Below are 72,089 nucleotides of genomic sequence, written 5' to 3'. Positions count from 1 at the left end.
TTTGCTGTACAAAAAGAATTGGACTTTAAAATAGTGTACAAATAGCCTGTGAAGGAAATCAAAAGTGCAGGCAGACAAAAATAGGGGTATTGGGAATTCTATGTAGTGGGTTCATAGTCATCTCCCAGAGTTCTTTCGTTTGACATCACTGGTGCAGTTCATTACTGCTCTATTAGAACTGATTTGGTTTATCTCATTGTTGAAGATGGCCATATCCATAAGAATTGATCATCATATAGTACTGTTGTTGAAATATATTATGATCTCCTGGTCCTGCTCATTTTACTCAGCATCAGTTCATGTGAGTCTCTCCAGGCCTTTCTGATATCATCCTGCTAGTCATTTCTTATAGAACAATAATATTCCATAACATTCGTATACCACAGTTTATTCAGCCATTATTCAATTGATGGGCATCCACTGAATTTTCAGTTTCTGGCCACTACAAAGAGGGCTGCCACAAACCTTCTTGCAAATATAGGTCCCTTTCCCTTCTTCTTTTTTTTTAATTTTATAATTATAACATTTTTTTTGACATAGGTATTTTTTTTACAACATTATCCCTTGCACTCCCTTCTGTTCCGAATTTTCCCCTCCTTCCCTCCACCCGCTTCCCTAGATGGCAGGCATTCCCATACATATTAAATATGTTATAGTATATCATAGATACAATATATGTGTGCAGAACCAAATTTGTTGTTGTTATTGTTGTTGTTGCAAAGGAAGAATTGGATTCAGAAGGTAAAAATAACCTGGGAAGAAAAACAAAAATGCAAAGACTTTACATTCATTTCCCAGTGTTCCTTCTCTGGGTGTAGCTGATTCTGTCCATCCTTGAACAATTGGAACTGAATTAGATCTTCTCTTTATTGAAGATATCCACTTCCATCAGAATACATCCTCATATAGTACTGTTGTTGAAGTGTATAATGATCTCCTGGTTCTTCTCATTTCACTCAGCATCAGTTCATGTAAGTTTCTCCAAGCCTGTCTGTATTCATCCTGCTGGTCATTTCTTACAGAATAATAATATCCCATAACATTCATATCCCATAATTTACCAAAATATAGCATAATTGGGTAAATTCTTGGTATATTCTCCAATTGATGGGCATCCATTCATTTTCCAGTTTCTAGCTACTATAAAAAGGGCTGCCACATATATTTTGGCACATACAGGTCCCTTTCCCTTCTTTAGTATTTCTTTGGGATACAAGCCCAGTAGTAGCACTGCTGTAGTAGTAGCACAGTTTGATATCTTTTTGGGGATAATTCCAGATTGCGCTCCAGAATGGTTGGATTCTTTCACAACTCCACCAACAATGCATCAGTGTCCCAGTTTTCCAACATCCTCCCCTCCAACATTCATCATTATTTGTTCCTGTCATCTTAGCCAACCTGACAGGTGTGTTATGATATCTCAGAGTTGTCTTAATTTGCATTTTTCTGATCAATAGTGATTTGGAACACTTTCATATGAGTGGAAATAGTTTCAATTTCATAATTTGAAAATTGTCTGTTCATATCTTTTGACCATTATCTATTGGAGAATGGCTTGAATTCTTTTAGAGTCAATTTTCCTTATATTTTGGAGATGAGGCCTTTATCAGAACCATTAACTGTGAAAATGTTTTCACAATTTGTTATTTCCCTTCTAATCTTGTTTCCATTAGTTTTGTTTGTACAAAAGCTTTTTAATTTGATGTAATCAAAATTTTCTATTTTGTGATCAATAATGATCTCTAGTATTCCTTTGGTCACAAATTCTTTCCTCGTTCACAAGTCTGAGAAGTAAACTATCCTATGTTCCTCTAATTTATTTATAATATCGTTCTTTATGCCTAAATCATGGACCCATTTTGATCTTATCTTACTATGTGGTGTCAAGAGTGGGTCCATGCCTAGTTTCTGCCATGCTAATTTCCAGTTTTCTCAGCAGTTTTTGTCAAATAATGAATTTTTATCCCAAAAGTTGGGATCTTTGGATTTGTCAGACACTAGATTGCTATATTTATTCACTATCTTGTACTGTGAACCTAACCTATTCCCCTGATTTGCTAGTCTATTTCTTAGGCTAAATGGTTTTGGTGACTGCTGCTTTATAATATAATTTTAGATCAGGTACAGCTAGGCCACTATCATTTGATTTGTTTTTCATTAATTCCCTTGAAATTCTCGACCTTTTGTTCTTCCATTTGAATTCTTTCTAGGTCATTAAAATAGTTTCTTTGGAGTCTGATTGGTATAGCACTAAATAAACAGATTAGTTTAAGGATTATTGTCATCTTTATTATATTTGCTTGGTCTATCCAAGAGCACTTAATATTTTTCCAATCATTTAAATCTGACTTTATTTTTGTGGTAAGTGTTTTGTAATTTTGCCCATATAATTCCTGGCTTTCCTTTGGTAGATAGATTCCCAAATATTTTATACTATTGACAGTTATTTTGCATCGAATTTCTCTTTGTATCTCTTGCTGTTGGATTTTGATGGTAATGTATAAAAATGCTGAGGATTTATTTGGATTTATTTTGTATCCTGGAACTTTGCTAAAGTTATGATTTTTTTCTAATAGCTTTTTAGCAGAATCTTTGGGGGTTCTCTAAGTATATCATCATATTATCTGCAAAGAGTGATAGTTTGATTTCCTCATTACCTACTCTAATTCCTTTAATCTCTTTCTCAACGCTTATTGCCGAGGCTAGCGTTTCTAATACAATATTGAATAGTAATGATGATAATGGGCAACATTGTTTCACTCCTGATCTTATTGGGAAAGGTTCCTGTTTATTGCCATTACATATGATGTTTACTGACAGTTTTAAATATATGATTCTGATTATTTTAAGGAATAGTCCATTTATTCCTATACTCACAAGTGTTTTTAGTAGGAATGGATGTTTGATTTTGTTAAATGCTTTTTCTGCATCTATTGAGATGATCATATGGTTTTTGTTAATTTGGTTATTGATATAGTCGATTATGCTGATGCTTTTCCTAATATTGAACCAGCCTTGCATTCCTGGCATAAATCCCACTTGGTCATGGATCCTGGGGATGATTTTCTGTAGTCTTTTTCTAATATTTTATTTAAGATTTTAGCATAAATATTCATTAGGGAGATTGGTCTCTAATTTTCTTTCTCTGTTTTCAACCTACCTGGTTTAGGTATCAGGACCATGTCTGTCATAAAAAGAATTTGGTAGGACTCCTCCAATCCCTATTTTTTCAAACAATTTATATAGCATTGGAATTTGTTGTTCTTTAAATGTTTGGTAGAATTCACCTGTAAATCCATCTGATCCTGGGGATTTTTTCTTAGGGAGTTGGTTAATAGCTTGCTCTATTTCTTCTTCTGAAATGGGACTATTTAGACTATTTACTTCTTCCTCTGTTAATGTGGGCAAGCTATATTTTTGAACAAATTCTTACATTTCATTTAAGTTATCGAATTTATTGGCATAAAGTTGGGCAAAGTAACTCCTAATTATTGTCCTAATTTCTTCTTCATTAGTGGCAAGTTCTCCATTTTCATTTTTAAGAATAACAATTTGCTTTTTCTTTCCTTTTTTAAATCAGATTTACAAAGGGTTTTTTCTATTTTGTTGGTTTTTTCATAGAACCAACTCAGTTTTATTAATTAATTCAATAGTTGTTTTTTTTTTTTTTTACTTTTAATTTTGTTAGTCTCCTTTTACTTTTAGAATTGCAAGTTTTGTGTTTGTCTGGGGTTTGTAATTTGTTCCTTTTCTAGCATTTTTTAGTTCTAAGCCCAATTCATTGACCTCCTCTTTCTCTATTTTATGCAAGTAGGCTTCTAGAGATATAAAGTTTCCCCTTATTACTGATTTGGATGTATCCCACACATATTGGTATGATGTTTCATTATTATCAGTTTCTTGGGTGAAGTTATTAATTATGTCTATGATTTGCTGTTTCACCCAATCATTCTTTAGTATGAGATTATTTAGTTTAGTTTACAATTTTTTTGGTCTATTTTCCCCTGGCTTTTTATTGAATGTAATTTTCATTGCATCACGGTCTGAAAAGCATACATTTACTATTTCTGCCTTACTGCATTTGATTTTGAGGTTTTATGTCCTAATATATGGTCAATTTTTGTATAGGTTCCATGAACTGCTGAGAAGAAAGTGTACTCCTTTCTATCTCCATTTAGTTTTCTCCAAAGCTCTATCATATCAAACTTTTCTAGTATTCTATTTACCTCTTTGACCTCTTCCTTATTTATTTTGTGGTTTGATTTATCTAATTCTGAGAGTGCAAGGTTGAGATCTCCCACTATTATAGTTTTTTTCCATCTATTTCTTCTTGCAGCTCTCTTAATTTTTCTTTTAAGAATGTAGATGCTATACCACTTGGTGCGTATATGTTTAATATTGATATAGCTTCATTATCAATGCTACCCTTTAGCAAGATATAATGCCCTTCCTTATCTCTTTTAATTAGAACAATTTTTGATTTTGCTTGCTCTGAGATGAAGATGGCTACCCCTGCTTTTTTGGTTTCACCTGAAGCATAGTAGATTCTGCTCCATCCTTTTACCTTTATACTGTATGTATCACCCTGTTTCAAATGTGTTTCTTGTAAACAACATATTGTAGGATTCTGGCTTTTAATCCAGTCTGCTAACTGCTTCTTCTTAATGGGGGATTTTACCTCATTCACATTTATGGTTAAAATGACTAATTCTGTATTGCTTGCCATCATGTTAACCCCTGCTTATGCTTTTCTCCTTTCCTTCCTCCTTCCCCTCCTCCCCAGTATTAAACTTGTGAGCACCACTTACTTTTCACAGCCCTCCCTTTTTAGTATCCCTCCCCTACCTCAGAGTTCCTCCCCCTATTTTACCCCCTTTCCTCACAATTTCTGTATTCCCTTTCCTTTAGCTTACTCCTGCCCTTTTCACTTTTCCCCTCCCATTTTTCAATGAAATGGATGGAGTTTCACGATAAATCGAATATTTCTTTGTTTTTCTCTTTAAGCTAATTCTACTGAGAACATGATACACACTATGTTTATCCCCCTCCATTCTGTCTCTCAGATATAATAGGTTACTTTTGCCTCTTCATGAGATGTAGTACCAGCACTTTACCCCCCCCCTTTTTTTTTTTTTGATATAATTTCCTTTTCATCTCTAGTTTCTAGAACAAATTATACATTATACATTGTTTATATATCTTTATGGCAGAAATATGGTTTTCAAGATTTCTTTTTACATTTTTAGAAATCTCTTCAGTTCTGTATTTGGAGGTCAAACTTTTTTGTTTAGGTCCGGTTTTTTCATTAAGGGAATATATTCATTTATTTTGTTAAATGTCCATCGTCTTCTCTGGAAAAAAGATGCTCGTTTTTGCTAGGTAAGTTATACTTGGCTGTAAATCAAGTTCCTTAGCCTTTCAGAATATCATATTCCAGGCCCTTCAATCCTTTAATGCGGATACTGCTAGATCCTGGGTAATCCTTATTGTGGATCCTCCATATTTGAATTGATTTTTTCTAGCAGATTGAAACATTTTTTCCTTTGTCTGATGGTTCTTGAACTTGGCCACTACATTTCTTGGCATTTTGATTTTAGGGTCAGTTTCAGTAGGTGATCAATGAATTCTACACCTGTTCTGTTCATCCCCTCCCCCAAGCAAAAACAGATCTTTTCTGACAAATTTCAAGGATGTATTCTCTTAGTAATTATTTGTGGGTTTTTTTCCAGTCAAGCATTAATTCTGAGGCTTGTTATAAAATAAATTCCGAGAGAAAATGTGGAGCTCAAGCAGCTGTGTGCCTCCTCTCCGCCATCTTGGCCAAAAGTCCTTTTCCCTTCTTTAAGATCTCTTTGGAATATAAGCCCAGTAGTAACACTGCTGGGTCAAAGTGTAGGCACTGTTTGATAACTTTTTGAGCATAGTTCCAAATCGCTTTCCAGAATGGTTGAATCCATTCAAAATTCCACCAACAATGTATCAGTGTCTCTGTTTTCCCACATCCCTTCCAACATTCTGCATTAACTTTCCTTTTCATTCTAGCCATTCTGACAAGTGTGTACTGGTATCTTAGAGTTGTCTTAATTTGCATTTCTCTGATTAATAATGGCTTGGAGCATCTTTTCATATGACTAGAAATAGTTTCAATTTCTTTGTCTGAGACTTGTCTGTTCATATCCTTTGACCATTATCAATTGGCGAATGGCTTGATTTCTTATAAATTATAGTCAATTCTCTATAAATTTTGGAAATTAGACCTTTATCAGAACCTTTTCCTATAAAAATGTTTTCTCTGTTTATTGCTTCCCTTCTAATCTTATCTATATTAGTTTTGTTTGTAAAAAAAAAAAAAAAACTTTTCAATTTGATATAGTCAAAATTTTCTATTTTGTGACCACTGATGATCTCTAGTTCTTCTTTGGTCATAAATTCTTTTCTCTTCCACAGGTTGGAGATGTAAACTATCCTATGCTCCTCTAATTTATTTATAATCTCATTTTTTATGCCTACATTATGAACCCATTTTGACCTTATCTTGGTGAATCATATTAAGTGTGGGCCAATGTCTACTTTCTGACATACTAATTTCCAATTTTCTCAGCAATTTTTGTGAAACACTGAGTTCTTATCCCAAAAGCTGGGGTCTTTAGGTTTGTCAGACACTATATTATTAAAGTTATTGACTGTTTTGCCTTTGAACCTAACCTATTCCATTGAACAACTAGCCTATTTCTTAGCCAATACCAAATGGTTTTGGTAATCGCTGATTTATAATAAAATTTTAGAGCTGGTATAGCTAGGCCACCTTCATTTGATTTTTTTTTCATTAATTTCCTTGAAATTCTTGACCTTTTGGTTTTCCATATGAACTTTGTTGTTACTTTTTCTAGATCATTAAGATAGCTTTTTGGGAGTCTTATTGGTATAGTGCTAAATAAATAGATTAGTTTAGGTAGAATTGTCATTTTTATTATATTTGTTCACCCTATCCAAGAGCATTTAATATTTTTCCAATTGGTAAGATAAGACTTAATTTGTGTGGAAAGTGTTTTGTAGTTTTGCTCATATGGTTTCTGATCTTCCCTTAGCAGATAGATTCCTAAATATTTTATGCTATCATTAGTTACTTTGAATGGAATTTCTCTTTGTAACTCTAACTGTTGGATTTTGTTGGTGACATATAAGAATGCTGATGACTTATGTGGGTTTATTTTGTATCCTGCAACTTTGCTGAAGGTGTGAATTATTTCTAATAGCTTTTTAGTAGAATCTCTGGGGTTCTCTAAATATACCATCATATCATCAGTAAAGAATGATAATTTGCTTTCCTCATTACCTACTCTAATTCCTTTAATCTCTTTCTCAGCTCTTATTGCCAAAGCTAGCATTTCTAATACAATGTTGAACAGTAATGGTGATAGGGGGCAAACTTGTTTCACTCCTGATCTTATTGGGAAAGGTTGCAGCTTATCCCTATTACATATAATGCTTACTGATGGTATTAAATAGATGCTACTGACCATTTTAAGGAAAAGTCCATTTATTCCTTTACTCTCTAGTGTTTTTATTAGGAATGGGTGTTGGATTTTATCAAATGTTTTTTTTTTCTGAATCTATTGAGATGATCATATTTTTGAGTTAATTTGGTTATTGATATAGTCAATTATGCTAATAGTTTTCCTAATATTGAACCAGCCCTGCATTCCTGGTATAAATCCTACTTGGTCATGGTGTAGTATCCTTTTATGATTTTCTGCAATTTTTTTTTGCTAATATTTTATTTGAGATTTTTGCTTCAATATTCATTAGGGAAATTGGAGATTTTCTTTCTTTGTTTTTTTCCTACATGGTTTAGGTTTCAGTACCATGCTGTGTCATAAAAAGAATTTGGTAGGACTCTTTCAATCCCTACTTTTTCAAATAGTTTATATAGCATTGGAATTAATTGTTCTTTAAATATTTGGTAGAATTCAAATTTAATTTTGGTATGTTGTCTCATTATTGTCATTCTCTTGGATGAAATTATTAATTGTGTCTATGACTTGCTCTTTCACCCATTTATTCTTTAAGATGAGATTATTTAGTTTCCAATTACTATTTGGTCTATTTTCCCCTGACTTTTTAATCAAATATAGTTTTTTATTGCATAATGATCTGATTCTTCCTTTTCTGCATTTGAATTTGAGGTCTTTATGTCCTAATATATGGTCAATTTTGGGGGGGCAGCTAGGTGGCACAGTGGATAGAGCACCAGCCCTGAATTCAGGAGGACTGGAGTTCAAATCTGGTCTCAGACACTTAACACTTCCTAGCTGTGTGACCCTGGGCAAGTCACTTAACCCCAGCCTCAAAAATAAAATAAAATAAAATAAAAATAAAAAAATTTGTATAGATTCCATGAACTGCCAAGAAGAAAGTGTACTTACTCTTTTCTATCTCCATTCAGTTTTATCCAAAGATCTATCTCTAATGTTCTGTTGTTTCCAGAAACTGCTGATCGCTCTCTGGGAGGAGATCTGTCTCGAGTTAATCTCTTGGCCAGACTCTTCTTCCTGTAGAGAGCTGTCCCAACTCTGACCTAGAGTAGACTCTTCTTCCTCTCCAAAAGTACAGGATTGGTGGACTTGCGAATCCACGGGACGTTTTCTCCTTGACCCAATCCAGAACTGACTCTCCAGACTCTAACTTCTCCTTTTATCCTCTTAGGAAATGGGTGTGGGATAACTCAGGGGCTTGTGGGAAAAATTACTTAGAAAGAACCTAACATCTATCATACCTAACTTTTCTAGTGTTCTATATACCTCTTTAACTTCTTATTTATTTCTTATTTAACTTATTTATTTTGTTGTTTGATTTATCTAGACCTGAGAGTGGAGGGTTAAGATTTCCCACTATTACAGTTTTGCTGTCTATTTCTTCTTGCAGCTCTCTCCCTGCTTTAAATGTGTTTCCAACATATTGTAGGATTCTGTCTTTTGATCCAGTCTGCTATCTGCCTCTGCTTTATGGGAGAATTCATATTTACAGTTAAAACTACTAATTTTGTATTTCTTGTCATCTTATTATCCCCTGATTATGCTTTTCTTTTAGCTGCCTCCCTAGTATTAAACTTATGGGCACCACTTGCCTCACACAACCCTCCTGCTTTAGAATCCCTCCTTCCCCCTTAGAGTCCCTCCTCCTTTCTTAAACCTTTCCCGTATTATTTCTGTATTCCCTTGTAGCCTTCTCATTCCCCTTTCACTCCCCCCCCACTTTTCAGTGAGTTAGAAGTTTCTCTATAAATCAAATATGTCTAATATTTTCTCTTTGAGCCAAATCTGATGAGAGTGAGATTCACTCAACTTTCCTCCCCTTTCCTTCTTTCCCTCAGATATAATAGGTTTCCTTTGACTCTTTCATGAGATGTAGTTTTCCTCTTTTTACCTACACTTTTCCCTTTTTTTCTAGTGCTATCTCCTTTCTGCCTTTAGTTCCGTTTTTATATTATAACAGTAAAATCAATATTATAATGTACTCTTTATGTATACCCATAACAGAAACACAGTTCTCAAGAGTTTTTACATTTTCATAAAAGCTTTTTTTGAATCCTATATTTGGAGTTCAAATTTTTTGTTTAGCTCTGTTTTTTTCATCAGAAAAAAATGGAATTTACCTCTTATTGAATGTCCATCTTCTTCCCTGGAAGAAAAAGCTCAGTTTATTTGGGTAATTTATTCTTGGCTGCATTCCAAGTTCCTTTGCCTTTTGGTATATCAGATTCCAGGTCTTTTAATGTGGATACTGTTAGATCCTGAGTAATCTTTCTTGTAGCTCCTCGGCATTTGAATTGTTTTTTTTTTTTTTTTTTTTTTTTTTTTTCCTGACTGCTTGTAGTATTTTTTTTTTCCTTAGACCAATAGTCTAAGGCACAGTATTCCTTGCAGTTTTAATTCTGGGGTCTCTTTCAGCAGGTGTTGGATGAATTCTTTCAATGGCTATTTTACCTTCTGATTCTATGATATCTGGGCAGGTCTCTTTGATGATTTCCTGAAAGTCTTTTTTTCATCATGATTTTCAGGGAGTCCAATAATCCTTTGATTATCTCTCCTAGATCTATTTTCCAGGTCTGTTTTTTCCCATGTAGGTATTTAACATTTTTTCCTATTTTTTCATTTTTTCGGTTTTGTTTGACTGATTCTTGATGTCTCCTCAAGTCATTCATTTCTATTTTTTTCAATTCTAATTTTTAATGAATTATTTTCTTAATTTACTTTTTAAATTTATTTTTGTATTTTTCTAATGGAATTTTAAATCAGTTCTTTTGTTCTATAGAATTTTTTCCATTTCATCAATTTTTAATGAGTTATTTTCTTTTTTCAATTCACAAATTCTGTTTTCCTGGGAGTTATTTACCTTTTCCAATTCACAAATTCTATTTTTCAGGGAGTTGTTTTTTTTTTTTTTTCCACTCTATCTTTTAATAAAATATATACCTTATCTTGATCCTCTTGCAAGGTTTTCCTTTTCTTTTCCCATTCTTCTTCTATCTCTCTTTTAAGATCCTTTTTAATCTTTTATGAGAAGCTTGTGTGGTGGGAACCAGCTCATATTTGCCTTTGGGGCTTCATTGGGAGACAATCTGCTTTAAGTCTCTTCAGAGTTTGAAATCTGCTCTTTCACTATAGAAGCTATCTATAGTTAGAGATTGCTTTGCCTTTTTAATCATTAAAAAAAAAATTCTGGCTTCTGCTTTTGAGGCAATGAGGACTTACCAAGCTTCCTTGCCAGGCAACAGCAAGTGGCAGTAAAGCGGCAGTGGAATGGCAGCAAAATAGGAGTGGGTGTGCTGGATCAGCAGCTGTGCTGGGATTGCACTGTGTCACTCCTATGCTCTATGGTTGTGGCCAGGTCCCATGAGACTTTGCTCCTTTGGGATACACTCTTTACTCTCTGTGTGTGAAAGTTTTATAACTTCTCTGTTGATCTACTGACTTGTAACAAGAACAGAGTAGCCAACACTGTGGTAGAGTCCTTCCCACAGATTTTCCAGCCTGAAGACCACACCCCACCCATCTGATCAGTCTGTGCTGGCTGGCCTCCGTGCTCTGCCTGCCTGCGCCTGTGCCTGGTCCAGTGTCCTCCTGTGTCTGTCTGCAATCAAAACCGACCTTTTCTGGCGATTTTTGAGATTATCTTCTGTTGGTAATGTGTTGTACTACCACTATTTGTGGGTTCTGACAGTCCAGCACTAATACAGATGCTGAATTTTGTAAATAGTGTGAGGGTAATAAGCTTGTATCTTCTCCACCATCTTGGCTCCGGCCCTATACTTGTAATTCTTAAAAATTCTACAACTAATAGTATAGCTAGGAGTAATTTACATAAAGTGTATATGTATATTATGTAATTATATATATATATATGTGTGTGTGTGTGTGTGTGTGTGTGTGTGTGTGTGTGTGTGTGTGTGTGTGTATAGTTTAAGGGAATCACATAAAAATGAAGGATGAGAAAAAAGAATATACTGGCTGCAGAAGGAAGGAAGAGGTAGGATGGGGTAGATTGTTTCACATAAAGAAACATGAAAAATTGTATTACTAATAGCATTATTAGAAATGATTTATATAGTATATATACATACATATATATATATATGTATATATATATATACATATATAATAAATTGAGGGAATCACATAAAAATAACTAAAGAATGAGAAAGAAGATCAGACAAAAGAGTATACTGCATGCAGAAGGAAGGAAGAGATAGAATGGGGTAAATTGTTTCACATAAAGAGACATAAAAAACTATTACATTGGAGGGGAAGATGGGAGCATGGGTAATAGATATTGTTTGAACTTTCATCAATATTTTCTCATGGGGAATAATATACACAATCTGTTGAAGATATAAATTTATATTTACCAAATAGGGAAGAAGGAGGCTTAATTAAGTAAAGTTATATGTATGGAGAGGGCTGACAGAAGGAGGGCAAATTGGGGGAGGTAGTAGGCAGAAGGAAAATACTGGTGGTCAGGGAAGAGTGCAAGAAGAGAGAAGACAAACAGGAGAGAAAACAGGATAGAGGGAAATAAACAGTAATGATAACTCTAAATGTGAGTGAAATGGGCCAGAACTCTGGAAAAAATATTCTTGAGGCAAGGATTCTTACAACAAGGTATTAAGTCAGTGGAATTGATAAGACAATGGTTATCTAGTTTAGTATGGTGATTAATAGTTCTCTAGTTTATTATGATTGATTTAATCTTACAACACATAATGGTTCCCTACTAATATAATGATTGGTTTATACTCAGCATGATGGATTGATTCAATTGTAATAGAGTATATAAACCGGGGACAAACTCAGCCAGGGAAGAGAAGACTTGACCAGGGTCATGGTGGCTCTCCTGCCTTCATCACTTCCCCACTTGGGCTGATCCTCCAGAGAGCTAGTCTGGACACTAAATTTTAATCCAGCCTTGTGTGGGGACTCTAGAAAGCAATGGTATGTTTTGTCATGCCAACTTGGGGGCTCTAGAAAACAGGACACTACATTTAGATATGCAGACTGCTAACTGCCAGATTGGCTGAGACTGCTGACACAGATTGGGAGACTGAAGTAGACAATAAAGACTTTGGACTTTATCCCTGACTATTCCTGTGGTGATTATTCTGCTGAAACCAAAGCTGGTCCTGATACCTCGAGAAAGCTAACCAGAACATTACATGTGAGTGCAATGAACTCTTCTATAAAATGGAAGTGGATGGCAGAGTGACTCAAAAACAAGAATCCTGTAATATCTTGTTAACAAGAACCACACTTGAAGCAGATATGCAGTTTTAGCTGAAATTTTAAAAAAAGAGAAAGGCAATAGACCTGATATCAAAGCAAGCAAAAATAGATCTAATTAAAAGAAATAAGAGAGGAAATTACATTTTGCTAAAAGGTGTCATATACAATGAAGTAAAATCAATGCTAAACATATATGCAGTAAATGATTTAGTATCCAAATTTTTAAAAGAGAAATTAAGTGAGCTACAGGTTCATGACCAAATAAGAGATAGAGAGCATTACAAAATGTAAAATAGATCATTTGATTATACTAAATTAAAAAGCTTTTGCATAAACAAAACCAATGCAATAAGATTAGAAGGGAAGCAGAAAACTGGGAAACAATTTTTATAGATATTTGGTAATAAAGGCTTCATTTTTCAAGTATATAGAGAATTGAATTTATAAGTACTCAAGCTATTCCCCAATTGATAAATGGCCAAAGGACAAATTAAAAGTACTATGAAGTACCACCTCATACCATTCTGATTAGTTAATATGACAAAAAAGTAAATGGATAAATACTGGAGAGGATATGAAAAAAAAAAATTGAGACACTAATGCATTGTTGGTGGAATTGTGAATGGATTCAACCATTCTGAAGAGCAATATGGAACAATGACCAAAGGGCAAATAAGTTATGCATAGTCTTTGATATAGCAGTACCACTATGAGGTCTAAATCCAAAAGAAATCATAAAAAAGAAAATGAACCTATATGTGCCCAAATTTTTAGCTCTTTTGTGGTGGCAATTGAGGAGATAAAAATAAAAATAAATGGTTGAATAAACCAGGGTGTATGGATACAATGGAATAATATGGTATAATAAGAAATGATGAACAGACAGAATTTTAGGAAAACCTGAAAAGATTTGTAAAATTAATGCAAAGTAAAATGAGTAGAAGGAGGAAAATTTTGTACACAGTAATACAGTGTGATGATTAAGTATGCTCTTATCAGCAATAAAGAACTGATGGACTATTGAATGCAGATTGAAGCATAGCTTTTTCTCTTAATTCTTTTTTTGTGTTTTTTTCCTTCTCATATTCTTCTTTCACAACTATAATTTTTTTTTGAAATTTTATTTTTTTATTTTTTTATTAATAATTTTTTATTATATATATATATTTTTATAATATTATCCCTTGTATTCATTTTTCCAAATTATCCCCCCCTCCCTCTATTCCCTCCCCCCGATGACAGGCAATCCCATACATTTTACAAGTGTTACAATATAGTCTAGATACAATACATGTGTGTGAATATCATTTTCTTGTTGCACAATAAACTTTAGATTCCGAAGGTACATGTAACCTGGGCAGACAGATATTAGTGCTAACAATTTACATTCACTTCCCAGTGTTTCTTCTCTGGGTGTAGCTACCTCTGTCCATCATTGATCAACTGGAAGTGAGTTGGATCTTCTGTATGTTGAAGATTTCCACTTCCATCAGAATACATCCTCATACAGTATTGTTGTTGAAGTGTACAGTGATCTTCTGGTTCTGCTCATTTCACTCAGCATCAGTTGATTTAAGTCTCTCCAGGCCTCTCTGTATTCCTCCTGCTGGTCATTTCTTACAGAGCAATAATATTCCATAACTTTCATATACCATAATTTACCCAACCATTCTCCAACTGATGGACATCCATTCATCTTCCAATTTCTAGCTACTACAAAAAGAGCTGCCACAAACATTTTGGCACATATATGTCTCTTTCTGTTCTTTAGTATTTCTTTGGGATATAAGCCCAGTAGTAGCGCTGCTGGGTCAAAGGGTATGCACAGTTTGATAACTTTTTGGGCATAATTCCAGATTGCTCTGCAGAATGGCTGGATTCTTTCGCAACTCCACCAGCAATGTATTAGTGTCCCAGTTTCCCCACATCCCCTCCAACATTCATCATTATTTGTTTCTGTCATCTTACCCATTCTGACAGGTGTGTAGTGGTATCTCAGAGTTGTCTTAATTTGCATTTCTCTGATCAATAGTGATTTGGAACACTCTTTCATGTAAGTGGATATAGTTTCAATTTCTTCCTCTGAGAATTGTCTGTTCATATCCTTTGACCATTTATCAATTGGAGAATGGTTCGGTTTCTTATAAATTAGGGTCAGTTCTCTATATATTTTGGAAATGAGACCTTTGTCAGAACCTTTGTTTTTAAAAATATTTTCCCAATTTGTTACTTCCCTTCTAATCTTGTTTGCATTAGTATTATTTGTACAGAAACTTTTTAGTTTGATGTAATCAAAATCTTCTATTTTGTGATCAATAATGATCTGTAGTTCTCCTCTGGTCATAAATTCCTTCTTCCTCCACAAGTCTGAGAGATAGATTATCCTCTGTTCCTCTAATCTATTTATTATCTCCCTCTTTATGCCTAAATCATGGACCCATTTTGATCTTATCTTGGTATATGGTGTTAAGTGTGGATCCATATCTAATTTCTGCCATACTAATTTCCAGTTTTCCCAACAGTTTTTTCCAAATAATGAATTTTTGTCCCTAATGTTGGAATCTTTGGGTTTGTCAAAGATTAGGTTGCTATAGATGTACTCTTTTTTTCCTTTATATCTAATCTGTTCCACTGATCTACCGGTCTATTTCTTAGCCAATACCAAATGGTTTTGGTGACTGCTGCTATATAATATAGCTTTAAATCAGGTACACTTAGACCACCTTCCTCTGAGTTTTTTTTCATTAGTTCCCTTGCAATTCTCGACCTTTTATTCTTCCATATGAATTTTGTTGTTATTTTTTCTAGGTCATTGAAATAGTTTCTTGGGAGTCTGATTGGTATAGCACTAAACAAATAGATTAGTTTGGGGAGTATTGTCATCTTTATTATATTCGCTCGGCCTATCCAAGAGCACTGAATGTCTTTCCAATTATTTAAATCTGATTTTATTTTTGTGGCAAGTGTTTTGTAATTTTGCTCATATAATTCTTGACTTTTCTTTGGTAGATGGATTCCCAAATACTTTATACTCTCAACATTTGTTTGGAATGGAATTTCTCTTTGTATCTCTTGCTGTTGCATTTTGTTAGTGATATATAAAAATGCTGAGGATTTATGTGGATTTATTTTGTATCCTGCCACTTTGCTGAAATTTTGAATTATTTCTAGTAGCTTTTTAGCAGAGTCTTTGGGGTTCTCTAAGTATACCATCATGTCATCTGCAAAAAGTGATAGTTTAATTTCCTCATTTTGTACTCTAATTCCTTGAATCTCTTTCTCGGCTCTTATTGCCTAGGCTAGCGTTTCTAGTACTATATTGAATAGTAATGGTGATAGTGGGCAACCTTGTTTCACTCCTGATCTTAATGGGAAAGGTTGCAGTTTATTTCTATTGCATATTATGCTTACTGAAGGTCTTAAATATATGCTCCTGATTATTCTAAGGAATAGTCCATTTATTCCTATACTTTCAAGAGTTTTTAGTAGGAATGGATGTTGGATTTTGTCAAATGCTTTTTCTGCATCTGTTGAGATGATCATATGGTTCTTACTAATTTGATTATTAATATGGTCAATTATATTAATAGTTTTCCTAATATTAAACCAGCCCTGCATTCCTGGAATAAATCCTCCTTGATCATAGTGTATTATCCTGGAGATGATTTTCTGAAGTCTTTTTGCTAATATCTTATTTAAGATTTTAGAATCAATATTCATTAAGGAGATTGGTCTATAATTTTCTTTCTCAGTTTTCGATCTACCTGGTTTAGGTATCAGTACCATGTCTGTGTCATAAAAGGAGTTTGGTAGGACTCCTTCATCCCCTATTTTTTCAAATAATTTATATAGCATTGGGGCTAATTGTTCTTTAAATGTTTGGTAGAATTCACATGTGAATCCATCTGGCCCTGGGGATTTTTTCCTGGGAAGTTGATTAATAGCTTGTTCTATTTCTTTTTCTGAAATGGGATTATTTAAGCAATTTATCTCCTCCTCTGTTAATCTAGGGAGCCTATATTTTTGGAGGAAGTCACCCATTTCACTTAAGTTATCAAATTTATTGGCATAAAGTTGGGCAAAGTAACTCCTTATTATTTCTCTAATTTCCTCTTCATTGGTGGAAAGATCCCCCTTTTCATTTGTAAGACTATCAATTTGATTTTCTTCTTTCTTTTTTTTTGATCAAATTTACCAAAGGTTTATCTATTTTATTGGCTTTTTCATAAAACCAGCTCTTGGTTTTATTTATTAATTCAATAGTTTTTTTATTTTCAATATTATTGATTTCTCCTTTTAATTTTTGTATTTCAAGTTTAATTTTTGGTTGGGGGTTTATAATTTGGTCTTTTTCTAGCCTTTTAAGTTGTAAGCCCAATTCGTTAATCTTCTCTTTCTCTATTTTCTTCAAATAAGCCTCTAAAGATATAAAATTTCCCCTTATTATTGCTTTAGCTGCATCCCAAAGATTTTGGTATGATGTCTCATCATTGTCATTATCTTGGGTGAAATTGTTAATTGTTTCTATAATTGCTCTTTCACCCAGTCATTCTTTAAGATGAGATTATTCAGTTTCCAATTACTTTTTGGTCTATTTACCCCTAACTTTTTACTGAATGTAGCTTTTATTGCTTTGTGATCTGAGAAGAAGGCATTTATTATTTCTGCCTTCCTACATTTAATTTTGAGATCTTTATGTCCTAATATATGGTCTATTTTTGTATAGGATCCATGAACTGCTGAGAAGAAAGTATATTCCTTTCTATTGCCATTCAGTTTTCTCCAAAGGTCTATCATACCTAGTTTTTCTAATGTTCTATTTACTTTTTTAATTTCTTTCTTATTTGTTTTGTGGTTTGATTTGTCTAAATCTGAGAGTGCAAGGTTGAGATCTCCCACTATTAGAGTTTTACTGTCTATTTCTTCTTGCAATTCTCTTACCTTTTCCTTTAGAAAGTTAGATGCTATACCACTTGGTGCATATATGTTTAGTATTGATATGGCTTCATTATTTATGCTACCTTTCAGCAGGATATAGTTTCCTTCCTTATCTTTTTTAAGAAGATCTACTTCTGCTTTTGCTTGATCTGAGATAAGGATAGCTACCCCTACTTTTTTGGCTTTACCTGAAGCATAATAGGCTCTGTTCCAACCTTTTACCTTTACTCTGTATGTATCTCCCTGCTTTAAGTGTGTTTCCTGTAGACAACATATTGTAGGGTTTTGCTTTTTGATCCAATCTGCTATCCGTCTCCGTTTGATGGGATCGTTCATCCCATTTACATTTACAGTTAAAATTACTAATTCTGTATTTCCTGCCATCATATTATCCCCAGATTATGCTTTTTCCCTTGACCCCCCTTGTGACGCGCAACCCTCCCTGTTTTTTTTTCTTAGTATCCCTCCCCCCTCCCTCCAAGTCCCTTCACTTATTCTCCTTTTCCTTTTCCCTTTTCCTCTCCCCCCTTTTAATGAGGTGAGAGAAAATTCTCTGAAAAACAAATATGTTAATTATTTACTCTTTGAGCCTCTCCTGATGAGAGTAAGATTCACACAATGATTCTCCCCCTCACTAAGTTCCCTCAGATATGGTGTATTTTCTATGCCTCTTCCTGGGATGTAGTTTCCCTCTTTTTATCACTCCTTCCCCTTTTTCTGAACCGACCTCCTTCCCTTTACTACACCCCCCCTTTTTTTTCTTTTATATCAGTAAAATCAAATTATCCTTGAGTACTTTTTATATACCCACAACAGAGTTACAGTTCTAAAGGGTTCTGTGTACCTTTTTCTGTTTTTCTTCAGTCTTGTGGTTGTAGATCAAATTTTTTGTTTAAGTCTGGTTTTTTTCTTAGAAACATATAGAATTCCTCTGTTTCATTGAATGACCATCTTCTTCCATGGAAAAAGATGCTAAACTTAGCTGGGTAGTTCATTCTTGGTTGCAGTCCTTGATCTTTTGCCTTACGGAATATCAGGTTCCAGGCCCTTCTATCTTTTAATGTGGAGGCAACCAGATCTTGGGTGACCCTTATTGTGGCACCTTGGTATTTAAATTGTTTTTTTTCTAGCTGCTTGCAGGATTGTCTCCTTTGTGTGGTAATTCTGCAGCTTAGCCAGAATATTCCGTGGTGTTCTTTTTTTAGGGTCTATTTCAGAAGGAGTTCGATGAATTCTTTCCACATCTACTTTCCCCTCTGTTTCTATTATCTCTGGACAGTTCTCTTTGATAATTTCCTGTAAAATAGAATCTAGGCTCTTTTTTTGGTCATAGTTTTCTGGAAGTCCAATGGTCTGCAGATTATCTCTCCTAGATCTATTTTCCAGGTCTATAGATTTTCCCAGTATGTATTTGACGTTGTTCTCCAGCTTCTCATTTTTTTTTGTTTTGTTTGACTGATTCTTGGGTTCTCTGTGAATCATTCATTTCTATTTGTTCCATCCTGACTTTTAAGGAGTTATTTTCTTCTTTCACAGTTTTTAGTTCTTTTTGTAAATGCCCAATTTCGTTATTAAATGAATTATTTTGCTCTATTGAATTTTTTCCATTTCCCTAATTTTTTTTTGAGAATTATTTTCTTTTTCCAATTCAGAAATTCTATTTTCTTGAGACTTTTTTATCTTTTCCAATTCAGAAATCCTACTTTCCTGTGTTTTTTTTAACCTTTTCTAATTCATAAATTTTGTTTCCCTGCATCTCCTGTGAATTCTTTATTTTTTCCAACTCCAATTTCAGGACGTTGTTATTCTCTATCATAGCTTCCCTTTCCTTTCCCCATTTTTCTTCAAACTCCCTTAATTTTTTAATAGTGTCTTATAGGAGAGAGTTATGTGATGGGGGCAGGGATCGTTCCCCTTTGGGTTGTTATCTGCTGACTCTCTGCTGTTAACTTCCTCGGGGTTGGATACCCGCTCTTTCTCTGTGTAGAAGGAATCTATAGTTTTTCTGGTTTTTTTGTTCATATTTAAAAAAATCTTTTGGGGTCTGTCCCTGGGGTAGGAAATTATTTATTTACTTCTTTACCAGCTTCCTCCCAGACCGGATGGATGCAGTGGCTCCTGTGCCTGAGCTAAGATAGAGCTCTGGGAGAGAGTTCCCCACCCCCTCCCTGGAAGTGCCTCAGAGGTGATTAGCACTGCTGTGCCCCGAGGGCGCTGAACAGTAAAGGCAGCACAAAGCCTAGCCTATGCTTCCCGGTGGGGCGTGGATGTGTGCAGCAGGTGACGTGAAAAGCCCCTGAGCTCAAACTGGAAGTGTCTGCCAGAAACCGTGGTCCCTAGTTCAAAGGTTCTGCTTCTCTGGGACTTCCTGGATCTGAGTTCCACTCCCTCCAGCTAAACTAGGCAGTGTGTGTTGCCTTGGGCCGTATCCGCCCACTTGTCAATCTCTTAACTATTCTCAGGTGGTAGCTGAGGCCACACCCCCTGGTGCCGAGATCTGCTGAGTCACCTCCAGGGTCCGGGGAAAATCTGAGTTTTTAAAGTATTTTAGCTTTCTCCTCTGAACTGTTAAATAATTAGCAGAGAAGAGCTAATAGTCTGTGCCAGATTCCTTTATCTCAGTGGCTTCTCTGATCCCAGAGCCCTTCTCAGCGCGATCGGCAGAGTATGCTAGCACCCAGCCGTCTGTGCTGGCCTCTCTTCTTCCTCCCCTGGGGACTGACCTTTTCTGTTGAAACTCCAGATTCTCTTCAGCTGGTAAGTCGTGCTTCCAGTCCTTGTGGTATCTATCAGTCCTGGGCTTATTCTGAGGCTGATTTATCTAATTGGTTGTGAGGGAGTGAGGACCTTTACAGAGTCGTGTGTTTCTTCTCTGCCATCTTGGCTCCGCCCCTCTTACAACTATAATTAATATGGAAATATATTCTACATGATAGCACATATATAACCTACATCAAATTGCTTACAATTTTAGGAAGAAAGGAGGGGAGGGAAAAAGGGAGACAGAAAAAATTTGGAACTCAAAACATTATAAAAATGAATGATAAAATGACTTGCCATATAATTAGGAAAAAATACTATTAGAAAAAGCTACATCCTAGCTTTCTTTCCTTTTTCTTTTCTTTCATCCTAGAGGTAATTAGAGGTAATTGGGAACCATTGTGATTTACTGATAAGGGGAGTTACATGGTCAAAATTTACACTTAAGGAAAATCACATTGGTAACAGTGTTTAATGGTGAGAAACTTGAGTCAAGGAGACCAAATGGGAAACTGTTGCAATAATTTAGACAATAACAATAAGCGACTGAACTGTTTGTGATAATATAAAAAGAGAGAAGAAATTAGATGTGACAGAGGTTGTAGGGGTAAAAACAAAACCTTATAACTGATTGGATAGCCAGAATGAGAGAGAAAACGAAATGAAAAATAATACTGAGGTCATAAACCTGGGAGACAAAAATGGGAAAGTTGGAAAAGGCATGGATATATGAGAGAAATAATGAGTTTTACTTTGAATATGGTGAATTTGAGATGGTTTCAGTACATATGATTAGGATATGTACTAGAGATGAAAAGCCCATAGCAGCTGATGAGGTTACCAAGTGAGAGAGTAGAGAAAGAGAGGCTTAGAGAAAAACCATAATTAGGGAAGCATAATATAGTTGAGAAAATGAAGAGAGTAAAGGTAGTGAAAAAATGAGTGTAACCAAGAAAGTCCAGAAAAGAGGGAGTAAACAGGCAAAGAAAGAGATCAGCTGTGTCAAATATAGCAGTGATGGAGCAGATGAGGATTGAGAAAAGATTTGGTAATTAAGATATCATTGTTAACTTTTGAGAGGGCAGGAGGATGTTGGTTTAGGAGTACTTGATTTTCATAACTATCCTGTATGTATTAAAATGCCAGTTTTGCGGGTGAGGAAACTGATGCTCTAGAGAATTTAAATAATCTAGATTCTACCAGCTAGTCAGCATCAGGGGTTGTATTGGAATTGGGTGTCTCCTGATTTTAAGACTAGACCTTTCTGGTGCATCACACCAGAAGGGCTTATACTCTTGGAGTCATTAAGACAACCAAGGTAGAATCAACATCTGTGCCCAGAGACATTTGGCTAAGAATCAATTCAAGAACAATATGTTGGGATGGAAACAGGTTTATAATTATTCACTAAAGATCTGAAAAGGAAAAAAAAATAAAGACATGTGATTATTTAATTTTATGTTGTAGGGGAATGCTAAGTTCTTATCATTAGAATTCCAGTATGAAGTTTTTCAGTTCAGATAGGTCTTTTTCATCTTTGTTATCTAAAACAAAGAGTTTCCATTGCAATTCAACCAGATCATTTCTATCAGATTTGCCTTTAGAGCTGGACTTCTAGTCTGTTATCTCTCCAACAAGAGAAGGGAGCATATTTCATCATCACAGTATATGTAGCGAAAAAGATGTGTGCATTGTCCCATTTGATTCTAAGGGTTGTTAGATTGTATGGTTAGCATTGCCATTCAAATCAGATGTGAGCTCCTAGACTTAGAAAGACTCTAGCCCGGATGTGCTGCTCCCTGGGGGAATCTGTGGAAGTACATAGCTGTTATAAGTCAAACCTACCACTAGGTGTCAGTGTTTACTACTTGTACAAGTGAGTGATCAAAGACTATTCTGATAGGGAAACAAATTGAACACTGGTCAAAGAGTTTAAAATTTAAGTAAAATCTATCATTCAAATCTGAACTTTTTGATATGGCTATTTAGACCTCTGATTAAAAACATGAATACAAATAAGACAAGCATATCACCCTTCTTAGCTCTGCTTCTCGGATAACAACAAAAAATTCTCTTATAAGTTCGTAGATCTGAGCTGAAGAAAGCCTTGGAGGTCATTTAGTCTACTCCCTTCATCTTACAGATGATAAGAGAAACCCTCAAAATAGTAAGTAATATGTACTACATTCTTCACTTGATATATATTATTAAAGAAGGGCTAGAAGACATGTTTTTGGGTAAAACTTTAGTTTTCATTTTTATATCACTATATTATTTAAGGGCACCAAAACCAAACTGTGCCCACCAGTTACTCTTTTGGATTGTGTAGGTAAATTGACTAAGACTTTCTATAGTTGCCAAGTTTGTAGTATCCACACACATACTTAACTTGGTCAATGGAGAAATTCCAGACAGATAATTGCTTATAATTGTTCATAAGTAATTGGCCAAAGTGTCTGACAATAAGAGCATCTAGTGCTTCTCTTCCTAGCAAAATGGAATGTCCCCCAAATGGATGAACCACAAAGTTTGAAAGGATCAAACAGATCAAATAAATCAAATGACTGGTACAAAAATTTCTAGGATTATAACATTTATATTATAATATTCAGCTCCACAGCAACAGCATTCAGCCAGTGATAAATTGGTGTGACCTTGAATCCCAAACTATGACTTCATCCAGAAAAAGAGAAAGAGAGAGAGGGAGGGAGAGAGGAGAGGGAGAGAGAGAGAGAGAGAGAGAGAGAGAGAGAGAGAGAGAGAGAGAGAGAGAGAAGAGAAGAGAAGAGAAGAGAAGAGAAGAGAAGAGAAGAGAAGAGAAGAGAAGAGAAGAGAAGAGAGAGAGAAGAGAGAGAAGAGAGAGAGAGAGAGAAAGAGAGAGAGAGAGAGAGAGAGAGAGAGAGAGAGAGAGAGAGAGAGAAGAGAAGAGAAGAGAAGAGAAGAGAGAGAGAGAAGAGAGAGAAGAGAGAGAGAGAAAGAGGGAGAAAGAGAGAGAGAGAGAGAGAGAGAGAGAGAGAGAGAGAGAGAGAGAGAGAGAGAGAGAGAGGCAGATGTCCGAGACAGAAACACAGAAAAAGAGAAACTCATCAACCTGAATGTGAAAGCATTTTCTTTACAATGGACGAATGAGCAGTGGTCATCAGCTACATATATTTTCCCATGGCCCTCCTTGTACTGATAATTCTGAACTTTTACAAAGTGAAATACAAAAGGCAGTAGAGTTGTTTTTTACAATGGTTCCTGTAATAATACTGAGAGCTGTCTAGTAACACTTACTTAAGTAGTATAACACTTGCTTTATTGGATGTAGTCAAGTGGCACAATGGATAGAGTGCCAGGATAGAGATATCCCCATCTTCCTGAATTCAAACACAGCTTTAGTAGTATGACTCTGGGCACTTAACTTTGTATGACCCATTTTCCTCATCTGTACAATAAGCTAGAGAAGGAAATTATGAACCACTTTAGTATCTCTGCCAAGAAAGCACCCATTAGGTTCACAGAAATTTGAATATGACTGCACAACGATAGCATATGTGTGCATATCTTACTTCTTTTATATTTATATTAAAATTATACATTATATAAGTATATATACATAAACACATAGCATACATAATGCATATTACCACATATGCATGTATACACATGCTCATATGGATGCATGTTCAGGCATATCTGAATTTTATACACATATGCAGAGATGTATGTATGTGTACACACAGATATGTACATTGTATAGTTCATATATATATATATATAATTCACCTTTCTAGATGAATATATAAAATATATATGTATATTTAGACATACACAAATATGCCATCTGCTCCTAAATAAATTCCATCTGGAAATCACAAAGAAGACAATTTGGACTTTATGTCAGAAGTGTGGGCAGCATATTCATGGGATAGGGTGGGATGGGGGGGGTTCCCATTTGGAGAGTATTAAGCAGCAGACTGACACATACTTTTCTGGAATGTTTATGTGGGGATTGTATTCATGCATGAATTGTACCTGAGGCAGCTCATGGTCCCTTGAATTCTCAAGTTTTGTGATACTGTGATTGTCTCCTATGCTGCTTTTTGTTTTTGAGACAATTGAGATTAAGTGACTTGTCCAGGGTCACACAGCTAAGAAATATTAAGTGTCTGAGTCCGCATTTGAACTGAAGTCCTCCTGATTTCATGGCTGGTGTTGTACCCACTGTGGCATTTAGCTGTCCCTTTCCTATGTTGTTTAAGAAAAGCCTTGGGGACTGCAAGTATATCTCCAATGTACATCACTTTGGTACACTGACATTTTGATGGATATACAATTTTATTAGTGTGAGAGTTTCTTTCAGTGATGTGCATTTGAATCATCTGTGTCCTTATATCAAGGGATATTCATTTATATATTTTAATTTTTTCCATGTAAAATTATTTTATTTTTAATTTATGGAATAAAACAAACATTTACATAATAAAGTACAATAACTACACATCTACTATGCACAACTTGCTATTTGTTTCAAATATACAACAAAATTATCAAGTACTTACATTTTTTTCTTCCCTTTCCCTACACTAATCTTAAAGTTAGCTACCATTGGACATATATAAATACATACCCATCACCCTACACAAAATTATTCTCTATGCTGATAGCATCTTTCTTAATATTTCCTTTATTATTAAATTTGAGTATTTATAATCAAATTCTTAAAACAATATTCCAATTTCTGTATCCAACATTCTCTCAGTTCTGCTAATTTTTCTCTTCATTATTTTATGTAAGTTTTTCCATGTTTTCATGCAAATCCCCCATAGAGGATCTGTTCTGGTGGTTTCAGGAATTCATGTTTTTGACATGTCTAAATGCAAACATTGAATACAGCACCAGAATTGGAGTCAGAAAGAACTGAGTTTAAATCTAAGAACAGACACTTATTAGTGATATGATTCTAGGCAGGAAACAACTTCTGCTTCTCTCAGTTTCTTCATCTGTAAAATCAGGATAATAGTACATATTTCCCAGAGTTGTTGTGAGGACCAAATGAAATATTCATAAAGTACTTTTCACAATTCCTGACACATATTTGAAATCTAATAAATTCTTCTATGCCTTCAATATCATGAGATATTAATGTACTAATTAGTATGCTAATAGGATCTTATCTCTAGAGTTGATTGGGATCTCAAAGACCATCTAGTCCAACATGCTAATGTTAGAGATGAAGAAACTGAGGCCCTGAGATTTGAAAAGACTTGTTCAAAGTTGCTCACATCATAAACCATAGAGATAGGATATGAAGCCATTGAATAGCTGATAGAATATAAACTTCTTAGGTTCGGGGTTAGTTCATTTTGGTTTTCATTATCCTTAGCACCTTAGAATAGTGGCTGACACAAAGTAGGTCTTTAACAAATACTTGTTTAATTAATATGTTATTATTAGGGAAATATGTTGTTAAAGAGATAGGTCTTTTCCATAGTGGTAAGGTTATTAAAAGAAACTAAACATTTCCCAAAAGTGATCTAGCCCATTTTCTTACTATATCAAAATCAGAATATCTAATTATCCATCTGAAGTGCTTGCTCAAAGTACACAATTTGACAAAAAGGGAAAAATTACTTTTTTAAATGGAGAAATATTATAATTTGTTACCCTGAGGCTAGTTTTACTTAACATTTTCATATTATTTCATAGTGACCTTAAATAAGGCAACTTCCATAATTCTGGCGGACACCTCTGGAAAACATACTTTGAGAAAATTCATTTAAATAAAGGATAAAACCAGGTGGTTTCCAAGATCTCTTTGACCTTAAATCCTGGTTTATTCTTTGTCAGATTAAATGCAGTACATGGTGAAAGAATTATCTCTTTATATATCAAAGAATCATGTGATTTTGATGTATGGTATAAAACATACATCATCCAAGAAGAACCTTTAAGGCTCCTTTTACTTCTATTGAATTTAAGTTGTTAGAAGTTTAAATAAAGGGCATAAATAGAGTAAAAATAATTTTCTTCAGAAAAAGTAAAATTATTTCCATAATGGGAAACATAAATTCAGAAAGTAAATTAGAAATGGGAAACATAAATTCAGAAAGTAAAGGGATGACCGAGGATGGATCTTTTTAATAGGTTAAGAAGTATTCTAAAAACAAATAACAAAAAAGAAAAAGAAAGACACTTCCCTGAATGGAGCCCCAGGTTTGCTGGGGCTAGTTTTAATTAACATTTTCATGATTTAGATGAGGATGATGGTAAGACTGGAGAAATAACTGGCTCTTTTATGAAATTAGAAGCTGTTGGGAATAAATCACAAGAAAATCTCATATGACTAGGGAACGAAAAAGAAAATTGTTGGATGAATAGCATTGCAGAACAATTGAAAGTGATACATTTAAAGAAAAATCAATGAAACAATATTTATATATTGATGGACTTTGACTTATCAGTGGGAAAATCAACAAGGAGACATTGCAGATCATTTCCGAAGGATACAACTAGCCCTATGTGTACTTGTAGTCCAAGAAACCAGGCCTCATCAAGAATTGTACAAGAAAGAAAACAGAAAATCTCATTTTGCTGTTGTGTAAAACCTGGAATGCTTTGTGCAGTTCTGCCTGCCACACCTCGAGACAGACATAATAAAACTGGAAAAAAACCAGGGAAAGGCAACTAAAATGATCAAGGAGTCTCTATATAAGGGTAGACTAAAGGAATTAGAACTCTTCAGTCTGGAATATGAAGGCTAAGTGAATATGATCAAAATCTAAATTATCATAGAGGGTAACTTGAATGCAGACATGATCATCAAATACCAGAATATAGAATCTTTGGGTCTCCCCTTGAAATTGGAAGGAGGTTAAAAAACAAATAAAAGTTATTTTAAACAGCATATAGTAAATTTATGGCAGTTATTTCTTCCCAAAACTGATTTTCATCTATATTTAGCAAATATTTATGGGCGATCTCCTATGTGCAAGATAGGTTCTAAACCCTACAAAGAATCAGAGAGATAGTATGCATAGTTCCTTCCTCAAGAAATTCACAGTCTATATGGGAAAATGATTTATTTATACATGGAAATTTAAGTAGCAACATAAGACTATGTGAGGAACCAGATAAGTATTCTAAACAGTAACAAAAATCCAAAGGAGAATGAAAACATTTTAGCATAAAGTAGTTAAGAAAGGATTTGTGGATATTTAAGAAAGAAATCAGAAGGAGGGTAAGTGTTCTACCATTATCAATCAAGTAATCAATTAATTAATAAAAGTTTGGTAAGAACTTACATGATGGGAATACAAAGACAAAAATAAAATATTCTCTGCTTTCATCAAGTTTACATTCTATTGCAGAATGTTTGCACATACATATTTACAAAATAAATGCAGAATAATTTTGGTGAAGAAGCAATGCAATTCAGAATGAGGAGATCAGGAAAGGTCTTATGTACTCACCCTGAGCTGTGAAGAAAAGCAGTGACTTTAAAAGGCCAGAGTAAGCAACTGTAAAGGCAAGGATATTTACAACATATTGAAGGATAGTAAATAGAGCATTTTTGTGGGAACCACCGATTCATGTTGAGAAATGAAGAGTGATCAAATTTGGAAAGCAATTTGGGGCTAAATTGTGAAGGAATATTATTAAGTTTTTTTTTTCCTTTATGCAATAGGGAATCATTTTTTGTTATTCTTGTTTGTTTCATTTTTAATGGCTGTTGTTTTAGGAAGATCAATCTGAACAAGATATATATTGGAAGAAAGAGACTAGATGCAGGAAGAGCAATCAGGAAGACATTAATTAGAACAATGCAGCCTGATGTTAATAGAGCTTTTTACATATTGGTGGTAAAAATGAAATATAATGATAATATATCATCCTGTGATAAGAGCCTACATTTTGAATTTGAGCTCTAGGTAAGTAGAAGTGAAGTGTTTTACTTTTAAAACAGTTCAGGAAAACACAAGCTCCATGAGGGCAGCGAGTGATTTGCATAATCAACTCCAAGCACAGTGCCAGATACAACATGATAGTTGTTGATTTTGTTGAATATCATTGCAAATGATTTAATAGGGGGAAATAGGGATTTAATAGGGAGAAATTTAATAGGGGGAAAACCCAGAATAAAAGGGGTTTCATTTCCTTTTGGATTTGTACCTGATTGGAATGAGTATAAGGGTTGGGAGTGGAGTGGATGAATGAGTGGAGTGAAAGAATTGGTTTGGTTGAGGATTACCATTCCTCTATATTGGGCTAGTTTCTCCTTTCCTTGAATCATTCATCTGCTTCTACTGTGGGTACTGACTTCAGTCACTATCACTGTTCTTACCAGCAGCTTGGGATGAAGAAAGGGGATCAACATGATAAAATATTCCAAAATCATTACTAAAAGTGGACTTCAAAAACTAGAAAGACCTAGATTTGACACCTGACTACAGAGCTAATTAGCTGTGAGATTTGGAAAATTCATTTAACCTCTCTGAGTAGTAGTTTTCTCATCTGTACAATATGGACAATAATAATATTGTCCTACTTATCTCCTTTGTTGTGAAAGCAATTCTAGGTATCTCGTTATCCTAAGAAATGAACATAAGAATGACTTTGAGCAAATAAGTTATTTTGTCTATCACAAATATGCAAAGTAATTGTAAAGACATATGAAGAAATATGCTATCTGCATTCAGAGAAAGAACTGATAAATAAAAGTATGTACAGAATACTTTTACACACATATGTGTGTATGTATGTGTGTCTAATGGTTGCCATCTCTAGGATGGGAGAGAGGGATAAAATTTTTTTTGCTGTATATTTGAAAGGAGTAGTAAGTTGTACATATTAGATTTGCAGTTTTATGTATTATCTTTTTATTGTATCATATTTTATTCCGTAAATGCTCGTTTTATTCCACAAATTAAAAAGAATAATGCACACCAGGAGCCGAAATTCTTATGGTAGGAATTTCTTGCCTTGTGTAGATTAAAATGTGTGTGTATGTGTGGGAGGAAGAGAATCTTAAAAGTATCTTTACTGGAAGAGACTGAGAGCTTTTAAGAAAGGCAATGAGTATACATGGGGACAAGGCAGGAAGGACATGAAGGCAAACAACTCTGATAGGGACCTCTTGACATGCAGTGGTCAATCACTGTTGCTCAGGAGGGTATTGCTATCATGATTAAGAACTAAAATATGTCACTATGCTTCTACCTACACTCACCCCCTCAGTAAAGTTAAGAGAAATTATCACTGCTTGGGTTTTCTCCTTCATTTGTATCATGCCCTTCACACTTCCCCTCCTCCATTCTTATCTTTTCTCATGTCTTCTAGGAAGAATGAATTACTGTTCAAAGTTTGACTGCTCTTTAAAACTAATTTCCTCACAATTTCTTGAGTAAATTGATCCTCTCTCTTTACCAACTATCATCTCCACTCTTTCTTATCTTCAGTATCTCCCTATTTACTGATAACTTCCCTGCTGTCTACAAACATACCCATATCTCACCCATCCTCATAAAACCCCTCACTTGATCTGATCTTCTCACCTAGCTATCATTCTATGTTTCTCCTATACTTTCTAGCTACTATGTACCAAGCACTGTGGAAAGCAAAAGTGGTACAAAGAAAAAAATAATCTTACTATTAAAAAATCACTGATACTTTTTTTTTTTATTTCCAACTTCATTTCCAAATATATTCTCCTCCTTCCAGAGAACCATTTCTTGGAGCAACAAAAAAGTGAAACATAGAAAAAAAAAAAAAGAAAAAGACAGGGGGAGAGAATGAGAGAGGAAAAGATAGAGAAAGGGAGGAAGGGAGAAGAGAGAGAAAATTAAATTAGCAAGATTAATTATCACATCTCCTGTCTGACAATATATGCAGTGCTCTACATTCATAGTACCTATTGATATAAACATTAATTAAGCAATCACTATTTATATTGTCTTATCTCTCTAACTCAAGCATTTATTCTTTGCTTTGATTGCTACATAGTCATAGGTCTTTGTTTCATATTTTATCTTATTTTATCCTGACATCAACCATGACAGTAGGTATTATAAATATCTTCATTTTACAGGTTTGAAAAACTGAAGCAGACAGAGTTGAAATAACCTGCCCAGGTTCACCAGCTGGTAAATGTCTGAGACTAAATGATTCTAGTTCCTGCATGCTTTGCATTATGGTGTTACCTAGCTGGTAGTATTAACTTCAATTTCATTGCCTAAACTACATGTAGTTATTTCCACATATGGAAATTCCTAAATTCTCCCAATGCAATTCAAATAATTTTCTACACTTTCTTATTCAGAGCTGGTAAATAACTTGTAATTGTCATTGATATGCTTGAAGTTGAAAGAATACATTAAAAGATATATTAAGCGGACTTCTGGCCAAGATGGCAGCATGGAGGCAGACAGCTGCTTGAGCTCCTCGTTTTCTCTCAGAACTTACTTCATGACAAGCCTCAGAGTTAATGCTTGACCAGAAAAGCACAAATAATCACCAAGAAAAGACATCCTTGAAAGTCGCCAGAAAAGGTCTGTGTTTGCTTGGGGGAGGGTCAATCAGACTGGGCGCAGACTGAGGACAGGCAAGCCAGAGCGAGACAGGCAGTTCACACAGCTCAGACTGGAGGGGGAGGGGTACCATCTCTGCCGTTTCTGCAAAAAGACTTTTTCCCCAGTGTGGATACTCCGTCTTGGCAGCAAGCCAGGAGCAGGGAGAGGGTGTAAACACCAGAGGTGAAGATTAAAACCCGGGAAGGCCAGCGTCTCTCAGAACCCGGCCACCCCCAACCCCCACCTGGACTGATTCAGTGCATTCTCAGAGCCTCAGAGCGCAGACTCAGTACAGTCATTGCTGTTCTGTTAGTGGCTCTCTGCTGCCCTACCCCCAGTCTGTAGAGGAAGCCCATTAATACCATCCAGCCCCATCCCCCGCAAAATAGACCAATTGTTTCTCTTGTCAGTTTGTTTTCTTCGATTCCTACTCTGACAAAATGAACAAAAAATTCAAAAGGGCTCTAACCATTGAAAGCTTTTGTATGGAGAGAGAGCAGACTTCAAACAATGAGGAGACTAAAAACAGACTGTCCCCAGATGAATCCCCTAAGAGGGATATGAGCTGCTCCTCAATACAAAAGAATCTCCTAGAGGACATCAAAAAGGCTCTCACAAGAGAGCTGGAAGAGAAATGGGAAAAGGAAAGGGAAGCTTGGCAAGAGAGTCTGGAGAAGGCATCCCATGCATTCAAAGGCAGAGTGGATAAAGAAATCAAATCATTGAGAAACAAGATTAGTGAGCTGGAAAAAGAAAACAGCTCTCTAAAAAGTAAAATGGATAAAATGGAAAAAAATTCCATAGAAGATAAAAACTCAATTGGACAATTACAAAGAGATATAAAAAAAGTGAGTGAAGAAAATACATCATTGAAAATTAGACTGGAACAAGTAGAAATGAATGATTCAAGGAGAAACCAAGAGGTAGTAAAGTAAAACCAGAGAAATGAAACAATTGAAAAGAATGTCAAGTACCTTATCAGAAAGACAACAGACCTGGAAAACAGATCCAGGAGAGACAATTTGAGAATAATCGGACTCCCTGAAAAATGGGAGGAAAAAAAGAGCTTGGACACCATTTTCGAGGAAATTATCAAAGAGAACTGCCCAGACGTTCTGGAAAGAGGGTAAAATAGACATTGAAAAAATTCATTGATCGCCTACTGAAAGGGACCCTAAAATCAAAACGCTGAGACATACAGCAGCCAAGTTCAAGAACCATCAGACAAAGGAAAAAATATTTGAAGGTGCTAGAAAAAAGCAATTCAGATATGGAGGATCCACAATAAGGATAACCCAGGATCTAGCAGCATCCACATTAAAAGAACGCAGGGACTGGAACATGATATTATGAAAGGCTAAGGAACTTGGTATGCAGCCAAGAATAACTTACCCAGCAAGAATGAGCATTGTTTTCCAGGGAAGAAGATGGACATTTAACAAAATAAATGAATTCCATCTATTTTTGATGAAAAAACCAGACCTACATAAAAGGTTTGATCTCCAAATACAGAACTCAAGAGATTTCTAAAAAGGTAAAAAGAAATCTTGAGAACTATACTTCTGCCAAAAAAAATGTGTAAAGAACATATGTACAATTTGTCTTAGAAACTAGAAGTGGAAAGGAAATAATATCATAAAAAAGTGTAAAGTGGTGGTACTACATCTCATGAAGAGGCAAAGGTAACCTATTATATCTGAGAGAAAGAAAGGAGGGAGATGAACATAGTGTGTATCAATAGACATATTCGATTTATGGTAAAACTTCTTCCGCTTCATTGAAAAGTGAAAGGGAAGGAGTAAGCTAAGGGGAAGGGAATACAGAAATTTTGAGGAAAGGGGGTAAAATAAGGGGAGGATCTTTAAGGTGAGGGAGGGATCCTAAAAAGGGAGGGCTGTGAAAAGCAAGTGGTGTTCACCAGTTTAATACTGGGTAGGGGGGTAAGAGGGAAGGAAAGGGGAAAAGCATAAGCAGGGATTAGTAGGATGGCAAGCAATATAGAATTAGTCCTTCTAACCATAAATGTGAATGGGGCAAACTGCCTCATAAAGAGGAAGCAGTTAGCAGACTGGATTAAAAGTCAAATTCCTACTATATGTTGTTTACAGGAAACACACCTGAAACAGGGTGAGACATTCAAACTAAAAGTAAAAGGGTAGAGCAGAATCTATTATGCTTTAGGCAAAACCAAAAAAGCAGGAGTAGCCATCCTCATCTCAGATCAAGCAAAAACAAAAATTGATCTAATTAAAAGAGATAAGGAAGGGCATTATATCCTGCTAAAGGGCAGCATCAATAATGAAGCAGTATCAATATTAAACATATATGCACCAAGTGGTGCAGCATCGAAATTCTTAAAAGAGAAATTAAGAGAGCTGCAAGAGGAAATAGATAGCAAAACTATAATAGTGGGAGATCTCAACCTTGCACTCTCAGAATTCGATAAATCAAACCACAAAATAAATAAGAAAGAAGTCAAAGAGGTAAATCGAATACTAGAAAAGTTTGATATGATAGATGTTTGGCGAAAGCTAAATGGAGACAGAAAGGAATATACTTTCTTCTCAGCAGTTCATGGAACCTATACAAAAATTGATCATATACTAGGGCATAAAAACCTCAAAATCAAATGCAGTAAGGCAGAAATAGTAAATGCATCCTTTTCAGACCAATGCAATCAAAATTACATTTAAAAAGCCAGGGGAAAATAGACCAAAAAATAATTGGAAACTAAATAATCTTATACTAAAGAATGATTGGGTAAAACAGCAAATCATAATTAATAAATTCACCCAAGAAAATGACAATAATGAGACATCATACCAAAATGTGTGGTATACTGCCAAAGCAGTAATAAGGGGAAATTTTATATCTCTACAAGCCTATTTGCATAAAATAGAGAAAGAGAGGGCCAACAAATTGGCTTACAACTAAAATTGCTAGAAAAGGAACAAATTAAAAACCCCCAGACAAACACAGAACTTGAAATTCAAAAAATAAAAGGTGAGATTAATAAAATTGAAAGTAAAAAAAGCTATTGAATTAATTACTAAAACTAAGAGTTGGTTCTATGAAAAAAACCAACAAAATAGACAAACCCTTAGTAAACCTGATTAAAAAAAGGAAAGAGAAAAAGCAAATTGTTAGTCTTGAAAATGAAAAGGGTGAACTCACCACTAATGAAGAGGAAATTAGAACAATAGTTAGGAGCTACTTTGCTCAACTTTATGCCGATAAATTCGATAACTTAAATGAAATGGAAGAATACCTTCAAAAATATAGCTTGCCCAGATTAACAGAGGAAGAAGTAAGTAGTCTAAATAGTCCCATCTCAGAAAAAGAAATAGACCAAGCTATTAACCAACTTCCTAAGAAAAAGTCCCCAGGACCAGATGGATTTACAGGTGAATTCTACCAAACATTTAAAGAACAACTAACTCCAATGCTATGTAAACTATTTGAAAAAATAGGGATTGAAGGAGTCCTACCAAATTCCTTCTATGACAGACATGGTACTGATATCTAAACCAGGTCGATCAAAAACTGAGAAAGAAAACTATAGACCAATTTCCTTAATGAATATTGATGCTAAAATCTTAAATAAGATATTAGCAAATAGACTTCAGAAAATCATCTCCAGGATAATACACTATGACCAAGTGGGATTTATACCAGGAATGCAAGGCTGGTCTAATATTAGGAAAACTATTAGTATAATTGACCATATTAATAATCAAGTTAATAAAAACAATATGATCATCTCAATAGATGCAGAAAAAGCATTTGTTAAAACCCAACATCCATTCCTACTAAAAACACTTGAGACTATAGGAATAAATGGACTATTCCTTAAAATAGTCAGGAGCATATATTTAAAACCTTCAGTAAACATCATATGTATTGGCGATAAACTAGAACCTTTCCCTATAAGATCAGGAGTGAAACAAGGTTACCCACTATCACCATTACTCATAGTACTAGAAACTCTAGCCTCGGCAATAAGAGCCGAGAAAGAGATTCAAGGAATTAGAGTAGGAAATGAGGAAATCAAATTATCACTTTTCGCAGGTGACATGATGGTATACTTAGAGAACCCCAAAGACTCTGCTAAAAAGCTATTAGAAATAATTCTGAATTTTAGCAAAGTTGCAGGATACAAAATAAATCCACATAAATCCTCAGCATTTTTATACATTACCAACAGAATCCAACAGCAAGAGATACAAAGAGAAATTCCATTCAAAATAACGGTCGATAGTATAAAATATTTGGGAATATATCTACCAAAGGAGAGTCAGAAATTATATGAGCAAAATTACAAAACACTTGCCACAAAAATAAAGTCAGATTTAAATAATTGGAAAGACATTCAGTGCTCTTGGATAGGCCGAGCGAATATAATTGAGATGACGATACTCCCTAAACTAATCTATTTATTTAGTGCTATACCAATCAGACTTTCAAGAAACTATTTAAATAACCTAGAAAAAATAACAACAGAATTCATATGGAACAACAAAAGGTCGAGAATTTCAAGGGAAGTAATGAAAAAAAATTAAGTGAAGGTGGTCTAGCTGTACCTGATCTAAAACTATATTATAAAGCAATAGTCACCAAAACCATTTGGTATTGGTCAAGAAATAGACTAGTTGATCAGTGGCATAGCTTAGGTTCACAGGGTAAGATAGTGAATAAAAATAGCAATCTAGTGTTTGACAAACCCCAAAATCCCAAATTTTGGGATAAGAATTCATTATTTGACAAAAACTGCTGGGAAAACTGGAAATTAGTATGGCAGAAACTAGGCATGGACCCACATTTAACACCACATACTAAGATTAGATCAAAATGGGTCCAAGATTTAGGCATAAAGAACGAAATCATAAATAAATTGGAGGAACATGGAATGGTTTACCTCTCAGACTTGTGGAGGAGGAAGGAGTTTGTGTCCAAGGGAGAACTGGAGAGCATTATTGATCACAAAATAGAACATTTTGATTACACCAAATTAAAAAAGTTTCTGCACAAACAAAACTAATGCAAACAAGATTAGAAGGGAAGTAACAAATTGGGAAAACATTTTTACAGTTAAAGGTTCTGATAAAGGCCTCATCTCCAAAATATACAGAGAATTGACTTTAATTTATAAGAAATCAAGCCATTCTCCAATTGATAAATGGTCAAAGGATATGAACAGACAATTTTCAGATGATGACATTAAAACTATTACCATTCATATGAAAGAGGGTTCCAAATCACTATTGATCAGAGAAATGCAAATTAAGACAACTCTGAGATATCATTACACACCTGTCAGATTGGCTAAGATGACAGGAACAAATAACAATGAATATTGCAGGGGCTGTGGGAAAACTGGGATACTGATGCATTGTTGGTGGAGTTGTGAAAGAATCCAACCATTCTGGAGAGCAATCTGGAATTATGCCCAAAAAGTTATCAAAATGTGCATACCCTTTGACCCAGCCATACTACTACTGGGCTTATATCCCAAGGAAATACTAAAGAAGGGAAAGGGACCTGTATGTGCCAAAATGTGGCAGCCCTTTTCATAGTGGCTAGAAGCTGGAAGATGAATGGATGTCCATCAATTGGAGAATGGTTGGGTAAATTATGGTATATGAATGTTATGGAATATTATTGTTCTGTAAGAAATGACCAGCAGGAGGAATACAGAGAGGCTTGGAGAGACTTACATCAACTGATGCTAAATGAAACGAGCAGAACCAGAAGATCATTATACACTTCAACAATGATACTGTACGAGGATGTATGCTGATGGAAGTGGATATCTTCAACATAGAGAAGAGCTAATCCAATTCCAATTGATTAATGATGGACAGAATCAGCTACATCCAGAAAAGGAACACTGGGAAATGAGTGTAAACTGTTATTTTTACCTTCTGAATTCAATTCTTCCTGTGCAACAAAAAATTCGGTTCTACACACACATATATTGTATCTAGAATATACTGTAATATATTTAACATGTATAAGACTGCCTGCCATCTGGGGGAGGGGGTTGGGGGAGGAAGGGAAAAAAATCTGAATAGAAGTAAGTGCAAGGGATAATATTGTAAAAAAAATTACGCATGCATATGTACTGTCAAAAAAAAGTTATGATTATAAAATAAAATTAAAATAAAAAAAAACAAATTGATGGTATGGTTGTACAAAGACAGTTAATTAAAGAGTGAACTCATTAAAAATTAAAGTCATTTCCTTTCTGTTGAAAGCAAAAAAAAAAGATATATTAAGCACTTAGTATGTACAGAAACAATCTCAACTCTTTTTTTTCTCTTTAAAAGAAATTCTCAGACACTATATTTAGTATTTTATTTCCCCCAGTTATATGTAGAAACAGTTTTTAACATTTATTTTTAAAATTTTATGGGCTAAATCCTCTCCTCTTTTCCTTCACCACCTCCACCTCTTGCTGGGAATGCAAGCAATTTGATTAAGATTATATATTTGTGGTCATGCAAAATATTTCTATAATAGGTTGTAAAAGAAAACATAGACAAAAAAGAACCCCCCCAAACTCAGCAAAAATAAAATATATGCTTCAATCTACATTCAGACAATATCACTTCTTTCTCTGGCTTCAGAATTATCTTGGATCTTTATGTTGCTGAGAATTGCTGAATTATTCAAAGATGATCATCTTGCAATATTGCAGTTATTTTTAAACGGTATATTTCACTTTGTATCAGCTCATGAAAGTCCTTCCAGGCTTTTCTGAAAACATTCTGCTCATCATTTCTCATAACATAATATTACTTGATCATACTCACATGCCAAAATTTGGCTTTCCCAAATTGATGAGCATTCCTTCAGTTTCCAATTCCTTGCCCCAGAAAAGAATTGCTATATTTTTGTACATATTTTGTTTTTTAATCTCTTTTTGGATACAGACCTAAACGTGGTATTACTGGGTCAAAGAGTATGAGTGATTTTACAGCCCTTTGGCCATAGTTCCAAACTGCCCTCCTTTCTATTACTTCCGCCATTATCTCACCAATTTCTCATATCCTCTTCCTCTCCTACTTTTCTGTAGAGTAAGATGGATTTCTATACCCAATTGATTGTATGTAGTTTTCTGTTTTTGAGCCAATTCTGATGAGAGTAAGATTCACTCTCTTCCACTTAACCTCCCCCTTTCATTCAACTATAAAAGCATTTATATTTTGCCTCTTTCATGTGAGATAATTCTATATCTACTTTTCCCTTTCTCCCAATACATTCTTCTCTTATCCCTTCATATTCAATTCACTCCTGAGCCTTCTCTCTCTCTCTCTCTCTCTCTCTCTCTCTCTCTCTCTCTTTCTGTATGTGTGTCTGTCTCTGTCTCTTTCTGTCTTTGTCTCTGTATCTCTCTGTCTCTGTCTCTGTCACTACATATATTCACATAAATTCTATTTATGAATTACAAAAATCATACACTCATTCTATTTGTAAATTATAAATATCATCTATCTATGTATGAGTGTTAAGCAGTTTAACTTTAATAAGTCCCTTTTGATTTCCTTTCCTATTTATATTTTTATATTTTTCTTGAGTATTTTATTTGAAAATAAAATTTTCTGTTCAACTTTGTTATTTTCATCAAGAATGTTTGAAAACCTTCTACTCCACTGAATATTCCACACCACAAAGGATTATGTTCAGTTGTACTAGGTAGGTAATTTTTGGTTGCAATTCTAGCTTCTTTGTCTTATGGAATATTATATTCCAAGCTCTCTGATTCTTCAATATAGAAGCTACTAAATCTTGTGTTATTCTGACTCTGACTCTATTATACTTAAATTGTTTCTTTCTGACTGTTTGCGATATTTTCTTCTTAACAAAGCTCTGGAATTTGATTGTAATATTCCTGGGAGTTTTCATTTTGGGATCCCTTTTAGGAACTTATCTATAAATTCTTTCAATTTCAATTTTCATCTCTGGTTTTAGAATATCAGGACAGTTTCCCTTGATAATTTCTTGAAATATGATGTCTATACTTCTTTTTTATCACAGCTGTCAGGTAAACTATTAATTTTAAAATCATCTCTCCTTGATCTATTTTCCAAGTCAATTGTTTTCCCAATGACATTTTTTACATTGCCTTCATTTAAAAAAATGGTTTTGTTTTCTTATTTCTTGATTTTTCTTAAAGTCATTATCTTTCATTTCTTCAATTTTATTTTTTTTCACATTTTCAGATATCTATTTATTTACTTACTTACTTTACACCAATTATTTCTCCCTCTTTGCTACTTTCATCCATGGCTCTTAATTCTCTCCTTTCCAAATAAACCTCATCCCTTTTCTGAAATTCTGTGGCAATACTTGAAGGTTGCTATAATGTCCCCTGTATGTAAATCATCTCATCTCTAGGTTCAATAATCCCAGTTGATATCAAAATTAGCATGATCTCCAATCACTTCACTCTGGTTCTTTGCATTTTTATATAAAATCCTGGAGCTAAAAACTACTTTAGATTTCAATTTTTTCAATTTTCTCATTTCGTACTTGAGAAAACTGTGACTTCTCAAACTCATATACACAGTTAGCAAGTGATAAAACCTAAACTCTAACCTTGCTCTCTTGATTCTACACAAAACTTTGGATAACTAAGTTATTGTGCCATGAAAGAAAATGGCAAATTGAAGTTAAGGGATTTGGCTGCTGCTCCCAGTGGCTAAAATGGGATTAAATATTGTTCATAAAAACTCCAGGATCTTCCCTATCCATTCAAATCCCCTGATTTACTCAGTAAGAGTAACCAACAGTAATAGGCCCAAATCTATTTTCCTAACATTGGGGTGTTTGAATACCATCAATTCCTCAAGTCTTATACCTCAACTATTATGAATCAACTCTTAGTCCCTCAGGTCCTGGCTCCCTACTTCCTTTTTCCCCCAATCTCACATGCTTTGGGACCCAACAAGCTTTACTCATTTATGTAGTCAATTCCAACATAGGATCCTAGTGGTCCTGACCTAGTTCTGTTAATTCCTCTAATTTCTTGTTGTTTCAGTCATGTCTGAGTTTTTATGATCCCCTGAGTTTTTATGATCCCATTTAGTTTGTTGTTGTTGTTGCTGTTGTTGTTGTTGTTGTTGTTGCTGTTTTGTTTTGTTTTGTTTTGTTTTGTTTTGTTTTTGCCAAGATTTTGCAGTGGTTTTCTGTTTCCTCCTTCAGTATTATCCTTATTATTATCATTATTATTATTATTATTATTATTATTATTATTATTATTATTATTCAGTATTATCCTTATAGATGAGGCATTTGAGAGAATCAGAGCTTGACAAACTTCCTCAGGATCACACAGCTAGTGTGTGAGGCCAGATTTAATTTAGGATCAGTCTGATTCCAGGTGCAGAGTCCTATCCACTATAACTTTATTCCCCAATTATTAGTGTTATCTTGTTTATATCATTTATCTGTTTTTTATTATAATTATAACTTTTTTTTACAAGATATATGCATGGGTAATTTTTTAGCATTAATACTTGCAAAACCTCCTGTTCCAACTGTTCCCCTCCTTCTCCCCACCCCTCCCCCAGATGGCAAGTAGACCAATACACGTTAAATATGTTAAAGTATATGTTAAATACAATATATGTATACATATTCGTGCAGTTATTTTACTGCACAAGAAGAATCAGACATTGAAATATGGTAAAATTAACCTCAGAAGGAAATAAAAAATGCAAGCAGATAAGCACAAAGGGATTAGAAATGCTATGTAGTGGTTCACATTCATTTCCCAGAGTTATTTCACTGGGTGTAGCTGGCTCTATTCACTATTGAATAAATGTTTTTTGTTCCTCTCATTATTGAAGAGAATCACATTCATCAGAATTGATCATCATATAGTACTGTTGTTGAAGTATATAATGATCTCCGGGTCCTGCTCATTTCACTCAGCATCAGTTCATGTAAGTCTCTTTAGGCCTTTCTGAAATCTTCCTGCAGATCATTTCTTATAGAATAATAATAGTCCATAACATTCATATGCCACAATTTATTTAGCCATTCTCCAATTAATGGGCATCCATTCAATTTCCAATTTCTAGCCACTACAAAAAGGATTGCCACAAACATTTTTGCACATACAGGACCCATTCCCTTCTTTAAAATCTCTTTGGAACATAAGCCCGGTAGTAACACTGCTGGATCAAAGGGTATGCACAATTTGATAACTTCTTCAGCATATTTCCAAATTGTTCTCCAGAATGGCTGGATATATTCAAAATTCCACCAACAATGTATCAATGTCCCAGTTTTCTCACATCCCCTCCAACATTTAGCTTTATCTTTTCCTGTCATCCTAGCAAATCTGAGAGGTATGTAATATCTCAGAGTTGTCTTAATTTTCATTTCTCTGATTGATAATGATTTGGAACATCTTTTCATATGCCTAGAAATAATTTCAATTTGTTCATCTGAAAATTGATTTTTCATATTCTTTTACCATTTATCAACTAGAGAATAGCTTGATTTCTTATAAATTAGCGTCAATTCTCTGTATTTTGGAAATGAAGGCTTTATCAGAACCCTTGATTATAAAATTTTTTCTCAGTTTATTGTTTCCCTTCTAATGTTGTTTGTATTAGTTTTGTTTGTACAATAGCTTTTTAACTTAATATAATCAAAATTATCTGTTTTGTGATTAATATTGATCTCTAGTTCCTCTTTGGTCACAAATTCTTTGCTCCTCCACAGGTCTGAGAGGTAAACTATCCTACGTTCTTCTAATTTATTTATAATCTCATTCTTTACGCCTAGATCATGAACCCATTGTAACCTTATCTTGGTGTATGGCGTTAGTTTCTGTTAGTATGCCTAGTTTCTGTCATACTAATTTCCAATGTTCCCAGCAGTTTTTGTCAAACAGTGAATTTTTATCCCAAAAGTTAGGGGTTTGGGGTTTGTCAAACACTAGCTTATTAAAATTATTGACTATTTTGTCCTGTGAACCTAACCTATTCCACTGATCTCTTTCTTAACCAATACCAAATGGTTTTGGTGACCACTGCTTTATAATGTAATTTTAGATCTGGTACAGCTAGGCCACCTTCATTTGATTTTTTTTCATTAGATCCCTTGAAAGTCCTGAACTTTTGTTCTTCCAGATGAATTTTATTATTATTTTTCTAGATCATTAAATAGTTTTTTGGGAATTTGATTGGTATAGCACTAAATAAATTGATTAGTTTAGGGAGTATTGTCATCTTTATTATATATGTTTAATCTATCCAAGAGCACTTAATATTTTTCCAATTGCATAGATCTGACTTTATTTGTGTGGAAAATGTTTTATAGTTTTGCTCATATAATTCCTGACTTTCCCTTGGCAAATAGATTCCCAAATACTTTATACTATCAACAGTTACTTTAAATGGAATTTTTCTTTGTATCTCTGTTGGATGTTGTTAGTGATATATAAGAATACTGATGATTTATGTGAGTTTATTTTGTATCCTATGACTTTGCTAAATTTGTGGATTATTTCTAATAGCTTTTTAGTAGAATCTCTGGGGTTCTCTAAGTATACCATCATATCATCTGCAAAGAGCAATAATTTGGTTTCCTCGTTACCTATTCTAAATCCTTTAATCTCTTCCTCAACTCATTGCCAAAGCTAGCATTTCTAATACAACATTGAATAGTAATGGTGATAGTGGGCAACCTTATGTCACTCCTGATCTTATTGGGAATGGTTCCAATTTATCCCCATTACATATTATGCTTACTGATGGTTTTAAATATAGGCTACTGGCTATTTTAAGGAAAAGTCCATTTTATTTCTCTACTCTCAAGTGTTTTTAAATAGGAATGGATGTTGCATTTTATGAAATGCTTTTTCTGCATCTATTGAGATGATCATATGGTTTTTGTTAATTTGGTTACTGATATAGTCGATTATGCTAATAGTTTTCCTAATATTGAACCAGCCCTGCATTCCTGGTATAAATTCTATTTAGTCATAGTATATTGACCTGGGAATGATTTTCTGTAATCTTTTTGCTAATATTTAAGATTTTAGCATTAATATTTATTAGAGAGAATGGTGTATAATTTTCTTCCTGTTTTCAACCTACCTGGTTTAGGTATGATTAACATGTCTGTGTCATAAAAGGAATTTGGTAGGTGTCCTTCATTCCCTATTTTTTCAAATAGTTTATATAACATTGGAGTAAATTGTACTTTAAATGTAGTATTCACATGTAAATCCATCTGGTCCTGGGGATTTTTTGTCAGGGAATTGATTAATAGCTTGTTCTATTTCTTTTTCTGAAATAGGACTATTTAAGCAATTTACTTCCTCCTCTGTTAATCTGGAAGCCTATATTTTTGAAGGTAGTCATCCATTTCCCTTAGGTTATCGAATTCATTGGCATAAAATTGGACAAAGTAACTCCTAATTATTGCTCTAATTTCCTCTTCATTGGTGGAAAGTTCTCCCTTTTCATTTTTAATATTAACAGTTTGCTTTTCTTTTTTCCTTTAATCAGATTTATCAAAGATTTATCTATTTTTTTTCACAAAACCAACTTTTAATTTATTAATTCACTTTCAATTTTATTAATTTCAACTTTTAATTTTAGAATTTCAAATTTAGCATTTGATTAGGGCTTTTTAATTTGCTCTTTTTCTAGCTTTTTAAGGTATAAGCCCAATTCATTGATCTTTTCTTTCTCTATTTTATTCAATTAAGCCTCTAAAGATATAAAATTTCCTCTTATTACTGCTTTGGCTACATCCCACAAATTTTTGTATGTTGTCTCATTGTTATCATTCTCTTGGGTGAAATTATTAATTGTAAGTTTGATTTGCTGTTTCACCCATTCATTTTTTTAGGATGAGATTATTTAGTTTCCAGTTACTTTTTGGTCTATTTACCCTTAGCTTTTTAAACTTGAATGTACTTTTTATTGCATTGCGATCTGAAAAGGATGCATTTACTATTTCTGCCTTTCTGCATTTGATTTTGAGGTCTTTGTGTCCTAATATATGGTCAATTTTTGTATAGGTTCTATGAACTGCCAAGAAGAAACTGTACTCTTTTCTGTCTCCATTCAGTTTCCTCCAAAGATCTATCATACATAACTTTTCTAATATTCTATTTACCTCTTTAATTTCTTTCTTATTTGTTTTGGGTTTGGTTTGTCTAATTCTGAGAGTGCAACCTTGAGATTTCTCACTGTCTTCTTCTTCTTGCCATTCTCTTAACTTCTCCTTTAGGAAGTTAGATGCTATACCACTTGGTGCGTATATGTTTAGTATTGATATTGCTTCATTGTCTATGCTACCCTTTAGCAAGATATAGTTTCCTTCTTTATCTCTTTTAATTAGATCAATTTTTGATTTTGCTTGATCTGAGATAAGGATGGCTATTCCTGCTTTTTGATGTTACCCGAAGCATAATATATTCTTCTCCAGTCTTTTACCTTTAACCTGTATGTATCTCCCTGCTTTAAATGTGTTTCTTGTAAACAACATATTATGGGGTTCTGACTTTTGATCCAGTCTGTGATCCACCTTTGCTTTATGGGAGAGTTCATCCCATTCACATTTACAGTTAAAATGACAAATTCTGTATTTCCTGCCATCTTATTATCCTCAGATTATGCTTTTCTTTTTCTTGTCCCGCTTTACCTCCTTTCCTAGTATTAAACTTATGGGTATCACTTGAGTCACACAGCTCTCCCTCTTTAAAATCCCTCTCACTCCCTTTGAATCCCTTCCCCTTTCTTGTACCCTTCCCTTATTACTCTTTTCCTTTTCCCTTTCCTCTGCCACTCTTTAATGAGGGGAGAGAAGTTTCTCTGTAAAGAAAATATGCCTAATATTTTCTCTTTGAGCCAAATCTGATGAGAGTAAGATTCACACAATGTTCCTTCCCCTCCCTAAATTCTCTCAGATATGATAAGTTTCCATTGTCTCTTTGTGGGATGTAGTTTCGTTCTTTTGATTTCCCTTTTTTTCCTTTTTTTCTGATACAATCCCTTTTCCACTTCTAATTTCCCCTTTTTAATATTATAACAGTAAAATCAAGTTATGCATGCACTTTTTATGCATGCCTGGAACAGAAATACAGTTCTCAAGAGTTTTTTATTTTTTATGTTGAGTCCTATATTTGAAGGTCAAATTTTTTCATTGGGAATAAATGGAATTGACCTGCTTCATTGAATGTCTGTCTTCTTCTCTGGGGGGAAAATGCTCTGTTTAACTTATTCTTGGCTGCATTCTAAGTTCTTTTGCCTTTTGGAATATCAGATTCCAGGCCCTTCAATCCTTTAATGTGGAAGCATCCTGAGTGATCCTTATTTTGGCTCCTCGGTATTTGAAATATTTTTTTTTCTGGATGTTTGTAATATTTTTCCTTAGTCTGATAGTTCTGAAATTTAGCCACCACATTCCTTGGAGTTTTTATTTTGGGGTCTCTTCCAGAAGGTTGTGATGAATTCTTTCAATGCCTATTTTACCTTCTGATTTTATTACATCTGAGCAGTTCCCTTTGATAATTTCTTGTAAAATAGTGTCTAGGCTCTAAAAAAGAGCCATAATTTTTCAACAATTATCAGATTATCTTTGTTAGATCTATTTTCCAGGTTTGTTATTTTTCCAAGTAAATATTTAACACTTTCTTCTATTTTTAATTTTTTTAAAAATTTTGCTTGACTGATTCTTAATATCTCAATGAATCATTCATTGCTATTTGTTCAGTTCTGATTTTTAATTAGTTATTTTCTTCATTAGCTTTTTTAAAAACTTCTCTTTGTATATGTACAATTGAGTTTTTAAATGAGTTGTTTTGTTCTATGGAATTTTTTTCCATTTAACTATTTCTTTTTTACTGAGTTTTTTTTCCAATTCACAAATCATACTTTCCTGGGAGCTCTTTATCTTTTTCAATTCACAAATTATGTTTCCCTGGAAGTTCTTTACCTTTTCCAATTCACATTTCAGAAAGTTGTTTTCCTTTTCCACTTTATCATATTTTTCTTTTATTGAGTTATATGCCTTTTCCATATTCTCTTGAAATGCTTGTCTTTCCTTTCCCCATTTTTCTTCTAATTCTCTTTTAAGATCTTTTTATAATTTATCCTAGGAGAGCCTTGTGTGATGTTGACCAGGTTACATCCCCCTTTGGGGTTTTGTCTAGAGACTGTCTTCTATTAGTCTCTTTGGGGTTGGAAACCTTTTCTCTTTCTTTATAGAAGTTATCAATATTAAGAGTTTGCTTGTTTTTTTGTTTTTTTGTTTTTTTTCCCTGAGGCTGGGGTTAAGTGACTTGCCCAGGTCACACAGCTAGGAAGTGTTAAGTGTCTGAGACCAGATTTGAACTCGGGTCCTCTTGAATGCAAGGCTGCTGGTGCTCTATCCACTGCGCCACCTAGCTGCCCCCTTGCTTGTTTTTTTAATTCATTTTTTAAAAATTTTAGGATTTGCCTTCAGGGTAAGGGGGTTACCAGCTTCCTCTATAGGACAGGGATAGATAGATGTACAGTAGCTCTCCTGAAAACTGGCTGCAAAGAGCAGTCGAACTGTGGAATTGCCCTGTGAAGAGCCCTGAAGCAGAAGTGTCATTGCTCTGGGAAGACCTCCTCCTTTCCTCCCCTGCACTGCAGAATGTGACTGCACAGTTGTGCTGCAGTCCAAGCTGAGTCACTTCTGATGCTGGGTGGGTGTAACCAGGTCCTGTTAAATTCTGGCATTTTTTGGATTACATTCTACCTTTGGCATTTGTGTAACTTTTCTGCTGATCTACTGCTTTGCAACCAAAGCAGAGCAGCCAACCTGTGGTAGAGTCCTCCCTGTAAATTCTCCACCTGCAGAGAACACATTTGCCCCGGTCCACTCAGTGTGCTAGCCTCTGTGTTCTGTCTCCCTGCCTGTGCTTTTCTGGTGATCTTCCAGATTATCTTTGGCTTGTAATTTGTTGTACTCCTAATATTTGTGGATTTTACCAGTCAAGCACTATTTAAGAGGCTGGATTTGGTAATTAGTAGTGAGAGTAGAAGGGGAGCTTAGAAAGAAGTGTGTGTCCTCTCCACTGTCTTGGCTCCACTCCCCCTCAATTTTAATTTTTAAGAAAGTTTTTGCTTTTGTATCTTCCTTTCTATTTGGTCATTTATATCTCAAGAATTTTTCTTCAATGATTTTTTGTGCTTTTTATATGACCTTTTCTGCTTTTTAAAATATTCTTCTCTTCATTGGTTTTTTTGTACCTTTAACATTTAGCTCAGTCTTTTTTAAGGTATTATTTTCTCCATCATTTTTCCTGCTCTAGTTACCAATCTGTTAAATCATGTTCTTAGATCACTATTGTTTCTCTTCCTAATTCTTCCTCTACCTCTCTTACTTGGTTTTTAAAATCCTTTTTGTGTTTTTCCATGTCCTGAAACCAATTTATATTTTTCTTGGATACTTGTATGTAGGAGCTTTGACTTTGTTATCTTCTTCTGAATGTGTATTTTGATCTTCATTGTCACCATAGTAACTTTCTACATTTAGAATTTATTTTTCTGACGTTTGCTCATTTCCCCAGCCTATTACTTTATTTTTATTTCTTTATGAAAGTAGTGTTTTTGTTTCCGATGGTAAAGATACACTGTCCTAACCCTCAGGGTTGTTTTCAGAGATAATTCTAGGGACCTATAAGTTTTCAGTTCACTTCAGTTCACTGAGCTACTGACTTGTACTCTGGTCTGTGAGTGATTAGAAGAACTCTTTTCTTCCCTGGAACTGTGAGGACAGTCCCCATTCCACTGTTGGCCCAATTTCTGGTGTGCTAGTGCTCCTACTTGCTCTGGATCTGCCACCCAGAACTGTGACATGGATCTGTGAATGGCAAAGCAAAGTAGCTACCAAAGAGAACACTATAATCCCCTTCTGATCAGTTATTTGACCTACTTATTGCCTGTGGACTGAGAGCTCTGGAAACAACTGCTGTTGCTGCTGATTCAGTGGCTCCCAAACATTATCTATCTATCTATCTATCTATCTATCTATCTATCTATCTATCTATCTATCTATCTATCTATCTATCCATCTATCTATCTATCTATCTATCTATCTATCTTTATATTTCTGACTGTTTCATCACTTTCTATTTTCTCAAAAGAATGTATATTTGCTCTCAAAATTTTGGAGTTCTGGAGCCAAGATGGCGGAGAAGAAACACACGACTCAGTGAACGTCCTCACTCCCTCACAACCAATTAGATAAATTAAGTCTCAAAATTAGCTCAGGACTGATAGATACCACAAGGACTGGAAGCACGACTTACCAGCTGAAGAGAATCTGGAGTCTCAACAGGAAAGGTCAGTTCTCAGGGGAGGAATAAGAGAGACCAGCACAGGTGGTGGGGTAGGGGCACACTGCGCCCATTGCGCTGGGAAGGGCACTGGGATCAGGCTGTTAGCTCTTCTCTGCTAATTATTTAGCAGTTCAGAAGAGAAAGCCAAAATATTTTAAAACTCAGATTAGATTTTCCCCGATTCTGGAGGTGACTCAGCAGAGACTCAGCACCAGGGGGTGTAGCCTCAGCTACCACCTGAGAATAGTTAAGAGATTGACAAGTGGGTGGATACGGCCCAAGGCAACACACACTGCCTAGTTTAGCTGGAGGGAGTGGAACTCAGCTCCAGGAAGTCCCAGAGAAGCGGAAACTTTGAACTAGGGACCGCGGTTTCTGGCAGACACTTCCAGTTTGAGCGCAGGGGCTTTTCACGTCACCTGCTGCAGACATCCACGCCCCACCCGGACACATAGGCTGGGCTTTGTGCTGTCTTTACTATTCTACCCCCTCGAAGCACAGTAGTGCTAATCACCTCTGAGGCACTTCCAGGGAGGGGGTGGGGAACTCTCTCCCAGAGCTCTATCTTTGCTCAGGCGCAGGAGCCGCTGCATCCATCCAGTCTGGGAGGAAGCTGGTAAAGAAGTAAATAAATAATTTCCTACCCCAGGGACAGACCCCAAAAGATTTTTTAAGTATGAGCAAAAAAGCTAGAAAAACTATAGATTCCTTCTATACAGAGAAAGAGCAGGTATCCAACCCCGAGGAAGTTAACAGCAGAGAGACAGCAGATAACAACCTAAAGGGGAACGATTCCTGCCCCCCATCACATAACTCTCTCCTAGAAGAAGCTCTTAAAAAATTGAGGGAGATTGAAGAAAAATGGGGAAAGGAAAGGGAAGCTATGATAGAGAATAACAACGTCCTGAAATTGGAGTTGGAAAAAATAAAGAATTCACAGGAGATGCAGGGAAACAAAATTTATGAATTAGAAAAGGTTAAAAAAAACACAGGAAAGTAGGATTTCTGAATTGGAAAAGATAAAAAAGTCTTAAGAATATAGAATTTCTGAATTGGAAAAAGAAAATAATTCTCAAAAAAAATTAGGGAAATGGAAAAAATTCAATAGAGCAAAATAATTCACTTAAAAACGAAATTGGGCATTTACAAAAAGAACTAAAAACTGTGAAAGAAGAAAATAACTCCTTAAAAGTCAGGATGGAACAAATAGAAATGAATGATTCACAGAGAACCCAAGAATCAGTCAAACAAAACAAAAAAAAATGAGAAGCTGGAGAACAACGTCAAATACTTACTGGGAAAATCTATAGACCTGGAAAATAGATCTAGGAGAGATAATCTGCGGATTATTGGACTTCCAGAAAACTATGACCAAAAAAAGAGCCTAGATTCTATTTTACAGGAAATTATCAAGGAGAACTGTCCAGAGATAATAGAAACAGAGGGGAAAGTAGATGTGGAAAGAATTCATCGAACTCCTTCTGAAATAGACCCTAAAAAAAGAACACCACGGAATATAGTGGCTAAGCTGCAGAATTACCACACAAGGGAGAAAATCCTGCAAGCAGCTAGAAAAAAACAAGGTGCCACAATAAGGGTCACCCAAGATCTGGCTGCCTCCACATTAAAAGATAGAAGGGCCTGGAACCTGATATTCCGTAAGGCAAAAGATCAAGGACTGCAACCAAGAATGAACTACCCAGCTAAGTTTAGCATCTTTTTCCATGGAAGAAGATGGTCATTCAATGAAACAGAGGAATTCTATATGTTTCTAAGAAAAAAACCAGACTTAAACAAAAAATTTGATCTACATCCACAAGACTGAAGAGAAACAGAAAAAGGTACACAGAACCCTTGAGAAGTGTAACTCTGTTGTGGGTATATAAAAAATACTCAAGGATAATTTGATTTTACTGATATAAAAGAAAAAAAAGGGGGGTGTAGTAAAGGGAAGGAGGTCGGTTCAGAAAAAGGGGAAGGAGTGATAAAAAGAGGGAAACTACATCCCAGGAAGAGGCATAGATAATACACCATATCTGAGGGAACTTAGTGAGGGGGAGAATCATTGTGTGAATCTTACTCTCATCAGGAGAGGCTCAAAGAGTAAATAATTAACATATTTGTTTTTCAGAGAATTTTCTCTCACCTCATTAAATAGTCCCATTTCAGAAAAAGAAATAGAACAAGCTATTAATCAACTTCCCAGGAAAAAATCCCCAGGGCCAGACGGATTCACATGTGAATTCTACCAAACATTTAAAGAACAATTAGCCCCAATGTTATATAAATTATTTGAAAAAATAGGGGATGAAGGGGTCCTACCAAACTCCTTTTATGACACAGACATGGTACTGATACCTAAACCAGGTAGATCGAAAACTGAGAAAGAAAATTATAGACCAATCTCCTTAATGAATATTGATGCTAAAATCTTAAATAAGATATTAGCAAAAAGACTTCAGAAAATCATCTCCAAGATAATACACTATGATCAAGTAGGATTTATTCCAGGAATGCAGGGCTGGTTTAATATTAGGAAAACTATTAATATAATTGACCATATTAATAATCAAATTAATAAGAACCATATGATCATCTCAATAGATGCAGAAAAAGCATTTGACAAAATCCAACATCCATTCCTACTAAAAACTCTTGAGAGTATAGGAATAAAAAATAAAATAACAACAAAATTCATATGGAAGAATAAAAGGTCAAGAATTGCAAGGGAACTAATGAAAAAAAAACTCAGAGGAAGGTGGTCTAAGTGTACCTGATCTAAAGCTATATTATATAGCAGCAGTCACCAAAACCATTTGGTATTGGCTACGAAATAGACCGGCAGATCAGTGGAACAGATTAGATACAAAGGACAAAAAAGGGTACATCTATAGCAATCTAATCTTTGACAAACCCAAAGATACCAACATTAGGGATAAAAATTCATTATTTGGAAAAAACTGTTGGGAAAACTGGAAATTAATATGGCAGAAATTAGATATGGATCCACACTTAACACCATATACCCAGATAAGATCAAAATGGGTCCATGATTTAGGCATAAAGAATGAAATCATAAACAGATTAGAGGAACAGAGGATAGTCTACCTCTCAGACCTGTGGAGGAGGAAGGAATTTATGACCAGAGGAGAACTAGAGATCATTATTGATCACAAAATAGAAGATTTTGATTACATCAAACTAAAAAGTTTCTGTACAAATAATACTAATGCAAACGAGATTAGAAGGAAAGTAACAAATTGGGAAATATTTTTAAAAGCAAAGGTTCTGACAAAGGTCTCATTTCTAAAATATATAGAGAACTGACCCTAATTTATAAGAAACCGAACTATTCTCCAATTGATAAATGTTCAAAGGATATGAACAGACAATTCTCAGATGAAGAAATTGAAACTATATCCACTCACATGAAAGAGTGTTCCAAATCACTACTGATCAGAGAAATGCAAATTAAGGCAACTCTGAGATACCACTACACACCTGTCAGATTGGTAAGATGACAGGAACAAATAATGATGAATGTTGGAGGGGATGTGGGGAAATTGGGACACTAATACATTGCTGGTGGAGTTGTGAAAGAATCAGCAGTGCTACTACTGGGCTTATATCCCAAAGAAATACTAAAGAGGGGAAAGAGACATATATGTGCCAAAATGTTTGTGGCAGCTCTTTTTGTTGTAGCTAGAAACTGGAAGATGAATGGATGTCCATCAGTTGGAGAATGGTTGGGTAAATTGTGGTATATGAAGGTTATGGAATATTATTGCTCTGTAAGAAATGACCAGCAGGAGGAATACAGAGAGGCCTGGAGAGACTTAAATCAACTGATGCTGAGTGAAATGAGCAGAACCAGAAGATCACTGTACACTTCAACAACAATACTGTATGAGGATGTATTCTGATGGAAGTGGAAATCTTCAACATAAAGAAGATCCAACTCACTTCCAGTTGATCAATGATGGACAGAGGTAGCTACACCCAGAGAAGAAACACTGGGAAGTGAATGTAAATTGTTAGCACTAATATCTGTCTGCCCAGGTTGCATGTACCTTTGGATTCTAATGTTTATTGTGCAACAAGAAAATGATATTCACACACATGTATTGTACCTAGACTATATTGTAACACATGTAAAATGTATGGGATTGCCTGTCATCGGGGGGAGGGAGTAGAGGGAGGGGGGGTAATTTGGAAAAATGAATACAAACATAAAAAAAAAATTTGGAGTTCTTTACTCCAGAAATTAAAAAAATAAAATAAAATAAGATTTCCAAATGCAATGAAATATAAAGTCTTTACTGTTTAGAATCTGGTGAGATTCTTGTTAGTGGAAACTGCAGTGTATATAATAGAATTTAAAGTATAAGGAATAGCTGATTTTACTAATCCTCTATATAAAGTGAAAATATTAAATAAAAAACATTTTATGAAAAGAGAGCACTGTTGTGTGGTGCAGTGGATAGAGTTCCATAGTCAGAATAGAAGATGGAGTGCTGGAGTCAGAAAGACTTCTCTTCTGAGTTCAAATCTGACCTCAGATACTTACTGGCTGTGTGAACCTGGGCAAGTCATTTAACTTTGTTTGCCTCAATTTCCTCATAGTAAAATAAGCTGGAGAAAAAAAAAAGGCAAGTCATTCTAGTATCTTTGCCAGGAAAACCCCAAATGGAGCCAGGAAGTGCTGGACATGACTGAAAAATTACTGAACAACATTAATGAAAGCGGAAGAAACAGATAGAATGACCTAACTTTAATGATGCTACTTGCCTCAATTTTCTCATCAGGAGATGAGAGTACTGAACTGGGGATCAGAAAACTTGTGCCCTAGTCCTAGAACTTCCTGCGTGATAATGGGAAAATCACAGACCCGTTTTGGATCTTCAGTTTCCTTATCTGTAAAATTAAGGACTTGGATAAAATAAACTCTAGTTAGGCAATTTTTTGGCTCTAATTTTTATATTTTTTATAATTCCACAGTAAAATTAGATGACATTAATAAAACACTAGTGAAAAGATAGCTGCAGAATCATACCATATCTATATGTAATGCTGTAGGTAGGAAGGAGGATCCCAGGGAGGAGTAATTGATAAGAACAAATCAGCAATTCATAGAAATCAGTAAGCCTTTCCTGGGTACAATATGTTGTGCTGTGGTTTCACTGAGGTATATAAATCTAAGGGTGTTTGTTGGAATACACAAAGAGCCACCTGACAGTGGCTGCTGGAGATCCACCTCAGACTTGCAGAATGGATCTCCTATTGTGAGGCCATGATACAAGGAGACTGAGAGGCAGTTGTTCTTGTTCTCTGACCTCTCTGAATGAGAGACCATTGCGTTGCCTGATCTTTCTCCTCTTCCCTCTGCCTCCAATTTAAATCATTCCCAGTCCACAACACCTGTGTGCCAGCAAAGGCTGCTCTGCAACTCCTTTAGATGCTTTGATCCACAGCTGTGGAGGCTCTTGGGGAATTGACCTGCCCCTTAACAAGGTAATGTTAAATGTAATGTTCTGGTTAGTTTTCTGGAGGTCTTTGGACCAGCCTTCCTTTCAGTAGAATAATCACCATGAAAATAGCCAGAGATACAGTCTATTGTCTCCTTCACAGTCTGTTTCCTTGCCTGGGGCCTGGGCCAGCTTTCTGGAGGTCCTCCGGAATGTGTCTTTGGTTTCTGTGGTGGTGGCAAGAGGACCACTATGACAGTCTGTCTTGAAGTCTTCCTGAGTCTGGGAGCTTGTGCTCCAGCCTCCAGTCCTCTGTCTTCCCCAGGTTGGTCCATTCCCCCTTAGTGGTGGGAGATGGAAAGAATGTCTCTCCAAGACTGGAGCTCCTCCAGTTCTCTGTCTTCTCCGAGTCTATCCAGTTCCTTCCTTAGGTCTGACTCTGGCCTCTTAAATACTCTATTACAATTAAATCCATTCGTCATACTGAGTATAGGCCAATCATTATATCACTAGGGAACCATTATTTGTTGTAAGATTAATTCAATCATACTGAACTAGAAGAACTATTAATCACCAAGCTAAACTAGATAACCCTTGACTTATCAATTTAAAACCTTGTTTAAATCAATCATACAGAGTTTCATCCCTTTACAGGTGTTGAACTAGTGTGGCTTCATTTAGAATTTCAACTGCTACTTGGTTCCAGGATCCTAATCCCAGAACTCTATTCTTCCTTTCAGGAGAGAGGATGCAGAAATGGCCAGAATAGGAATCTTAAAAGAAAAAAAAATCACAGTAAGAAATCATTGAAGCAGAAAACAATAAAGATCACATAGCCAGTTAGTGAAGCTTATGGTCTTCGAGGTGAGGCACTGAAGGTTATGCAGACAGTATATGGCAAAGGTATAGCTGAATCCAGTCTACTGGGCCATTGGCAGTAATCCCTTGTCTTGATTCTATACTTTGATGGTTCTGGAAGAATGAGTGAGGCTGATGGCTTTGTACAGCTCTGTCTCACTTAAATCCAATTCACTTGCAAATCAAGACATAACTATCATGATGGCAATGTCCCTCTTTGAGGAATTAAGTTCTAAAATTGTCTAGACTCCTCCCCTCTTTTAAATTGTTCTTTCACATTCCTTTCCCCTCCCCCACATGACTCAACACTTTGAGGGGTTTTAAATTTTTTCCCTATAGTTCCAAGTCTTCTAAATGTCAATGAAACTAAACATGAAGATATACTGCCCTCTATATACAGAGCTGATGCTATCTGACAGAATGATTTTGTACTGTTATTTTAGTCACAGGGAGAAATTTTCCTGATTATATTCAATCAAACTAAACTCTATTGTAACATGCTGTTGTCCCCAGAAGCTGCCGATTGCTCTCTGGGAGAAGTCTACTGTGTCAACTCAAATCTCTCAGAAAGATTCTTCTTCCTGTAGAGAGCCGACTTCCCTTCCTGCAGAGAGCAGCCTCAAGTTTCCTCCAGACAAAACTCTGTCTCTCCTCCAGAGCTGCCCTCTTTTATCCTCCCAGAAAATGGGAGTGGGATAATGCAAGGGCTTCTGGGAAGAATTACTTCAACCAATGAACTTGCTCCTCCTAAGCATGCAAACTCTTCCCCAAGAATTCACAAGTAAAACTCCCAGTAAAGGCCGGAACTAGAGAATTGTTAAGTACCGACTTAGCACTTAGTAAGAACCTAACAGCCTATTACTCATTTGCAAACAATTTGCCTTCCTGGGTTTTTCTCAAACATTTGAGACAATGAAGAGTCAATTCCATCATGAAATTGAACCATAGCTCATTTTGGATTTCTTTTAACAATAATTTTCCTTCAAGGGATGTCAATTTTTCTTTTAAAGATTTTTTTTTTTACATACCAAATCATTGTACTCACTATAGTTTTGGGAAACTATTTCCCCTTACCCACAATTATTGAACTGGTGTGATCTTCAGGGACTACAAGTGCTCTTCTTATTAAGTTGTTCTTAGATTTTGGAAAAATACATGATTTTTTAAATAATTTATTTGAAAGTCAACATGATATAATGTGAAAAGAATACTTGATGTGGAATCTGAAGACCTCGGTTAAGTCCATATCTGCCACTTACCTGTCATGTAACCTTAGGCAAATCATATCAACTCTATTACTCACATTTTATAAAAATGTAAAGTCCTTATGATCCTATAGTGAAATTATTATTTATTGAAACTATTGAATGCTTTCTTGAAAAGCCATTTATTTTTGCCTGGATTTTCTCAATTTTTAACCTTTTTTAAAATACCCACCATTTTGTAGATTATTTTTAAACTAGACTCTTCTTTTATTTAAAAGAACAACCAGAATTTAGCGAAACAAAATTTCTTATTTCTTTTGAACTTAAGAAATCAGAATTCAAGGGAGTGGGATAATTCAAGGGTGATTTTTAACAAAAAATTCCACTATTTGTGCATTAAAAAAACAACAAAAAGTGTATTTCTCTATCTTATCTGTCCACTGCACCACCTCAATTCAAGCTACTTTTTTTTTTTTTTAATTTTTTTTATTATATATATATATATATATATATATATTTTATAATATTATCCCTTGTATTCATTTTTCCAAATTACCCCCCCTCCCTCTACTCCCTCCCCCCGACGACAGGCAATACCATACATTTTACATGTGTTACAATATAGCCTAGGTACAATACATGTGTGTGAATATCATTTTCTTGTTGCACAATAAGCATTAGAATCCGAAGGTACATGCAACCTGGGCAGACAGATATTAGTGCTAACAATTTTCATTCCCCTCCCAGTGTTTCTTCTCTGGGTGTAGCTACCTCTGTCCATCATTGATCAACTGGAAGTGAGTTGGATCTTCTTTATGTTGAAGATTTCCACTTCCATCAGAATACATCCTCATACAGTATTGTTGTTGAAGTGTACAGTGATCTTCTGGTTCTGCTCATTTCACTCAGCATCAGCTGATTTAAGTCTCTCCAGGCCTCTCTATATTCCTCCTGCTGGTCATTTCTTACAGAGCAATAATATTCCATAACCTTCATATACCACAATTTACCCAACCATTCTCCAACTGATGGACATCCATTCATCTTCCAGTTTCTAGCTACAACAAAAAGAGCTGCCACAAACATTTTGGCACATATATGTCTCTTTCCGCTCTTTAGTATTTCTTTGGGATATAATCCCAGTAGTAGCGCTGCTGGGTCAAAGGGTATGCACAGTTTGATAACTTTTTGGGCATAATTCCAGATTGCTCTCCAGAATGGCTGGATTCTTTTACAACTCCACCAGCAATGTATTAGTGTCCCAATTCCCCCACATCCCCTCCAACATTCATCATTATTTGTTCCTGTCATCTTAGCCAATCTGACAGGTGTGTAGTGGTATCTCAGAGTGGTCTTAATTTGCATTTCTCTGATCAGTAGTGATTTGGAACACTCTTTCATGTGAGTGGATATAGTTTCAATTTCTTCCTCTGAGAATTGTCTGTTCATATCCTTTGACCATTTATCAATTGGAGAATGGTTCGGTTTCTTATAAATTAGGGTCAGTTCTCTATATATTTTGGAAATGAGACCTTTGTCACAACCTTTGTTTTTAAAAATATTTTCCCAATTTGTTACTTCCCTTCTGATCTTGTTTGCATTAGTATTATTTGTACAGAAACTTTTTAGTTTGATGTAATCAAAATCTTCTATTTTGTGATCAATAATGATCTCTAGTTCTCCTCTGGTCATAAATTCCTTCCTCCTCCACAAGTCTGAGAGGTAGATTATCCTCTGTTCCTCTAATCTATTTATTATCTCCCTCTTTATGCCTAAATCATGGACCCATTTTGATCTTATCTTGGTATATGGTGTTAAGTGTGGATCCATATCTAATTTCTGCCATACTAATTTCCAGTTTTCCCAACAGTTTTTTCCGAATAATGAATTTTTATCCCTAATGTTGGAATCTTTGGGTTTGTCAAAGATTAGATTGCTATAGATGTACCCTTTTTTGTCCTTTGTATCTAATCTGTTCCACTGATCTGCCGGTCTATTTCGTAGCCAATACCAAATGGTTTTGGTGACTGCTGCTATATAATATAGCTTTAGATCAGGTACACTTAGACCACGTTCCTCTGAGTTTTTTTTCATTAGTTCCCTTGCAATTCTTGACCTTTTATTCTTCCATATGAATTTTGTTGTTATTTTTTCTAGGTCATTAAAATAGTTTCTTGGGAGTCTGATTGGTATAGCACTAAATAAATAGATTAGTTTGGGGAGTATTGTCATCTTTATTATATTCGCTCGGCCTATCCAAGAGCACTAAATGTCTTTCCAATTATTTAAATCTGATTTTATTTTTGTGGCAAGTGTTTTGTAATTTTTCTCATATAATTCCTGACTTTTCTTTGGTAGATGGATTCCCAAATATTTTATACTCTCAACATTTGTTTGGAATGGAATTTCTCTTTGTATCTCTTGCTGTTGCATTTTGTTAGTGATATATAAAAATGCCGAGGATTTATGTGGATTTATTTTGTATCCTGCCACTTTGCTGAAATTTTGAATTATTTCTAGTAGCTTTTTAGCAGAGTCTTTGGGGTTCTCTAAGTATACCATCATGTCATCTGCAAAAAGTGATAGTTTAATTTCCTCATTTCCTACTCTAATTCCTTGAATCTCTTTCTCGGCTCTTATTGCCGAGGCTAGCGTTTCTAGTACTATATTGAATAGTAATGGTGATAGTGGGCAACCTTGTTTCACACCTGATCTTACTGGGAAAGGTTGCAGTTTATTTCTATTGCATATTATGCTTACTGACGGTCTTAAATATATACTCCTGATTATTCTAAGGAATAATCGATTTATTCCTATACTCTCAAGAGTTTTTAGTAGGAATGGATGTTGGATTTTGTCAAATGCTTTTTCTGCATCTATTGAGATGATCATATGGTTCTTATTAATTTGATTATTAATATGGTCAATTATATTAATAGTTTTCCTAATATTAAACCAGCCCTGCATTCCTGGAATAAATCCTACTTGATCATAGTGTATTATCTTGGAGATGATTTTCTGAAGTCTTTTTGCTAATATCTTATTTAAGATTTTAGCATCAATATTCATTAAGGAGATTGGTCTATAATTTTCTTTCTCAGTTTTTGATCTACCAGGTTTAGGTATCAGTACCATGTCTGTGTCATAAAAGGAGTTTGGTAGGACTCCTTCATCCCCTATTTTTTCAAATAATTTATATAACATTGGGGCTAATTGTTCTTTAAATGTTTGGTAGAATTCACATGTGAATCCATCTGGCCCTGGGGATTTTTTCCTGGGGCGTTGATTAATAGCTTGTTCTATTTCTTTTTCTGAAATGGGACTATTTAAGCAATTTATTTCCTCCTCTGTTAATCTAGGGAGCCTATATTTTTGGAGGAAGTCATCCGTTTCACTTAAGTTTTCAAATTTATTGGCATAAAGTTGGGCAAAGTAATTCCTTATTATTTCTCTAATTTCCTCTTCATTGGTGGAAAGATCCCCCTTTTCATTTGTAAGACTATCAATTTGATTTTCCTCTTTCTTTTTTTTGATCAAATTTACCAAAGGTTTATCTATTTTATTGGCTTTTTCATAAAACCAACTCTTGGTTTTATTTATTAATTCAATAGTTTTTTTTACTTTCAATTTTATTGATTTCTCCTTTTAATTTTTGTATTTCGAGTTTAATTTTTGGTTGGGGGTTTATAATTTGGTCTTTTTCTAGCCTTTTAAGTTGTAAGCCCAATTCGTTAATCTTCTCTTTCTCAATTTTCTTCAAGTAAGCCTCTAAAGATATAAAATTTCCCCTTATTACTGCTTTAGCTGCATCCCAAAGATTTTGATATGATGTCTCATCATTATCATTATCTTGGGTGAAATTGTTAATTGTTTCTATAATTTGCTCTTTCACCCAGTCATTCTTTAAGATGAGATTATTCAGTTTCCAATTACTTTTTGGTCTATTTACCCCTAACTTTTTACTGAATGTAGCTTTTATTGCATTGTGATCTGAGAAGAAGGCATTTATTATTTCTGCCTTCCTACATTTAATTTTGAGATCTTTATGTCCTAATATATGGTCAATTTTTGTATAGGATCCATGAACTGCTGAGAAGAAAGTATATTCCTTCCTATTGCCATTCAGTTTTCTCCAAAGGTCTATCATACCTAGTTTTTCTAATGTTCTATTTACTTTTTTAATTTCTTTCTTGTTTGTTTTGTGGTTTGATTTGTCTAAATCTGAGAGTGCAAGGTTGAGATCTCCCACTATTATAGTTTCACTGTCTATTTCTTCTTGCAGTTCTCTTAACTTTTCCTTTAGAAAGTTAGATGCTATACCACTTGGTGCATATATGTTTAGTATATGGCTTCATTATTTATGCTACCTTTCAGCAGGATATAGTTTCCTTCCTTATCTTTTTTAACGAGATCTACTTCTGCTTTTGCTTGATCTGAGATAAGGATAGCTACCCCTGCTTTTTTGGCTTTACCTGAAGCATAATAGGCTCTGTTCCAACCTTTTACCTTTACTCTGTATGTATCTCCCTGCTTTAAGTGTGTTTCCTGTAGGCAACATATTGTAGGGTTCTGCTTTTTGATCCAATCTGCTATCCGTCTCCGTTTGATGGGATCGTTCATCCCATTTACATTTACAGTTAAAATTACTAATTCTGTATTTCCTGCCATCGTATTATCCCCAGATTATACTTTTTTCCCTTGACCCCCCTGATCCCCCTCCCCGATATTTAATTTACAGACCCCCCTTGTGACGCGCAACCCTCCCTCTTTTTTTTTTTTTTTTTTTAGGATCCCTCCCCCCTCCCTCCAAGTCCCTTCACTTATTCTCCTTTTCCTTTCCCCTTTTCCTCTCCCCCCTTTTAATGAGGTGAGAGAAAATTCTCTGAAAAACAAATATGTTAATTATTTACTCTTTGAGCCTCTCCTGATGAGAGTAAGATTCACACAATGATTCTCCCCCTCACTAAGTTCCCTCAGATATGGTGTATTTTCTATGTCTCTTCCTGGGATGTAGTTTCCCTCTTTTTATCACTCCTTCCCCTTTTTCTGAACCGACCTCCTTCCCTTTACTACACCCCCCTTTTTTTCTTTTATATCAGTAAAATCAAATTATCCTTGAGTATTTTTTATATACCCACAACAGAGTTACACTTCTCAAGGGTTCGGTGTACCTTTTTCTGTTTCTCTTCAGTCTTGTGGATGTAGATCAAATTTTTTGTTTAAGTCTGGTTTTTTTCTTAGAAACATATAGAATTCCTCTGTTTCATTGAATGACCATCTTCTTCCATGGAAAAAGATGCTAAACTTAGCTGGGTAGTTCATTCTTGGTTGCAGTCCTTGATCTTTTGCCTTTCGGAATATCAGGTTCCAGGCCCTTCTATCTTTTAATGTGGAGGCAGCCAGATCTTGGGTGACCCTTATTGTGGCACCTTGGACCTTTGGAATCTAATGCTTATTGTGCAACAAGAAAATGGTATTTACACACATGTATTGTATCTAGGTTATATTGTGACACATGTAAAATGTATGGGATTGCCTGTCATCGGGGGGAGGGAGTAGAGGGAGGGGGGATAATTTGGAATAATGAATACAAGGGATAATATTATACAAATATATATAATAAAAATTATTAAAAAAAACAACCACTTATTGAGAAAGAAAAGGGAAGCTAGGTAGCACAGTCAATAAGAGGGCTAAGCTTGAAATCAAGAAGACTCATTTTTCTGAGTTCAAATCTGGCCTCAGAAACTAGCATGTGACCTTGGGCAAGTCACAACACTGCCTCAGTTTCTTCATATAAAATGAGCTGAAAAAGGAAACAGGAAATCATTCTGTGTCTTTGCTAAGTAAACTCCAAATAGGGTCACAAAGAGTCAAACATGACTTAAAAGGACTGAACCATTTAGAAAGAGAAAAATTGGGTCTATTGACCATTTATCAACTCTGTTATGAGACAGAATACAAATACAGAGCATGTGAGAGGGCTATGTGGAGAAAATAACAATTGAGAAATAAAGAAGACATTATTTTACCAAAATCAAATCATAATTTCCATCCTATCTTTTCCCACAGGATTTTCCATTGCAATACTTTGTTCTTCAAGAGAGAAAGTTTCAGTTCAGCTTTTTTTGTGAGATAAAATGTAGATATGAAATACTAAAAGTTATTTCCAAATTTTCCTTTCTCAGCTAAGCATATATACAACAAGAAAAAATCATATCAGTAAATTTAGCCAGGAGAGATTGTTCCCTCTGTCAATTGAAGAAGAGGATACTAAAAGAATGTCATAAATGAAGTGTTTTAGGATGTCAATGGGGATCTCATTCTTTTCTGAAAAATAATGAAATCTAATTTGACTGAAGTATTGACTTTAAAAAAAAAAATCAATCACACTAGAAACCCTGGAAGTGATAGTTTTAGGTGTTCTGTCAAAGTTTTTCCTAAACAAGTTGTCATTTTTGTTGTTGTAATTGTTTTTTAGTTTTGGCATACAACATGTAAGATTAAAAAAAAAAAAGATAATGGCAATGAAAATCCAAAATTTTTCAGATCATAGTCTATAAATAGCTATATATAGCCTATAAATCTTATAAACTGTTCAATATCACAAAATTCCAGTAATTATGATAATGAAAGTAATAACTGGCATTTCTATAACTACTTAAAACATGATTTGCATGCATAGTCTCATTTTAACCTCTTATTAGCTCTTAAGAATAAGTTGACATAATAGAGTACTGTATCTGTAGTCAGGAAAACTCATCTTTGTAAGAAGAATTTAGATTTGTGTCATGGGCAAGTTACTTAGCCCAGTTTGCCTCAACTCATCATATAAAGTGAGTTGGAGAAGGAAATGGCAAATGACTCTGGCATTTTTGCCCATACAAACCTAGAGGTGAACAAAATTGAACAACAAACAAACATTTCCTTCTAAGAAGGTGACTGGTTCCAGAAAGACCTGGAGAAACTTATATGAACTGATGCTAAGTGAAGTGAGTAGAACTGAGAAGGACTATGGGGACTAAATATCAATCACAACATAGTGTTTTCACTTTTTAAAATTGTTATTATTTGCTTGCTTGTTTGTTTTTTCTTTCTCATTTTTGCCCTTAAATGTGGAAATATGCTTAAAACATTTCACCTGTTTAATCTCCATAGTATTACTTGATATCTAGGGGAGGGAGGTATTAGGGAGGGAGACAGAAAAATTTGGAACACAACGTTTTGCAAAGATAAATGATAAAAACTGTTTTTGCATGTATTTTGAAAAATAAAAAGCTATTATTATTATTTTTAAAAAAGTTAATTGGATAGTGAATTCCCTTTTCCAAGCATCACCATTTCTTATGAGCTCCTCTCTGTCTTAACTTCTCATTAGTGCTGTTTCATGCTATTCTAAAATCTCTTCCCTTTGGGACTTTGTAACCATTTTATACCTTAAATGAATGTGCCTTAAAAAGTATGAAAGTATAAGACTGGAGTTCAGAAGAGGAGCTGAGATTATAGAGGAAAAATTGGGAGACATCTTTATGGAATTGATATTTGAGTCATGGGAGCATTTGGGATCATTAGATAAAAGCATAGCTAGCTTCTCAAAGTGTACTGGGACATCTAGAGATGAACTTAACATTATTTTGCTGAGGCAATTGAGGTCAAGTAACCTGCCCTGTGTCACACAACTAGGAAATGTCAAGTGTCCTAGACAAGATTTGAAGACAAACATGATGGTTTAGGAGAGAAAGATCAGAAAAAGAAATCTATACTTCTTTATGAAGAATTCTCTAGTATTTTCAAGTCTCTGCATGAGAAAAGGAGTGGTAGTAGTGAAAATCCAGTAAGGGCAGTAAGAAAGTTGAGTGCTAGTCTTGATATAGTGGAAGAGCACTCTAATATTGTCTTATCTGATCCTAGAATCTCAGAAACTGAGAACTAGAAAGAACTCAGTGTTCACCTAATTCAGCTCATATACAAAAGGCAGATCAACTATAACATATTCAATAATTCAGACTTTACTGGAAGACATTTAACGAGAGGAAACCTATCACCTTCTAAGGCAATTATTCCACTTTTGGAAAGTTCTCATTTTTCAAAAATTTTTCAAGACACTTAAAATAAAGTTGCTTTTTTGTAACTCCTATCCATTATTTGTAGTCCTATGAATCTAAATGCAACAAAATCAATTTGTCTTCTGCAGAATAGTTCTTCAAATATTTAAAAAAAAACCAAAATATTTTGTTCCCCACCCCAAAACTTCTCTTTAGGCAAAACAAGCTCAGTTCCTTCAACTGGTGATCATATAACATAGACTCAGTTGTGATCCTTTATCATTTTGATTGCTCCATTTGAGGCATTTTAAAACTTGTTTAGGTCTTCTCTATACTGTAGTACTTAGAAGTTAATACAATCTACCAGATGAGATTTGATGAGGAGAGAATGCAGTAGGATGATTAACCCCCATCTCCCAGATGCTGTGCCTCTTCTGATGTAATATAAGATTGTTTTAGCTTTTTTGGTTGTGACACTGCTGGTCTAGTAAACATGTTATCCACTAAAATTCCATTTAGTTCCCTCAACTAAAAGCATTTTTAAAACCTCAAATTTTCTTGATTATTTCCAACCCTAATAAATCCACATTTATTAAAAACCCACTATGTGAAGCACTTGGGATATGAAAGTAAAATAAAAATGATCTCTGCTTGAAAAGAACTTCCACCCTAATTTTGAAAGGAATGAGATTCAATGTGCAAATAAGCAATTTGCAAAAATAAAAAATAAAAACCTAACTTAGAATTCATTTAAATTATTACTGTTGAGATCATCATTTGGACCCCCTCATTATATAGATGAGAAAAAATGAAGTTCAGAAGGATTTAGTGATTTGGCCATGGTTGTATAGGTGGTCAGTAGGAGTATCAGGATTTGATTCCAGGTACAGTGATTACAATTCCAAAATCCCTTCTACTATAAGCTTTATTTGACAGGGGAAAATGTTAATTAACTCATGAGCTCTGGAGAAGCTTCACACTGGAGATGACACTTTGAATGAGATTATAAATTTATAACTGAAAGGGACCAGAGAAAAATCAAGTCTTGACCTTTTATTTTATAAATGAGGGAAGTGATATCATCCAGGATCAATGAGGCAGCATTTGAGCTCAGTGATTTTTGAGTCCAAGTCCAGTAATTTATCTGTACTGTTAACTTGAATGAGGTTGAGGATTCCAAGACGTAGAAGTGAAAAGAGTGTGGATTCCAGGCATGAGGAATGGAATAGGACACAAACTCTTCAAAGCAATATTTGTAGGTTGTCAAAAGAGTAAGATGGAACACACTTGGGGGGATGAGGGGAGGAGAGGATTCCATGTGGCCACCCTTCTCCCACTTCTGTACTTCTGGACAAAAATTCCCTCAGGTTCCTCACTCAATTTCTTACACGGGAATCCTTTTCAAGATTTAGCCCATCAGTTTATTTATTTTCTCCCAATATCAAGTTTCTTCCCACATCTACCAGTTTCCCAACTTTTTCCTTCTCTCAAGCTACATACTTAACAATCTCCAACAATTTTCCTAGCTAGACACTCCACTGCTAAATTAGCAGGAAGCAGTGGAGGGTGGGTAAGTTGCTCTCCCCCATCTCTTCTTTCTGCTGCCAAAAACCTTTCTCCTATTTCCTAAAATCATGCAAACCTTTGTTCCTACAAACCAATCTTTTATAAATCATCTGTATTCTTCTTTCCAGTTCTCTTCAAAACTTTTAAGATTCACAATATAGTGAATAGCTAGATAACTCCATAAAGCATAACTTACAATGAATCAAACCAAACTTCCTTTTTTTTCTGCCTGACTGTTTGACCACAATTAGCATCTCTCTTATCTGTTCAGGCAGAGCTTGAATTGTATTGCTCTTTCCCTTCCTCTTTAGTAATAAAGACATCAATATTCAAACAAATTCCAAGATCTTATACTCAGAATAAACAAATCTAGCATTCAAAGGCAGTAGCAAAATTTTATTTCCCATAATTTCAGAATCATCCCAATATTCCTAATCAAATGTTTTCTCCTGACTGAGTTTCAATCAGATAAGGTTTTATTGCCCTTTACTATAGCAGGCTCTGAAAACTCCTCAGCCCAGTTTTTTTTTTTTCTTTTGCTTACAAATTAGTACATCAGATTAAAAAGGTTAGAATCACAAGCAAATTTTCAAATAACCAATTCCCAAATTTCTTAATCACTGTTCTTAAAACTTAACAGAGCCCTTAAATTAACAAAACAGACAAGTCACACAGAACATAGAATACAGAACACATAGTATGAGAAAAAGAGAAAAAAAATGCCCCGAAAAGGTGCTCAAAATCAGATCAGACCAGATGGGTCTTAGACACTCAGGATCATCCCACAGTGTCTCATGGTGGGGGGGGGTCAACAAGGGCTCTGATGCTGGGTCCAGTTTAGCCACTTGTTATAGATACAGGAGTATTCACCAGACCAGACAGAGGCTGCAGGATAGTCAGGCAGCTGCAGGGGCCCCTCAAAATCTTATTAACTAAAACTGGCTTTTAGGATGCTCTGTGCCAATCTTGAACCAAATTAAAAAATTTGGGTCTTACTCACCTGGTCCACAGAAAGAGATTTCTGGAAATTGGAGCCGTGGAACATCTCTTGGTGGCCACTCCCTAGAATCCATAACCTCTTTTGCCCTCCAGAGAGAGGGACTGGCTGTCAGACTGAACCAAAGGCTTGTCTTGGTGGAACCTCCAAATGAAGTAGTCCAGGCAATAAAATTCAGGACAGCCAAGATGGTTGCAATTTAGAGAGCAGTTTATTCATCGGCCAGGACAGATCTCTGGATCAAGTTCCATCCTGAACCCAAGTAGTGACAGGCTTATAAGCAGTCACTTGCAGTTACAGCAGTGACTTGACTTCTCACACAAAAAGGGGGATGCTAGGGAGCTTACAGGATGTCTGACATTGTAAGGCAAGCATTCTGTCTGAACAACAACAAAAAAAAAAACATTTCCCTTAATTTAGTTTAAGCAACATTTTCCTATAAGTCTGAGGCCCACCCAGAGATGAGGGGGGCCAGTCTTTTGTTCATTCCAAAACAATTTCTAAAACTAACTTTGTTTAACCAGTTTATTTAACTACCTTAAAATGATTTTTCTTATAGGGAAACAAACTTTAAAAAATATCAAATAGCAAGTTTTTTACACTCATAATTTTCCCTGACTTGAACTTTATCAAGTTTTACTTATTTTCCCTTACAACCTATCTTCACAACTAGGCTTAGAAAATATTTTCTCCACCTCCTTGAATCATTTTTTTCCTTTCTCCTGAATAAGATTATATGTCCTGAGATTTTTGTCAAATGAGAATATGTTTTTACTTTGAGCATCACATATATATATATATATATATATATATATATATATATATGTTATTCAGAGTTAATGATTTTAGGTAGACAAAGAATGGGTGATCAACATTAGCTTCCTAATTATCCAATTATCCTCTCAATCACCAGTAATTGCTTCCATCAAGTATTTATCCTAGCCACTTCATAAATCTACTTATTAGAAAATGGTGACAGAAAACTCTCAAGAAAGATTCTGTTGTATGTTTTACTTCCTTTCCTTGTTATTGTCAAAAAAAGAATATCTTTGTTCAATCTGTTCCTGCATTTTTTACGTGCCTTTTTCTCTATGATTATCTTCAATGTATCCTCTGAGTATCTTGCATAGTGGTTTGCATGTTGTCTCCCCTTTTACACTGTAAATTCCTTGAGAGTAGGGATTACTGTGCCTTTCTTTGTATCTCCATTATAGCACAATGCTTGACACATAATAAGTACCTTTAATAAGTGCTTGTTGACTTAATGACATATCTAGATATCAATTACAGTGTTATCAGATTCAACTGGAAAAAAACTTAGAGGCCATTTAATCAAGTCAATAAATATTTATTAAGCACCTACTTTGTGCCAAATTTCTTTTAAAGATGAATAGACTAACACTCAGGAAGGTTAAGTGACTTGCCTAGCAACATAAAATAACTTTCTATACAACTGGGTAATTATCAGGAAAAAAATTAATGTTCTAATTTTGTTGCAATATGCAGCATTTTTTTTTGTGTAAAATGATATAGTATGGCTTCTAAGGAAATATAGTGAGGGTTTTGGGTTCCCTGAGCTTGGAGGGCTTCTGTTCTAACAATAAATCAGTAGTCCTCAATCTTCTAGCTTTGGAATCTGCCTCAGTAAATTCCCATACCCAATCTGTCTGATTCTGACCACTCCTTAGTCAGATAGCTTTTGGCCTCAGGAAACTCCCACAGATCAAACTATTGAGACAATAGTAAATAAGACTACTCCCAATTCACTGCTGACTGATAATTTGGTCAGTAGTTACCTGGTCAATAAGAACCAAATTCCTTTCTGCCTCAGAGGCATAGAATTAGCACCTCAGTGATTAAAAGCTGAAAAAAAAATGTATCTCCTTGTGTTTGTTTCTCTGCTGAATTCCCTTACAATTCAGTCCTCTTTGTAATGGCATTACTATTATAATGAAGTTTTATCCCTTGGCTAAGGAGATGGGTTCAAGTCTGCAAATTCATTTGAGACATCTCTAGACAGTGGTCTGGGAGCCCAAACTTTTGGGGTCCTCCTTTCTCAACCTCAACAAAATTGTGAGAAAGGTTCACAATATTCAGGGTGGACCCCTTGTTTACTGTTCCAGGAGGACCTCAATGGGAGTTTCACATAGTGAATAAACACGGATGGATTGCAGTCTGCGACACTGAAAGGGATACCCACATGAAGGGGATCACAGAAATATTACATTTTTTGAGTAACCACACTATATTATTGTTCAATTTGATGAAAGAACGCAAAATTTATGTTATTTAGTAATACAGACTTCACTCTCCCATTTTTTTTATTCTTGAGGTATATTTTCATGTACATTCTAGGAAAGATTGCAAAGAGTTTATCTCTAGCCACCATACAACTAATCACTGTTCTCATCATGTACATATTGCTTCCCAGTCATGTGTGTGTGTACATGCATATGTGTTTCCAACATCAAGGAACTATACCAGACCTGGACAAAAATTGGTAAGGTAAGGAAAAATGCTACTAATTGTATACAGTGTTCTCTTGGATCTGGTCACTTCACTTTTCCATTATTTTGCACAAGTTTTTTCCATGCTTTCTAATGTCATTGAGCTCATTATTTCTGACAGCCCATCACAATCATATACCACAACTAATTCAATCAATCCTCAATTGATAGGGGACTCTAAAATTTCCAGTGTTTTGCCAATACAAAGAGAACTGTTACAAACATACCATTCATATTCAAAGTTATGATTACAGTTTGTGAATTTCTCTCCATCTCATTTTTACTCACTATTTTCTTTCTCGGTTTCTTTTTTTTATCCCATCCTTATCTTCTACCTCCACTCTTCCACCCCATACTTTATCCACCCTTCCAAGAGTCCTTCCCATCCTTCCCCCCATACCTTCCCATATTCCAATTCACATATCCTTCTACAAGTTCTGCCCTAACTCTCCCCCAGTTTTCTCACCTCTCTACATATTCAAAAGATGTCTATACTCTTCCATATGTACACATTGTTTCCTGTTCAACCCAAATCACAAGAAGGTTCTAATTTTACCAGCCTTTCACCCCAACATACTTCCCTCTCTTTTACTCTTTTAAATATAATATTCTAAAATCTACTTTGTATCTTTATGAATCCTTTCTAGAATATTTCTATCTTATTTTACATTTGTCTTTCTAGTGTGCAATGCATAGAGTGAGCACTTAAGGGATGAATGAGGAGTTGAAATGAAGCACAACTTTAAGTGAGTTACTATCAAAATTTCTCTTTTATTTGTTTTTACTAGTCAGTGAGAAAAGAATGAGTAGTAGAGGTGATAATAAAATTTTAAAAAGTGTGCAATAGTTAATAGGCAATTCTAGGTAGAAGACTGAAAATGTAATTCTTACATTAGAATGTAAATTTATTTATGGCAGGGATTTTTTGTCTTTGTATCAACCTTGCCCAGAACAGTGCCTGACATACATAGTAATCATATAATTCTTTCCTCCCTCCCTCCTCTTTCCCCCTCTATCTCTCTCTCCCTTCCTCCCTTCTCTCCTTCAATTCCTCCCTCTTCCTTTCCCTCAATCTTTCCTTCCCCTTCCCCTTCTTCTTTTCTCTTTTTTCTCCTTTCTTTCTTTCTTTCTTTCTTTCTTTCTTTCTTTCTTTCTTTCTTTCTTTCTTTCTTTCTTTCTTTCTTTCTTTCTTTCTTTCTTTCTTTCTTTTTTTCTTTCTTTCTTTCTTTCTTTCTTTCTTTCTTTCTTTCTTTCTTTCTTTCTTTCTTTCTTTCTTTCTTTCTTTCTTTCTTTCTTTCTTTCTTTCTTTCTTTCTTTCTTTCTTTCTTTCTTTCCTTCCTTCCTTCCTTCCTTCCTTCCTTCCTTCCTTCCTTCCTTCCTTCCTTCCTTCCTTCCTTCCTTCCTTCCTTCCTTCCTTCCTTCCTTCCTTTTTTCTTTCCTTCTCAGAGAGGTACCATTCAAATAGGGCCCAGGATGCCCTCCTTGTATTGTTGCTTACCATATTATAATTTAATTGATATATATTGACATTGTCTTGAGCAAGCTGCTGAAACATGTGGCAACAGAATCCTGAGTCTGTAGTCCTGGCAATGGTCTCACTCTGTTTGGGTGTGGAATTTCTCATTTCACAAAGAAGTTAATCTGAGTCAATCAGTCTTTATACTTGTCATTCTTGTGGCCTTCTGGGTGTGCTTCATCCCTCTCTGACCGACCATGTTCATTCCATCCTGCCTGCCTGTCAATTTCAGGAATCTTTTAGTTTGCACCTATATTTTACAAGATAAAAACATTGAAAAATGTATAGTCAGCTATAAAGACAAGTTAAAGTTTTAAAACTATAAAGGTCTATTCTTTGATATTGGGACTCTGTGCATTATGCATCATATTTTCCCTGTCTCTGGATTCTGCTATTTCTTTCACAGATTAGTTAACTTTTTGGCTACCATAGCAGATAGTTACTTCCATCCTACAGTCATAATTGCCAGTTTGTCTTATTTTTTTTTATTTGGACTGAATAAACTGATAAGTTATTTGGGATGTCAGGAGGGGGGGAGGAAATGAATAAGCATATATATATATATATATTACAGTAAGTGCTTTTCAGATATTATTTCATTTGATCCTCATATAAAAAAGCCCTGATAGAAAGTTATTATCCTCATTTTATAGGTGAGGAAACAGAGGCAAGTTAAATGACTTTCTTAGAGTCACAAAATTGGTACGTTTCTAAGGCTTGAATCCAGGCCTAGCACTCTATTGATTGTACCACATAGCTATCTGTAATTTAGAAATAATCCAGTGCCTCAGTTTAGATAAAGCATACAGACATATTTTTAACTTGATTTGGTGGAAAGAACAAAATTTTTGCATTCTGTGTTTTAGCTTTTGTACATAGTAGGATCATGGGGTTTAGATTTTTCAAATCATTTTTTCCCTTAACAAGGATTTATTTTCTCTGTTGCCATTTCAATTTATAAGAAAGCCAACAAAAAATCTTATAAACAATATGCATGGTATCCATATTAATCATTAATGAGGTTGGATCTGTTATACTTTTAGTTGTACTTCTAATATGGGTGAGATGGGGGAGACATAGCACCAAAATACAAATAAACAAAAACACCCAGAATGCCTTGTCAAATAAAACAACTTTCCACATTGTCCATTTTTTTTTTTTATTTATTTTTAATTTTTAATTTTTATTTATTTTTTATTTATAATTTTTTTCACAGTATATATGCATGAGTAATTTTTTTATAATATTATCCCTTGTATTCATTTTTCCGAATTATCCCCTCCCTCCCTCTACTCCCTCCCCTTGATGACAGGCAATCCCATACATTTTACATATGTTACAATATAACCTAGACATAATATATGTGTGTAAATACCATTGTCTTGTTGCACATTAAGTATTAGATTCCGAAGGTATAAGTAACCTGGGTAAAAAAACAGTAGTGCTAACAATTTCACTTCCCAGTGTTCCTTCTCTGGGTGTAGTTGTTTCTGTCCATCACTGATCAACTGAAAGTGAGTTAGATCTTCTTAATGTTGAAGATATCCACTTCCATCAGAATACAT

This window comes from Sminthopsis crassicaudata, chromosome 6 (assembly GCF_048593235.1).
Source record: "Sminthopsis crassicaudata isolate SCR6 chromosome 6, ASM4859323v1, whole genome shotgun sequence".
NCBI lineage: Eukaryota > Metazoa > Chordata > Mammalia > Dasyuromorphia > Dasyuridae > Sminthopsis > Sminthopsis crassicaudata.
The sequence above is the reverse complement of the archived record's forward strand: the minus strand, read 5'-3'. Positions refer to the sequence as shown.